Raw genomic sequence first — 70,875 nt, forward strand, 5'->3', positions numbered from 1 at the left:
TGTTCACTGTGAGGGTGCTGAGACCCTGGCACAGGTTGCCCAGAGAAGCTGTGATTGCTTCTGGATCCCTGTAAGTGTCCAAGGCCAGGCTGGATGGGGCTGGGAGCAGCATGGTATAGTGGAAGTTGTCCCTGCTCATGGTAGGGGGTTATATAGAGATAATGTTTACTTTCCCTTCCAACCCAAAATATTCCATATTTCCAGGATCTAACACATGCTGGACATTGATTACATCCACACCAGTGAGATGACCAGTGCCTAGCCCTGTCCCCTGGCCCAGGACAGGGGACCTGGGTATAACAACTACAAACCCATCTTCCCCCAAATCCTTCAGAACAAGGGATGAAACCCTCAGGGAATCAGCTTAAAACCATGAATTTGCTGTTAATAAGTAACATGAAATAGCTCTTGGCACAGTGGGCATCGGAAAATATCAGGATGTTGGAGAATATTGTAGCAGTGGGCCCTGAGTGGGGAATAATGATCATTGACTCTATGATTGCAGAAGGCTGATTGATTGCTTTATTTTACTATACTATCCTATTAAGGAAAAAGCATTGACCTTGTAGACAGTCTGATACAGACAGACAGATCCAATTGGTCAATTGAAATCTAAACACCACCACCGGTGTCTAGTTAAGAAATCACTCTTTGGTAAACAAATCTCCATAACACATTCTACATGTGCACAACAGCAGGTGCAGCAAGTGGAGGTAAGAATTGTTTCTCATTCTTTTCTCTGAGCTTTCTCACAGCTTCCCAGGAAAATCCTGGGAGAGAACTATGTCTCTCTCTGTTCAGAGGATTTGTGATTACCACAGGGGAAAGGGTGAGAAATACAGCAAAGCCATAAATGTTTGTTAAAGACCAGGCTGGGGTGTCTTCTTTAGCATCCCTAACTCCAGGAGTTATCTTCTCCAGGGATGAGGATGCTAAGGAAGCACTCAAAGATGATCCCATGGAAAGCTCCTGCCCATGGATTAACCACCTCTCCCTAAAAAGCATCTCTTTGGCCAGTGTGGGTTCAAGGGACTGTGTTGTGATCCTGGAGAGATTTCCTACATCCACTCCTGCCTGCACCACTCTGATCCTCCCAGTCCCTCTTGGGGCTGATGCTGCTCCTCCTAAATTGTGTGGAATCACATCCTGAGGGACCTTGATGCCTTGAGAAGGCTGAGCTAGAACCAAGACTAGATGGAGTTAAAGTAGGTGTGGTGGTTTGACCAGGAAGAAGTGGGAATTCTGGGATGTTGTGGTCAAACCACTGGGTGCTCGGATTTTGATATTGGCACCTGGTGTGGCCAGTGGGGTTTGGACACAGCATCCCAGGGATTTATGAAAAGGCCTCAATGGATCCACCTTGGGCAGCGCAAGAGCCCAGCCAGGCCTGCACCCAAGATGAACACAAAATAGTCACAAAATGGATGACCAGTCATAGGATGTCTCATTTTTATAATTTCTGGTCCATTTGCATATTGGAGTTAATTGTCCAATTACAGCTTTAAGTTATTCAGTCCCATCCTTCTTGTTTTTCTCTCTTCAGCCCACGTTGTTTGTGCTCTTGGGCCTGAAATTTGGATCATTTCTCCTTGGTCCCCAGCTAGAGAAGGAATTGTTTTGTCTCCCTACTCAGTGCAGAGAGCTCACCATCCCTGATATGAAGCTCAGAACTACACACTGAAGCAGCACAGAATCTGAAAAACACAAAAGCTCAAACCTGAGGGATCAACCCCACAGCCCATCTGGGGATCAGGGAGGCAGATGGGGGAAGGCAAAGACACCTCACAGTGCCCAGAAATCCTGCAGGGAGGGAGACCTTGGAAAACTGAGGAGGCTGAGAGCTCATGGGATCAGAATTTCCCCTGGGAGCAGCATTCCAGCTCCATGTGCATTATGAGCAGAGCATCAGTGTTTGCTGAGCCATGAACAAGCAGAGCCCGGTGTCGTTTGTCTACACGAGCTGGTTTTTAATCCTTGCTGCCAGGAAGGGATGATTTTGCATTTCCTTGGCAGTATGGTGTCCTGGCAGGAGAGGAAAAAGCAGGAATGTGGGCTCTCCCTTCATTTAGAGAGGATCTGGACACGCAGCCATAGCCAGAGGCTGCTCAACCATTCTCAGGGATGCTGAGGAAGCAGCTGGGGGGGTCTGGTCACTGCCAGCACTCAGATCTTCCTAAATTGGAAGAATGAAGTCTGATCTTTTCAAGAAAAAAAAATAAAAACAATTAAAAAACCCAGCCAGCAAGGAAATCCAAGGCTATGTTCCCTCAGAAATCCCTACACACACAAACAAACCTGCCCACGCACACGGCGCCAGATAAATAAATAAATACAGAGAGGTTTCTTTAGTTCTCTAAGGGTTTTGCCCTCAGCTCACTGACAGAGATCAGAGCATCCCCTGGATAATGTCAGCGCTTGGATCACACTCCCAGCTGCTCCTGCTTGGGAGCTGCTCCTTTCCTCAGATGAAATATCAGCTTTGGAGGGCTTTGGGTTTGATTATTTCAGTTTCTGTTAAATCCTTGTTTTCCAGGTTGCTTGGAGCCTACAGGAGAGGGACGGTGGTGGGAAATGCTCTCATCAGGTGAATGTCAGTGGTTGCAGGGTGGATTTGGAGGAGAGGGAAATATACAAGAGGAATCAAAGCACAAAAGGATCCCCAAATATTTGTGTTCACCCCATCCCTGGGGTGGGGAATCCTGTGCAGGGAATCTCATGAGTGCTGCTGCACCCAGAGCTCAAACTGAGTGAACTGGTGGAGCTCCAAAGCTCCATTGAGGTTATTGAGATTCTCCTCCTGCATTGAAATATCCTCCCTGCAAGTGTTCCTTGAGGGAGTTTCACAGACCCATGGAAAGGTTTGGGTTGGAAATGACCTTAAATCTCCTCCAGTGCCACCCCTGCCATGGGCAGGGACACCTTCCGCTATCCCAGGCTGCACCAAGCCCTGTCCAGCCTGGCCTTGGACACTTCCAGGGATCCAGGGGCAGCCACAGCTTCTCTGGGAAACCTCTGCCAGGACCTCACTACTCACAACCAAGGATTCCTTCCCAATATCCCATCTATCCCTGCCCTCTGGCAGTGGGAAGCCATTCCCTGTGTCCTGTCCCTCCATGCCTTGTCCCCAGTCCCTCTCTAGCTCTCCTGGAGCCCCTTTAGGACCTGGAAGGGGCTCTGAGCTCTCTCTGGAGCCTTCTCCAAGTGGCCACCCCCAATTTGGATCTACAAGGTCATTTCTGTGATCACCTGAGTCAGCTCAAAGTGCTGAGCCCCACAAATACCAGGAAAAAGCAGAAGTGGTCAATGCCCAAAGCAGAGCGAGGAGGAGGAGGAACCTTCCTGGCTTTGCACACAACATTTTCAAGGATCACAGTTTCCATCAGCACCTTTGGAGGTGGAAGCAGGACGTCCACTTCCAAAGAAAGGTCTGATAAGGCCTCTCAGCCTTCAGAGATGAAGGAAGGCAGAGGGTTCTCTGAAAGGGTTTCTGCATCCCCACCAACCTTTGAAACATCACCTCTGATCAGGAAAAAAGGCAAAGAGGCTCCATGAAATGGGTGAATCTTTTCAGAGCTCACGTTTGTTTCCCACAGCTCCAAGGCTGCTTTTAAGCATCTACACAAGACTCCAAGATATTCCCATAACCCTTATCTTTCCTGCTTCAGTCCCTTTTATCTCCCAGGTGCAATTTTTCACTGCTTTGTCTCCTCTGTCCCTGTCTGCTCCCATGGCTGTGAATATCCCCCATCCTGGCCTGGTTTGGAATGTTCCAGGTGCTGAGCAAGAGGGCAGAGGCACATCCTGGTTGCTGGATCTGTGCTTTAAGGAACACAAACAATCTCAGGCACTGCCAACCCTGTCCTTCCTTCAGTGCCAACACTGAAACATCTCCTGCCCTTCAGCCAGCAACCAGTTCTACTTAAAACCTTCAAAAACCCCTTCTCTTTGAGAGCTGCATCCCCAAATCAGCCAAGGCTGTGATTTGTCACATATTTCAGGTGACCAAACCTGCAGGCAAGCAAGTGACAAAGATCTGCAGGTCATGCAGGCTGTTTTCTTTATAAATCCCCCCAAAAATGGTGTCTCAGAGCCTGGAGCTGGCTGCTGGCTCTGGTGTGGTTTCATTTTCCTCCCAGTGTTGCTGTGTAAACAGTGATCAGTCCAAATTATTCAAATCACAAATGTGGAGCGTGGAAGGAGCGTTAATGAGGAAAAAGAGGGAACAGATTGGTGGAGCAGAACGTGTCCCTTGGCTGGAGGTTGGTGGCTCCCATCCAGCACATGCCACTCAGATCCCTTGTTCTGCCACAGCCCTTGGAAACCAATCCTGCAGGGAGAGAGCTCTGGAACAGCTTGTCCAGCCCCAGGGACCTGGATGGACAAATATCAGGGGATATTTCCTGTCAGGAATATGAGTCCCTTGCAGTCTGACTCCAACATGTTTTGGGTTGGAAAGGACCTTAAAGCTCATCCCATTCCACCCCCTGCCATGGGCAGGAACACTTTCCACTATCCCAACCTGGCCTTGGACACTTCCAGGGATCCAGGGGCAGCCACAGCTTCTCTGGGCACCCTGTGTCAGGGCCTCACCACCCTCACAGCCAGGAATTCCTTCCCAATATCCCATCTATCCCTGCCCTCTGGCAGTGGGAAGCCATTCCTGTGTCCTGTCCCTCCATGCCTTGTCCCCAGCCCCTCTCCAGTTCTTCTGGAGCCCCTTTAGGCTTTGGAAGGAGCTCTGAGGTCTCTCTGGAGCCTTCTCCTTTCCTGGTGAACACCCCCAGCTCTCTGAAGACAAATCTCCAAAGCCCAGGACTGTGAAGAGAATTTAAATTACCATTTCCCCACCCAATACTGGAGTACCAGAGCTGCATTTATTCATCACTGCCCCTGCCTGGCTTCATGATAGACCAGAGAAACTATGCCAGACATGGGGAACAGGCATCCATTCTTCCCCAAAATTTCACACAACATGGCCAGGCCCTTCTTCATCCTCCTTCATGGCCTTGCAGGTGTTTAAAACCCACCTAGACATGGCCCTCAGTGACCTTCTGTCTCAGTTTGGAAAACCAAGTGTCTGCTAAGGAAGGCAGGAGCCTTCCCTGAAATGAAGAATTTAAACCCTCCCCACCCCTCTGAATTGCTATAAATTTGAAATAAAGGAGGTCTCAGGCAAAAATATGGGAGCAGGAAATAACAGTTCTTCAATAGGGGAGAGAAAAAAAAAAGGATAAAATAAACAATGCAGTACACTAGAACAACACTGACAGCGTCAGAACACAACCTGACACTCTTGGTCAGGGTGTTGGCAGCAGTCCAATTGGAAATGTGGCTGCAGTCCTCCTCGGGTGTCAGGTGGGGTTCTGCTGGAGCAGGCATCCTGTAGAAAAGGTTGTAGTCTTCCTCTGACAACCCAGTGGAAGAAGAGGCAGCTGCTGTTCCACTGGGAAATCCAGTGGAGAAGCCATGCAGTTATTCCAGAATCTCCAGATTATATCCAGGGTGGAATGCTTGGCTCCTCCCTCTGGGTCAAGCATCTCCCAATGGGATGCTGTAGTTCCTATCAGCCATGCAGTGACATTCAATAGCTGTTATCAGCAGATGTCCCCTTCTGAGGGAGGAGTGATTGTGGTCACTCAAAGAGATAAGGCAAACTGCCCACTTGACAAAAGATAATCTGCCATACAGATAGGAATAGAAAACATCTTGCCTTGCAATCTGGAACACCTGATTTTAATTAGACCTGCACTGATCAAGGCATGGCATGAGATGAGCTCCATGAATTCCTTCCAACCTGAATTATTCCATGATTTTAAATTGCTGCTGTGGTTTGTATTAATAAAATAAGTACTACCAGCCACCAGGCCAGGAACAAACTCTCACCCTGGGGGCTGCATCTGGTGGTTGGTTTCTTTTTTAAGATAAACTTTTCCAGATCATTTTTGAATGTCAGTGGCACCAATACCTGGAATTAATTGGAACCACTCATGCAGAAAGGTCCTGGCAAAGCCTTGCAGGAGGCTCTTCAAAGGTGGGAATGGGATCTCTTGGGAGCTGCTCAGATTCAGCAATTTTCATACTGCAGCAATTTTCCAAGAGCAAAGCAGGTGTTACAAGTGGAAAGGGTAAAGTGAATTCTGAGGAGGGGCAAATTCACATCTTTCCATGGAAACCTCTTGGTCTGTGGAGAAAGCCAGACAGAAATCACCTGCAACCATTCCTGCATCCCACTGCAGCATGAACTAAAGCTTTAAGTCAGCCCCTGAATCTGATGTTTAAAATATCCCAGACATTAAACACTTAGAGCTGCTACAATAGGGTCAGAATAAGAGAAATTACACTTGGGAAGGGAAGGAATGAACCCATCGATCTCCAGCCTTAGGAAGAGCAATTTTAAAACCTTCAGGGGCAAGAATTTCAAATTTGGCTGGAGCACCATGAAATGCTGCACCCAAGGTGTTTGGGTTTCCCTCCCTACTTTGCTGGCAGTCCTGTTTTCCACCTGTCTGGCCCAGAAATGTGGAAAATCTGGTTGTTCTGCATTTTGGCCCTGCTTCCTTCTCCTGAGAAATATGAAAGGACCCCTTGTCCCCATCCTTGCTTCAGAGGCAGCAGCATTTTGGAGGGACAGGAGCCAAGGCTGTGTCCAGGAGCTGGAGGAGGTGTTGGCATTTCCCAGAGACTGACTGGAACCCTGTTTTCCACCCAGGGTCAACTCAGCTGGGAAAGTGCTTAAAAATGGACTTACTTCCCAAAAATGGGGCAACTTCCTTGCTGCAAGGTGCTGTACCTGCTAAAAGCTGATATGAAATTGTTGGGATGCTGGATTATTCTGTGGCAGTGAAATTCAGTGCTGGTGAATGAGCAGAAGGAAACAGCAGATAAGTTCAAGAATATTTTGAGGCACAGCCAAATCCTTCTTGGTGAAGGATATTTTAGCTTTGCCTCCTCCTGTTGTGACAGAACAAGGGGTGATGGGTTTAAGATGAAGAAGGGTTGATTTAGATTAGATTAGATTAGATTAGATTAGATTAGATTAGATTAGATTAGGAGCGTGTTTTTTTACAATGAGCATTGTAAAACACTGGCAAAGGTGAGAAACTGTGGCTGCCCCATCCCTGGAAGTGCCCAAGGCCAGGTTGGACAGGGCTCAGAACAACCTGGAAGGGTTTTTGGGCTGGATCACCTTTAAAAGGGTCATCTCTTCAAATCTGAACTATTCCATGATTCCATAAATCTCTGCAATCCATTCTCCAGGTCCTTAAACCTTGCCTGGTGTGTTCCTATTAACAAGGCTTTGTGGTTTGCCTTTATAGGGATAATTTTTCCCAAATGAGACGTCTGAATGCTCTCAGCTGTGCTTGGCTCCAGCTTTGAGAGTGGTGAGATCAGTTCATGCAATTCCAGGGATTCCTGTGCCTCCTCCTGGTTTCCCACCAAAGGAAACCAGTCCCATCCCTGTCCCCATGCACGTGATTTCCATCTGCCCATGTTCTGCTCTAAGTAGCTCTTTGCCCTGGAGCTAAACCAAGGTTGGGATTATATTTACAACCCCCAAATGTCCTCTACTGATGGCTAAATAAATCCCTGGGGTTAGCAAGCATTTTCTCCAGGTTGGTGCAGGCTCCTCTCCTCCAGTCAGACCCTGCACCCACATCAGTGAGGTGGATCAGGGCTGCCCCTCAGCCTCTAAAACCCCAAATCAACCCCTTCCAGATGCAGACATGCAAAAAATCCTTGTATTTTGTGTTTCCTGCAAACTTTCAGGAGTCATTTTTCCTGGGTGCACAGTGGGTTGGTGGAAATTAAGATTTCAGGAGCCATGGGGTGTTGTTGAGGTCAGAAAAGGGGACCTTTTCCAATGGAATGGATTTGGGGAGGGAATTTGGCCCACTGCTCCCATTTGATGTAAGTCTGGCATGAAGCAAACCCTTCCCTGCTCAGGGACCCAGCTTCCCCACTGAGACACCACACAGCAAAGGTGGCCCAAGGAGCCTTGGGCTTCCACCAATTAAAGGGCAAAGAGAGGAGGGACTGCTGCTCTCCACCATGAAAAGTGTCCTCAGGCAGGTCCTGATGTCGTTGAAGGTGTCCCTGCTCATGGCAGGGGGTTGAAATAAATAACCTTTAAAGGTCCTTTCCAACCCAAGCCATGCTGTGACTCTGTGAGACCCTGGCTTGGTCAAGGGAGCTCCACATCTGAGAGCCCATACAGACCAGCCATGGGGAAGCAGTCCTGGTTCCAGACTCCCCACCATCCTTCCCTGTGACGGTGTTCACTGGGGTTCGAGGATGAGGGAAAAATCGAGGATCTGACTCCATGTTTCAGAAGGCTTGATTTATTATTTGATGATATACATTATATTAGAACTATACTAAAATAATAGAAGGAAGGATTTCATCAGAAGGCTGGCTAAGAATAGAAAAAGAAGGAATGATAACAAAGGCTTGTAGCTCTGACAGAGAGTCCAAGCCAGCTGACTGTGATTGGCCATTAGTTAGAAACAACCACACAAGATCAATCACAGATGCACCTGTTGCATTCCACAGCAGCAGATAACCATTGTTTACATTTTGTTCTTGAGGCCTTTCAGCTTCTCAGGAGGAAAAATTCTAAGGAAAGGATTTTTCATAAAAGATGTCTGTGACACTTCCCTTCAAGATTTGAGGCAAAACCCCTTTATTTTGCCTGCAGTGGGACCAAAACCATGAGAGGAAGTGTCACAACCTGTTGTATTTTTGATGTTTCCAGACAAAGGAAGGAAATGATGAATCTGACTCCATGTTCTTAGAAGGCTAATTTATTATTTTAAAATACTATATTATATAAAAGAATACTGTATTAAATTTTACTAAAGAATACAGAAAGGATACAGACAGAGCACTAGAAAGATATTAATGAAAAACTCGTGACTCTCCCCAGAGTCCTGACACAGCTTGGCCATGATTGAGTCAAAATAATTCAGCAGAAACCAATCAAACAATCACCTGTTGGTAAACAATGTCCAAACACATTCCAAAGCAGCAAAACACAGGAGAAGCAAATCAGATAATTATTGTTTTCCTTTTTCTCTGAGGCTTCCTAGCTTCCCAGGAGAAGAAATCCTGGGCAAAGAGATTTTTCATAAAAAATGATGGTGAAAACAACTCAGCTGGAGATGTCCATGATCTGCCACATCCATCTCCCAGCCTTCAGGAGCCCTCTCTGCTGATGCAAACACAATAATGACCCCCACTCCATTTTCACAGTGCTTTATATGAGATTTATATGGGACTTCACCTCCTATCAACCCCACATTCCCTGAAGGAAGCGTGGCAGGGACCCAGAGCTCCTCAGAGGGCAGGACACAGTTCATTAGCGTGGAATTGCAGGAGCAATTACAGCAGGAAAGCTGAAAGGAACCGAAACAGAAAGGTCAGCCCCAGCCCCCAGCTGCCAGGTCATGTCCAGTGTATGGAAATGCAAAGGGAAGTCTGATGGCTCCAGGAAGGGTAATTAGCTCTCAGTGATGAGTGGGAGACTGGGGACAATGTTAGTGCAGCATAAATCATCTCCTAAACAAGCCTTGTTTATTTATTATGGGCTCCCATGACCTGTGCCCTGAACTTCTCCCCCTCTGCTCCCTTATCCACTCATCTCTGGGTTTTTTCCCAGCTGGGTGGAAGGCTGTGGGTTGGCAGGCCCTTCAGAAATGCAGATAAGGAGATCTGCAAAGTGCCTTGAGAGGTTTTTCCAATTATTTCCCTGCCCTGAGGGAGCAGAAATTACACATAAATCCAAGCTGGCAGCATCATGTGAGGGTCTCAAGTCCCACACCCACATCGTGTCCATCACCTTCTGCCCCAGCTGTCCTGGGGTTCCTGCGCCACAGGATGAGGAATCCTCTTTATCCCTGCTTGGTTCCATGGCTTCGCATCCTTATCTCTGTCTTTTCACCCCACTATGACGCTCATGACATGGAGAGAGGATCACAGAAGGGTTTGGGTTGGAAGGGACCTTAAAGATCATCCAGTTCCACCCTCTGCCATGGGCAGGGACACCTTCCTCTATCCCAGGTTGCTCCAAGCTCCATCCAGCCTGGCCTTGGACACTTCCAAGGATGGGGTAGCCACAGGTTTTATCAGAATTCTCCATCCAAACCCTGCAGGTGACATCAGGAAAATCCTCCTTTTCCGCAAAAAAGCCCATTATTTTCAGTCCATCACCGCCTTGTGCACAGGTACAGTGAGTATTTGGGTAAGTGGGATTCATCCTGGCCAAAGCTCTGCCCAAAGCTCAGGGTGAGCAGGTGCAGAGCGGGAGCACAGCCCTCAGCCTGAAATTAAATCAACTCTTTAATTATGCCAGGTTTCTCAAAAAAGGGGACAATTTCTAGGGAATGTGCTTAAATATATATATTTAATGAATATCTTGAAGCAAGCAGGGGATAGTGAGATCTCTGAGGGCAGAGTGAGAGGTGTCCAAGGGGTTGGGATTGGGGCAGGATGTGCTCTTGGTGGTGCTGGGGGAAAGTGACTTGTCCCCTGCTCAGCCTGTGCTGTGAATGGGATACAAGGGTCCAAACCCTGCAGGTGACATCAGGAAAATCTTCCTTTTCCCAAAAAAAAGCCCATTATTTTCAGTCCACCACCCCCTTGTGCACAGGTACAGTGGGTTTTTGGGTCAGTGGGATTCAGCCTGGCCAAAGCTCTGCCCAAAGTTTGGGGTGAGCAGGTGCAGAGCAGGAGCACAGCCCTGAGACTGCCTGCAGCCTTTCCTGTGCCACTGAAATTAAATCAACTCTTTAATTATGGCAGGTTTCTCAAAAAAGGGACAATTTCTAGGGAATGTGGTTAAATATATATATTTAATGTACATCTTGAAGCAAGCGGGGGATAGTGAGACCTCTGAGGGCAGAGTGAGGGTGTCCAAGGGGTTGGGATTGGGGCAGGATGGGCTCTTGGTGGTGCTGGGGGAAAGTGGCTTGTTCCCTGTTCAGCCTGTGCTGTGAATGGGAGACAAGGGTCAGCCACGGGTCAGCTCTGCCCTAAACTGTGCAGATACCCTATAAATAGATGCAGTTTCCTGCTAGAGCCTGGTTGCTGCTGTTTCAAGCCAGATCTTGATGTTGGAGTCCCCAAGGAAAGTGGAGGGCGACCTGGAACAGGCAAGAGTGGCCTCAGTACTGCCCAGGCTGAGCCCAGCACCAGCTTTTCCCCAAGGCAGAGCCCTGTCACCGTGCTGGGGAAGACAAGATTTTCTGGGACTGAAGACAACTCATTTCCTTCTTGTTAAGATGTGATACTTCCCTGTCTTTATTCCCTTTGACTTGCTGCATCTCCCTGGAAGGAGTCCTGATCAAAAGTCAAGCACTTGTCTCATCCAAGAAAGGGAATTCCTTAATCTCCATCCATTTTTGAAGTAGCCCAGAGAATTACTTGCCAGATTCCGCTGGCTTTGACCAGCCCGGGGTAGTGGAAGGTGCCTCTACCCATGGCACATGGTTGGAATGAGTTTTTAACATCTCTTCCAACCCAAACTGTTCTGTGATTCTGTGATTCCACCTTGGAGCAAGGATGTCGCCACTACATTTTCTGAAAAATCCCCTTGCCCAGGACTCTTCTCCTGGGAAGCTGAGAAGCCTCAGAGAAAAAGGAAAATAATAATTATCTCATTTGCTTCTCCTGTTTTGCTGCTTTGGAATGTGGTTTGGACATTGTTTATCCAACAGGTGGTCATTTGATTGGTTTCATGTGAATTGTTTTGACTTAATGACCAATCACAGTCCAGCTGTGTCAGGGCTCTGGCGAGAGTCACAGGTTTTTCATTAGTATCTTGTTAAGACTTCTGTAAGTATTCTTCCTCTATTCTTTAGTATAGGTTTGGTATAGCATAATAGAATAGAATAGAATAGAATAGAATAGAATAGAGAATAGAATAGAATAGAATATATATTATATATAATAATATATAAGTAATTATATTATATTATATTATATTATATTATATTATATTATATTATATTATATTATATTATATTATATTATATTATATTATATTATATTATATTATATTAATATTGAGGGACACCTTCCATCGTTCTAGGTTGCTCCAACCTGGCCTTGGACACTTCCAGGGAAGTGTTATAAATGTATAAACAGAATATTCCCAGCATAACTAATTCAGAATTAGAGTTCTGGGAGCCAAGGCACTCTGCAGGTGCCACTCTCTGCTGCAGCTCAGACTGGGTTAAACTCAGCTCACACTGCCTGGTTTTCACAAAGCCATTCATAGACTAAAATTTGAGGGCTGGTGCCTCTGACCTCAGAACCCCAGGGAATTTGTGCTCCTGTTTTTATTGGGATTGGGGTTTCAGGGAATGAGTGCTGCTGCACCCAGACCTCATAGAAATCACTGGAGCCATTTTTAGGCTATGAATGGCTCTTAAAGAAGAGTTTTGAGATACTGACCTGCCCCTTTGCAGCCCAGCTGTGGCTCTAACCCATCATTTTCTATATCCAGACACACACAAACACAGCTCTTTGTCCCCTGCAGATGAAGCCTGGCTTTCCCTGAGCAGCTGGGGCTCAGTGTTTTTCTCCCTCTGACCTGTAAATCCATGAACACTGTGGCTGAGGAGGTCCCTAAAGGTGACACAAGGACCCTTTGCCTTCTCCCAGCTCCTGGCACAGCTTCCACACTGTTCAGGTTGGGTTCAGCACCCCTCAGACAGCCCGTGCTCTCCCTAGAGCCCTTTCCCTGAAGGTGGCCACTCTCAAACCACCCCATGCACTCAAATTCACCCTCAATGTCCCCCAAAATCTCCATCCATCCCTTACTCCCCTCCTCCCTCCTCAATCTGCTCAACTCTGAGCAAAACCACTGAAAAGGAAAGTGTGTTCCCTGCTCCAGCCCACAGGGAGAAGGTCTGGGGAGCTAATTATAAACTCCTGCACCAGAGCCATCAATAATTCAGGGAGCTGAAGTGGAGCTGGAGAGGAGTGGCAGGACAGGGCCCATTCAGTGCCTGAAGCACCCAGGGTCAGGGTGGCCAAATCATTGGGAATTACTGGGATGCAGCTCTGCCACCTCTGCATTTCCAGGGCCAGACACCAAATTCAGGCTCCCCATCCTTCCTCCTGAAGGTGAAGGTGTCAGGATCCTGTCTCTTTCTGTGTTTCAAGCCACCAAACTCCAGATTTCCTCCCAAAAAAAACCCAAGTCCCATTCACCACCTCTTCCCACACTCAGCCCTGCACTTTTCTCTGCCCTGGGTGAGATTTTGAATTTGTTAGAATGGGGCTTTATTCATGAGGTCGGAGTTGGAGTATCCATATGGCCAGAAATGCTTCTCTTCTCCCATCCTTGAGACATTGGGTTGGGGTTGCCACATCTTCCTGAGCCTCCCTTAAATTCAGGGGGAAGGAAAACTGGAAGGAAGAAGCCTGAAGCTGAAGTTAAAACAGCACATGGGGTGTATTTTGCTAAATTGTGAGTTCAACCCATCCTTGGATGCATTTCCCATCAGCTGAGCTTCTGGGTGGATGCAGCAAAACAGAGGGATTTCATTTGTTGAGAAAGGTAACAATGGGATGTAGGTTCCTCATGCCACAGAGGAAGGGACAAGGGGACACCCCAGCCACAGCACAGAGCTCTCTGTGCAGTTAAAATTCCAGTCAAAACTCACACAGGGCTCAAAATTATTGTCCTGACTACACTGAGATATGTCTCCATCCTGATTTAGCCACTCTGGCAGCTGCTAGGAAGAAAATTAACTCTAGCCCAGCCAAAACAGCTGAAATCAAGGATCTTAGAGCTTTTCCAAGCTGTGATTCTATGAAACAAGGACAGTCTCCAAAAATTAGGGCCCTGACACGCTCTGAACATCCTCAAATGTGTCTGGGACCAGCTCCAAAGGGGTGGTTGTGTAATTTGGGGTGTCCCTGCAGCAGTGAGAGCCGTTCCCTGCAGCTCTCCCAGCTCTCAGCTGAGGCTCTGGCTCCCTCTCCTGACTCCTTTTACTGGTCCAGCCATCCTCTAAAAGCTGGTGGGGAAGGCACTGGGATTGCTTTTCACCCATCAGGTCCAGGCCAGGGTCATGAACAAAACCTCTGAGTGTCTCAGGTGTCCCCAAAATCCAATTGTGGACGTGGTTCACCCACTGAAGCTTCTGAAGGAATAACGGGGTGCAATGTGCTTCCAAAGCTCCTCAGAAATACCCTGTTAAACCTGTTGGACCACATCAAAACACCACCAACACCTTGGCAATCATGGCCTTGCATTTTTGGGACACATCCCCCACACCTACAGTGAGAGCCTCCCATGTCCATCTCCTCCCAGTGCATCTGTGCTTTCACATGGGGACAGATCCTTTTTGCTTCTCCAAGCCCTGGTGTCCACCCCATATTATCCTGGGATGGGTTCCATGGCTTCCTAATTCCACCAAAATCCATGCCAGGCCACCTGCAGCTCATCCTTGGGAAGGTGGAACCAGGAGAGCAGCAGCAGCGATGAGGCAGAGGAGGGAACACTCCTGAGCCAAGCCTGGGGTGCAGAGAAGGGACCCTGAAGGATATTTAGGAGGGGGAACATGCATCATGGGGATAAACACACATTTAAAGAGGAATTAGTAGCTCCAGAAGCAAGGAAATCCTTCTGGAAAATAAAAAATAACCTTGCAAGGCAGTGCTTGGTCTCTTCGTGACCAGGTATGTCCCCTCCGTGACAACAACAATCCAGGGCTCAGTGCTCCCCTTGTCCTTGTCCTGGATGTCCTCTGTGCCCCAGTCCTGCTCCTCTGACAGGCTCAGGATTGCACCAGCAGATGGCAAAACAAGCCCACATTTTGGGATGAGAGTAACTACAAGTGGGAGAGAGACCTGGGAGCCACCTGTGCCAGGCTGGGACTTCTCTTGTGTCTGATGTGGGGTTCAGCTCACCCCAGGGCATCTCTCTCCTTCCTTCCAGCTGCTCCTGCCTCAAGTTTTCCATATATTTGGCATTTCTTTGTTTCTCTGCCTCTCAGTGAAGTAAGTCCTGGGGTGCCAATATTGCTGGGAAAGGCTGATGGGCAAATGGAATAGCACTTATTCATTTCCTTGGGAAGAAGGCTGTAAAATACCTGTAGCATGGGAGGCTGGGGGAGAAAAAAGAGAAATGGCCAGGTTTCAAGACCTTTAGGAAAAAAAGATAAGAAGCAATGCTGGTCCCATGAATCCTGTCCCAGCAGAACACCTGGCTGTGCTCCCTGCCTGAATTTGACCTTCTTGGCAGAGATTTGGTTTCCATCCCACTACTTCCCATTCCCATTATTGGGAATTAATTGAGATTTATTTCCAGAAACTCTTTCCTCTCTCTCTCTCTTTTCCTGTCTACCATTCCTCATGCTTATTCTATGATTCCATGATTCTGTGATTTCATTAAAATAATAACATATTTGGGGAGAGAGAGTTGCTTTCACATAAATGAGTGTATCCCAATTGTGCATAACTATCATTTTCCTTTGAAAATACAAAATAATCAAATATCCAAACAAAATCCTGTATTGGGAGAGTTTTGAATCTTCAACCCCTGTTGATATCATAATGCATAAGGTCCTCAAAATCCAGGAAGCAGGGGAGAGAGGATATGATAAAGCAAAGCAGCTTTTTGGCCTGGGCTCAATGAGTGAGGTTAGAGAATCTTCCACCTTCCTCCTTCTTCAAAATCATTCTTTGAGCAGCTTCTTTGAATTGAAGAGGAATCCTGGGTCAGATGTTTTGCTGACACCAAGCTTGGACATGGATAAAACTTTTCATAGAATCCCATAACAGGCTGGGTTGGAAGAGAACTTAAAAATGACACAGTTCCACCCCCTGCCATGGGCAGGGACACCTTCCACTATCCCAGGCTGCTCCAAGCCCTGTCCAGCCTGGCCTTGGACACATCTTCCAGGAATGCAGGGGCAGCCACAGCTTCTGTGGGCACCCTCTCTCTGTCAGGGCCTCTCCACCCTCACAGCCAAGAATTCCTTCCCTATATCCCATCTATGCATTTAAAGTCCCTGGGGAGGCCCAGATGTGGGAGCGTCAGCAGAATTGAGCCATCTGCTACAGACTGGGCAGGAACTTCCAAAAAAGGGTCAAATTAAAGAGTCATAGAATCCTGTGGGATATCTCAAAGCTACCAGCAGCCAGGTTGGACTACATGGAATCATGGAAGGGTTTAGGTTGGGAGCTTGAAGACCCTCTCATTCCACCTCCTGCTATGGACAGGGACAACTTCCACTATCCCAGACTGCTCCAAGCCCTGTCCAGCCTGGCCTTGGACACTGCCAGGGATCCAGGAGCAGCCACAGCTTCTCTGGGCATCCTGTGCCAGCCCCTCACCACCCTCACAGGGAACAATTCCTTCCCAATATTCCATCCATGCCTGCCCTCTGGCAGTGGGAAGTCATTCCCTGTGTCCTGTCCCTCCGTCCCTTATCCCAAGTCCCTCTCCAGCTCTCCTGGAGCCCCTTTAGGCCCTGGAAGGGGCTCTGAGCTCTCCCGGGATCCTTCTCTTCTCCAGGTGAGCACTCCCAGCTCTCCCAGCCTGGCTCCAGAACAGAGGGGCTCCAGCCCTTGAAGTGTCCTCTTTCCAAAGACTTCTCCTGCCCCAATTATAACCCAAATTTCTGCAGCTGCTGCATCTTCAATGCCCAGAGCACAGCAAGTTACACCACCTCCCCTCCAGCCTCCTGGCCAAACCAGCACCAGTTATTCAATGGCTTCTGGGGAGAGTACAAGTTAAGCCTCAAATTAAACTTTCTGCTTCAACAGGCACCTCAGCAGGATGGAGACCCCTGCCCTGGCCAGACAAGTAAAGCTGTGTCTGGCTCCAAGTGTCTTGGAAGAGGTGGAGAGGAAACTCCTGGTGGAGTGGCAGGTGGCTGCCATTGGGAGGGATTTGGGAACTGGCAGGAGAGAGGCACAAGCTCCAAGCCCAGGAAATATCTGATCCCCAGGCATGGAAAAAAAGCCATCACTAAAAAGCATCAGCCAGAGCCATGAGTGGAATCTTCCTGGCAGTAATGGAACAGTGTTGGAAGAGCATGCAGGCTTTGAGCTCAGTGTGAGGGGCTCTGTTGTCATTGCATCATCATCATCATCATCACTGCATTCAGCGTCTGAATCAGGGCTAAAATCTGAAATGAGGCCTTTCAAACTGACAGAGGGCAGGGATAGATGGGTATTGGGAAGGAATTCTTGGCTGTGAGGGTGGGGAGGCCCTGGCACAGGGTGCCCAGAGAAACTGTGGCTGCACCTGGATCCCTGGAATTGTCCAAGGCCAGGTTGGACTTTGGAGCTTGGAGTGACCTAGAATAGTGGAAAGTGTCCCTGCCAATGGCAGGGGGTGGAACAAGATGGTTTTTAAGATCTCTTCCAACACAAACCTTTCTATGGTTCTACTATTTTAACATGGGGTTTTTTATCATTAAATTACAATTTATTTTATTTGCCTCCAGCCAACAGCTTGGGGCTGTGCACTGCAGTCCCTCCATGGATCCCAGCCCAGCAATGCCTTTTCCTCCTCTTCAAAGCCCTCCTCCATCACAACCATTACACCATGGCTGTCACTTCTGGAAAACCAAAACCTCCCCAAAGCTCCCCAGGCCCTTGCACAGAGACATTGTCTGGAGAGGGCTCTGGTGTATCCCCAGGGACTGAGGTGCCACCATTCCCATGGAATGCTGACCCTGATAGCCTCAGTCTCCTGCCAGCTGAGGGCCTGGGGTCACTGCCAGGCCTACGTGCTCAGGGATGGGTGGGAAATGTCCCCCAGAGGCTCAGGATGATCTCAGGTCATTGGGCCCAGCTGCTGTTGCCAGGCAGGAAGGCTGGAGGTGGGAAATCTGCTCCTGGCACTGATCCCGGGACACGCTGCCAACAGAGCAAACACCCCCGGGGTCATCGGCACCCAAACATCTGCTCTGTCACCCATGGGTGCCCAGAGGGACCCTGCTGCTCCTGGTCAAGGGACAGGGCAATGGATGGATGATGGATGGATGGATGGATGGATGGATGGATGGATGGATGGATGGATGGATGGATGGAAGTGTTGCTGTTTTCTTGACAGCTCCTCAGCCAGACAGCATATTAAAAACAGCTCAACAAACTTCCAGGTGGGCCCTGTGCCAGTTAGAGTTTTGCAAGTCCTCTGCTTTCCATGGAGGTGGTAAAATTCATGGAGAAGTGAGAGGAGAGGTGGTGAGGGGAACCAGAAGATTCTTCCCAATGTGGTTCAGTGGGAATTATGGAATCCAGTCAAAGGCTGGACTTGATGATTGAGAGGTTTGTTCCCACCTTAATGCTGATATTCCATTCTCTCTTTCTGTGATCAGACCTGGGCTTGGATGAGCAGGATCTGCACCTCACTGACCCCTTCTCCTCCTCCTCCTGCCACTTTCTGTTCTGGCAAATTCTGCTCTGACTCAACTTGGAATTACTTTTATTTGTTTTTTGTGTCAGCTTCCCCACTACCTTGGGGTGGGGGAAAGATTGCAGGAGGAATTGGAGTTATCCCTGGTTTCCAAAGTATATTTTCTTCCATCAAGGCCAAGTGTGACATCTCTTCATCCCTGCCTCAACTTCAGACCTGCTTAAACCACACCTAACCATGGAAAAAACACACGAAAAAATAAATGAGCAATTTATTGACCTTTCCTCCTTTTTCCTTCCCCAAAGGCAAGCGCAGCTGGGTAAAGTGTGGAAGTCCATGTGTGCCCTCCAGGAGAGGGCTGGACTCAGGTCAAAGGAACATACTTTATTTCAATATTAGACAGCCACACCAATCATAAATCCACACCAAACCAAGTTGCCCTAGAGCTGGAGCTCAATAAACCACTTATCCCATTAAACAACATCCTTAGGGTGGTGTTTGTATACAGCCAAACACACTCAGACACTCTGTGATAGGTTCCCTATAAAAAATGTCATTTTAGCAGTTTATCATAAATTAGGACATGTTGGCAAGCTGTATCTGAGCAATTATGGTGTAATTCCTGTATTTACCAAAGGAATATTGCTGTGGATATAGTGAAAAACTGATCCCATTAACTAAGCACGATAATAAGATAAATAATTATTATAAATAAAATAGTGATAAAATATTAAAACTCAACTGTCTGAAAAATTAATTACAGATTTTGGAGCTCATATGGTTCATATTAATTTCTAGAAGATAACTTTTCCCTTAAAATTACAAGGACTAGAAAGGTAAGGATTTTTCCTAAACCTCCTATGAGTCTCTCAGTATCACAAGGGTCCAGGAAGAAGAGCTTTAAAAATGCACCAAATCTGGGAACTTTTGGGCCTAGTTGGGTCAAAGGGGATGAACTCTGGACTTTACTTTCTGTCCTCTGACTCATCCTTTTTGCAACAGCTCTGCTGGTGACAGATCTTTAACCTGGAATAGTGGAAAGGCTGGAGAGGTGTGTGACCTGTTGCATCACGCAGGTGAGGTGACATCACCCTGGCAGCAACACCCCCGCCATGCCCAAAAACCATTGGTGTCCTTGGAGCCCTGCCAAGAGCCTCCTCTATTTTAGGACTGGTCCAAAGCTCATCAGAGAAGTTCCTGAGGATGCATTCCTAGCCCAGTTTTCCATTCAGCTTCACATTCACCTGTGGAAGGGTTCACAGAATTGTGGAGTCATGGAATGGTTTGTGCTGAAAGGGAAATTTGAAAGCATTCAGTTCCACCCACTGCCATAGGCAGGGACACCTTCCACTATCCCAAGTTGCCCCAAGTCCCATCCAATCTGGTCTTGGAAGCAGCCACAGCTCCTCTGGGCACCTGTGCCAGGGCCTCCCCACCCTCGCAGACAACAATTCCTTCCCAATATCCCATCTATCCCTGCCCTCTGGCAGTGGGAAGCCATTCCCTGTGTCCTGTCCCTCCATCCCTTGTCCCAAGTCCCTCTCCAGCTCTCTTGGAGTCCCTTTAGCTACAGGAAGATGCTCTCAGGTCTCTCTGGAGCCTTCTCTTTTCCAAACTGGGATATCAAAGCTCTGCTTGAGGTCAGAAGTATTATCCTGTACCCTAGGTCTTTTTTGCTCTGGGAGTCCTTATGAAATGGGGGGAGAGGGCAAAAGACTGTTTATATTTTTGGTTAAAAAGTTTAAATCCTCTCAAAAGTGAACATTAACCTGTATGCTGCATGTTCTCAGGAGCTCCAGGAGGCTGCACAAGGACTTTAGGGGCAGGAAAACTTCCTGAACTGCTCACAGTTGCAGAAACAAGGGCAGGAAACAACTTTCTCTCCTGGCTGAGAGGAGAGTGCCCAGTCCAGATTTATCTTCCATAATGGTGCTGCTGAGGCATAAATGCCTTTTGAATTGGATCTCCACAGCTGTGTGTGCCAGCTCTGAGCTGCTCTGTGTCATCCCAGCCATTCTGAAATCCCTGGGTTTGTTCCAGGAGCTGCCCCCTCCCTGCCCCTCAGCCCCAGCATGCCACAGGCACTCAGTCCCACGGGGAATTTAGGATCACATACAGTTATGGTATGAAGCCAGAAATAGCCTGGAGAGCATTTGTCTTGCCTGAGGCTCCAGGAGAAGGGCAAATGTCAGCTGATGTTCCCTAAAATAGACACAACCTGCCTGCAGCAGGGCAGGAAAGCCACCAGGCCTGGCTGAAACACTGAGTGTGGGGAGGGGGCTGCAAGGTGGGGATCCCAGCCCCTGGATTTCCCTCTGGATAACCCAGATGCTCTCCTCTCTTCACTTCTCTGGGCTCAACTTCTTTTCCCTGCAGGAATGCAGAGCTCCTGACAAAGAGATGGGAGCTTGATTCCAATCTGAGGAGCAGCAGGAGGGGTTTTCCAAAAGCACAGGGGTTAATCCCCCACATCCCTCACACCTTTCCACTGAGGGAAGGAGCTTCCTCCTCTTCCTGCACCTGTCTGATATCTTAAACAAACAAGAGAAGAAAGCAGCTCCAAGTTTCATCCAACCTGGCCTTGGACATGTCCAGGTATGAGGCAGCCACAGCTTCTCTGGGAAACCTGCGCCCAGACTGCACTATCCTCACAGCCAAGAATTTCCTCCTAATATCCCATCTAAACCCACCATCCTTCAGTTTAAGGCCATTCCCTGTGTCCTGTCCCCCTTGTCCCCAGTCCCTCTCCAGCTCTCCTGGAGCCCCTTTAGGCCCTGGAAGGGGCTCTGAGCTCTCCCTGGATCCTTCCCTTCTCCAGGTGAGCACCCCCAGCTCTCCCAGCCTGGCTCCAGCTGCAGCAGCTCTGGAGGCAGCACCATCACCTCTGGCACCTCTAAAAGCCAGACTGGGCTTGTCTCAAACAGGACTCAACAAGATCCAGACCAAGGATCAAAGACGAGCAGCTGGGAAGAGCAACATCCTCAGAAGCACCGTGGCCACGTTAGTCATCGAACTGCGGTCAGGAGGAATGTTCTCTCCACCAGAGATTCCCATTAAAGCATGGTCAGGAGGAATGTTCTCTGCACCAGATGTTCCCATTGTCAGGAGGATGTTCTCTCTACTAGAGGTTCCCATTGTCAGGAGGAATGTTCTGTCCACCACAGATACCCATCTTTAGGAGAAATTTTCCCTTCACCAGAGGTTCCCACTGTCAGGAGGAATGTTCTCTCCATCAGATGTTCCCATCATTGGAAAGCCAAGGTGTGGGAGGAGGGCAAGGCCTCCTTTCACCTGCAGGGAGGGTTTATCCATGGATTAGGGAGGCAGGGTGGGGCTGTGGGAAGTTATGGGTGTCATCTCCTCAGCCAAGCTTCTCTTGCTGACCCATCACAGGTTGTGCAACACCTGGAGGCAGGACCTGCTCAGACACAGAAATGGGGGCCCAGCAGGGCCTCAACACCCTCACAGCCAGGAATCCCTTCCCAATTTCCCATCCATCCCTGCCCTCTGGCAGTGGGAAGCCATTCCCTGTGTCCTGTCCCTCCATCCCTTCTCCCCAGTCCCTCTCCAGCTCTCCTGGAGCCCCTTTAGGCCCTGGAAGGGGCTCTGAGCTCTCCCTGGATCCTTCTCCTCTCCAGGTGAGCACCCCCAGCTCTCCCAGCCTGGCTCCAGCCCTTGGAGCATCTCCATGGCCTCCTCTGGACTCTCCCCAGGCTGCTCCATGTGGATTTTCACTTCACAAACCCTCCCTGTGACTTCATTTACTCCAAGCATTGATGCCACGTTTAACACCCCAGCTACTGACTGAGCCTGCAGGGCTCTTCCCTCCTGGCCATGTCACTTTTCCCACCTTCTCCAACCAATGACAAACCCAGGATCCATTTGCAAAGGATTTTATTAAAGTAGGCATCATCCACAACTAACAATAGTTGAAAAAATATTCTTAACAACCTTTTTTTTTAAATTTTTTTTTGTCCTGAATAAGTAACTTAACAGACACAGTGCTCAAGTGTCATGAGGAAAGTCTCTGCCCAGAAGTCAAACTTCCAACTGGTAGAAAAAGGTAGATATTTTGCACCACATCAAGTTGGTTTAATACAGAAAAAAAAAGTGACATCATAACAAGTTAATGTGGAAAACATGGGAGGGAAAAAATACAGATCATTGGTGAGATTGAAAATGAGACTTTCAAACAGGATGCAGACCTTGCAGACACATTTAATAATATTCCCTGATTGTCACAACAGTTTACTCCAGACCACTCTCTATAGGAACATGGTTTATTTCAAATTTGAAAAAAATTAAGTTGCTTAAATGGCTGCTCCTAAATGAGGCCGGTAACAGCTTGGCAGGAAAAACAAAACTGTGTCCAAAATGCCATAGGTTTGAATTCCACCTTTGCCATGACACCTGTTCCAAGGCTTTTGTGTAATTCCACCACCAAGGACAGTGTTTCAGAAGAAAGAACATTCCTGCTCCTCACTCTTGCTGACTCCAATGAAACTGGAGCTGAGAATGAGGGTGAGGGGATCAGACCCCAGGACTCTGACTGATGTAAGGACATGGAGTGAGACCCATTATCAAAAACTCTTTAATTTACACTTCCCAAAAGTGGAACAGAGGCACTGAGGAGTGGACAAGACACTTCAGCTCCTTTCCAGCCCTTCATCTGCTGGCTCCAGGTCCCTGGGAGACAATCCAGTCTGGATCCCATCCTTTTGGGCAGAGGACAAAGCCCAGCCAGTCTCTCCTTAGAGGGTGGGAAGGGGCAGCTCACTTCACCTCCCATTGAGCCAAAAATTACACTTGAGCTACGTGAGAGTTACAAAGTGGCCAAAGTTTAAAAAATTTGTCCTTTCAGCAATGTAAACAATATAAAAATGTTTCAGTAACAGCCACGACCCTTGAGCTTAAATACCTGGGAAATTCCTACTTTGCCCGCAGATGAAAGGGTAAAATACATACAAAACTAAGAGATACAAGTGTAACAAATGTTTCAAATAATTGGGTTTCACCAAAGAATCTTCATTGGAAGGTTACTTTTGTGAGGAAACATATTCCCTGCAGGAGAACTCCTGCACAAAGAGACAGAAGTCTGATCAGGGCAGGGTTACAGAGAACACAACGGACACAACCACCAAAGCACCGTCACAGAAAACAGAGCAATCAAGTTGTAGGCAAAAAACAAACAAACAAAAAAATACTTGAATATTTTTACCTACACACACTACTGGAGTATACAACACCAAAAAAAAAAAAAAACCCAAAAAAAAAAAAGAAAGGAGAGCTTCCTGTAGGGAATTTCCAGTCATTTTGAAAATGAAAGGTATTTTTTCTTTGAAAAAAATAAAAGTCCAAAGCTCCCAGAGGCTGTTTCTCAGCTGGAGTAGCTAACAGCTCAGACTCACATCCATGGAAACTGGTACTTTACCTACAATGCCTTTCCTGTCTCTCCAGTCTGTCATTTCCTGAAGTCTCCTAAGTAGCTTTTGAACTGACACCTCTTCCTCTCACACATCTACTAAAACTCCCTTGTTCATCCCAGAATCTCCTGTGCATGAAACTCAACGAGCAGAACAGCCCTTAGCTGTAGCTAGAAGATGGTTTCAGCTTCTGGATCCCTCTCTGAAGAATAAAAGGGTATGAGTTACATATAAACAGCATCTACAAACACAGTGCACGTGGAAAATGGGGTGAATGGGAAAGATTTCCAAGGCTGACCTGACTCTACCGTAAGGCTCCATCCTCAGCCCACCTTTAAAACTTGTTTCAGGCAATGTGACACTGTGAAGAGACTCCAAACAACTGGGAGAACCAAAAGTACTGCTAAAAACCCAGCCTCCCTAAAATCCCACCCAGACTCACATCCATGGAACAGCTCTTCAGATTTCAGCTCTCCCTCCGAGGCTGCACTGAAGGCAGCGGCACTTGCAGAGAACAGGACAAAGCTCCGCTTGTAAACCCTGTTTTTTTTTTTTAAAGCATGATGAGAATTCAAGTCCTATTCCACTTCACATTTATAAGCAGCATCATCATAAGAATGCTACGCTGTATGCCCTAAGTATAGAAAAGTGTATGCTTAGACAGCACTAAAGAGAGATATAAATAGGAGCTATCGAGCAAAGTTTGATTTCAAACTAGAATTGCAACATCCCCTGCAATTTGGAAACACGAAACAGCTCTTCTGATGTCTCTCTTGTAAGCAAAGAGTAAAAAGGTTCTTGCTGCAACCTAACATCCTCCACCAGGAAAAAGCAAAACCTATTGTTAGCTTTTTGGGATATGCCTGAAAGTTGGACAATGCTATCCCACTTGTTTGCCAAGGAAGAGGCAGGAATGATTGGAGAGCCATCAGCCAGGAGTAAGTGCTATTTTGGTGTTTTTCCCTAAGTGTGAAAGTTCAAGAACTCTGTGTTTGTCAGCAGTGCTGTGTTTGGGGACAGCACCCAGTGCTGCTGTTTATCTAAAGGACATTGCAGCTACAGGACATTTCTGCCCAATTCTGCCACTACTTACGAAAATTAGCAACTGACATGCTCTAAGACTCAGAAAATTAGAAACTAAAATGCAGCCATTTCTTCCTGGTCCTCTGTGGAAATCTGGAAACATCTGAAAGCATTTCAGTTAGCTTGGGCAACCCTAGAGTCAGACCCAAGGTAGCTAAACATGGTGGTCACCAGCTCAGGGAGGTCATAGTCATGTTTCCAACCCCAGTCCCTGCGGGCGTTGCTGTCGTCGAAGTTCATGGGCCAGCTGTCAGCTGCAGGGAGAAAAAAGAAAAAGAACCAAGAAAGGTGAGGTTTAGGAAAAATCTCTCTGAACTTTGAGATGTTTCATCATTACTAAGCTGAATTTTGAACCATAAGGCTTGAACTGCACAGGAGCAATTTGTCAGTTCCTAAAAAGAAAAGAGACTTTATTTCAGCCCTGATGATGTTTTTTCTTACCTGCTGCCAGGGAGGATACTAACCTATGGCCTGCCTGACTTGATCCACATTGTAGGTCATCTGGAGCTCAGGGACATACTTCTGCACCTCCTGGGCCAGCTCCTCAGGAGTGAAGCTCATGGCACTGATGTTGTAGGTCCTCATGGTCAGGGCTTCTGCAGGGGCCTCCATGATCTCCAGCGTGGCCTTCAGGCAGTCGTCGATGTACATCATGGGCAGCCGGGTGTCTGGCCTCAGGTAACACTTGAACTTGCCAGTCTTTATGGCATCATGGAAAATCTTGACAGCATAATCTGGGGAAGAGGATAATGGATGTGTATGATATGTTTTGTGCACTTCATGAGAGTCAACAAGCCTCAGACCAACCCTGAAGTCTCCTGTCTGAAATCTGGCAGCAGGACTGTGAGATATTCATCATGAAATCACAGAGTGGTTTGGGTTGGATAGGAGCTTAAAGATCATTGAGTTCTAATCCCCTGCCATGGGAAGGGATGCCACTTGCTATCCCAGGTTGTTCCAAGCCCCATTGATCCTGACTTTGAATATTTCCAGGGATGGGGCAGCCACAGCTTCCCTGGGCAACCTCACAGGGAACAATTCCTTCCCAATATCCCATCCATCCCTGCCCTCTGGCAGTGGGAAGCCATTCCCCCTTATCCTGTTATTCCATGTCCCTGTGAAAAGTCCTCCCCAGCCCTCTTGTCATGCCCCAGTCACTCACCAGTTGTTCCCCCCCCAGGCTGGGAATCAGCAGAGATGATCCCTGGATACCGGAGGCAGCGGAAGTCCAGGCCGTAGCGGTAGTGGTAGTACTGGGGAGGGAGCAGAAACACAGAGTTACACACCAAGGGTTGGTCACACACCCTCTGGTTTCACAGGAAAAATCTGACCCAGGATGAACCTTCAGCTGTCCCAGGACAGGGATGAAAGGAATAGAATTATTGAACAATGCCCATTCCCTGCCTGGCAGCTGATCTCCCTGCTTGTCCTTTTCCAGCTCACATCCACATTGGTAGATCTTTGATCTTTGACATGGATTGTCATGCTACTCATGTAGGGTGTACAATGTTCACAAAATAAACATTCTCAAGTTTGTGAGACTTTCCAGGATAATACAGACCTCAGACCTGGAAACTGATATAAAAATATCAGCTTTAAAAATGTTGTTTATAAATAACTACAAAGCCAGAAGAGAAGTTGTGCATGTACAGACTCACAAGACTTGGACTTTAAGGTTTTTTTTTTGTAGAGGAGGAGCAAAAAGTCATCACTGTGTACCTGCTGTCACAAGGCTTTGTGCACTGTCCTTTCTGCAGTGCCATTCACACTGGCACAGAGGCCAAAGCCATAAAAAACAGGGAAAGAAATGACACTGAAACTCAGCTGTTTGCCAGCTCCCCATGCTTTGTGCTTTTCCCAAAAAAAACACAAAAGATGTTTGACCTTCAGAGCTGCCTCAGACTATTGCTGAGTAGTAAAGCCTGAATTAAGGAAAAATGGGGGAAAGAATGAGTGGGGAATCTGACAAAAGCAATGAATTCTGATCATAGAATCATGGAATGGCTTGGGTTGGAAGAGAACTTAAAGAACATTCCAACCCCTAGCAAGGACAGGGACAACTCCACCATCCCAGGTTGCTCTGAGCTCTGTCCAACCTGGCATTACCATGGATGGGGCAGCCACAGCTTCTTTGAGAAACATGTTTCAGTGAAGTTCTACCAGACCTTTTAGGAAATGAATAAAGTAAAAAATTCTCACTTCTCCCATGAGCTCAGCATGGACCTTGGAGACTCCATAGATTGTCCTTGGCCTCTGAATGCAGAGATCAGGAGTTGGATCTCGAGGAGAGGTGGGTCCAAAGGCTCCAATGGTGCTTGGAACAAAGAGCCTCAAATTATGCTCAGCTGCAATATCCAGAACATTGTGTAAACCTAGGAAAAAAACCACAAAACAGGATTTATCAGAATATTTCTGCTTTCTCAAGCCATTGTGAGAATTATAGAATATTCTCAGCTGGAAGGCACCTATCAAGATTATCCATGGCCCTGCACAGGCACCCCAATAATCCCACCCTTTGAGCATTGTCCAAACACTCCTGGAGCTCTGGCAGCCTTGGGAATGTCACCATTCACTGGGGAGTGTTAGAGGAGCCTCCTTGATCTAGGTCTCATAAGCTCTTGGAGGTCTATAACACACCTAAGGTAGCTCAGCTACCCTTAGAGGCAGAAAAATCAGCAGGATGGCTTCTGTTGCAGTGTTGGAAACAAAAAGGTTTAATAAAAAGCAAAATAACAAACAGAGAAAAACCAAGCCAAGGGCAAGAGGTTCTTGTTTTTAGTAAAACACCTTACAAAAGTGATTAGTTTCTTTGTTCTCTTCTTTTTCTAGTAAATTGCCCAAGAGGGATTTTTTGGCTTCTGTCCAATTAGCTCTCCTTAAGTTTGAGGTGAAGCCCCTAAGGTCCTATGAAGTTTTTTTTTCACCTAATTGAAGAGAGAAACTGTGGTGGTGTTCACAGGAGTCCCAGGATAAGAGAAGAGAATGCTGACTTCATGTTTCAGAAGGCTGATTTATTATTTTATGCTATATATATATTATATTAAAAGTAAATGATATATTAAAACTAAACTAAAAGAATAGAAGAAAGGATTTCATCAGAAGGGAAGAGAGAAAGGAAAAGGGAGAAAGGAAAAGGGAGAAAGGAAAAGGGAGAAAGGAAAATCTTGTGACTGACCAGACAGTCCGAGACAGCCAGACTGTGATTGGCCATTAATTAGAAACAACCACATGAGACCAATCACAGACCATCTGCTGCATTCCACAGCAGCAGATAATCATTGTTTACATTTTGCTCCTGAGGCCTCTCAGCTTCTCAGGAGAAAAAATCCTGGCAGAGGGATTTTTCAGAAAATATCATGGCTACAAGAAATTACTGGCCTTCTTTCCTTTTTGAGGGGACAAAAGACACTTTTGTCCCTCCGCCAACAGGGAGCACATTCCTATAGGGGAGCTGTTCCAACGCCAGACACCCTCTGGGGAAGAACCTTTCCAAACCTGCCCTGACACAGCTTTAAGCCCTCAAACCCAGCACACACCAGTGATGTTGACAGCCCTGGCCAAGGGCACGTTGGCCTCTCCCACGGCGCTGAGCAGGGCGCTGTAGTGGAACAGCCACGTGATGCGGTTGTTCACCACGATCTCCCGCAGGTTCTTGTAGTCCAAGATATCCGCGAAGATGAAAGGACCTGCAGGAGGTGGAAGCAGTGGGAAATTGGATGTCAGAAATGGATGGAAGGAAGGTTCTGCATGAAGCTCAGGCAGCTGTTTCTACCACTTAAAATACATCACTAAACAGCAAGTTTGAGGAAAAGTTTTCATAAGTTCCCAGTGAAAATCAAAGAGTCTTAAATCTGACTCTATATCTGCCTCATTATAAAAATTCCTTGAGCATGTAAAAACAAAGCACAAGTTTCCTTTCCAACCTCCTCCCTCCAAAAGAATAAAAGCACCTCTTTTTCAGCAGGAGCACAAGGTGTCTTAAATCCTGCTCCATATCCACCTCATAGTAAAAATTCGTTGAGCAAGAAAAAACACAGCACAAGTTTCATTTCCACTTCCTTCCTCCAAAAGAATAAAAGCAATTCTTTTTCAGCAGAAGCACAAAGAGTCTTAAATCCTACTCTATATCCACCTCATTATAAAAATTCCTTGAGCATGTAAAAACACAGCACAAGTTTCATTTCCAACCTCCTCCCTCCAAAAGAATAAAAGCACCTCTTTTTACAGCAGGAGTACAAGGTGCCTCAAATAGTTATTTGAGTTGGAAAAGTGGCACATTTTTTCACTGCAAAGAGAAATATTTTCCTAAATATTTCTCTTTGCAGTGAAAAAATGCAAAAAGAAATATTTAGGAAAAGGGAATAAGAGAAGAAACCAACATCTTGGCAAGATTTGAAAGCAGAGAGGCATTATGCAAAAGGTTTGAAAAGCTGCTTGTCAGTGTAATCCACTTATCACTTTGATAATTAGTTTATGAATATCAGAGGTAAAGTCAAGGATTTTTTTTTTCCATGTGCTTCCCCAGTCACTTACCACTATAAAAAACATTATCTGCAGGCTTTCTAATGTCAGACAAGATCACATTGTTCTTTCCAAAGCGTTTCCTGTGTAAAAATACCCACAGGGAACAGTGAGTCCACAGCTTTTCGAGATAATCCATCAGTTGCTATTTTGTTTTGCAGGAGCAATAGCAGAGGAACAACATTTTCCACAATAAAATCAGCTACTGCACTAAACAAAAAAACACCCCAACAATCCTTTAAATATCAACCCAGCATCTTAAAAAATGATCAAATACTTCTAGCAGAAGTCAAGCTCTGCATGAGGATAGAGAAATTTTTTAGAAAGTGAAAATATGTTGGGAAAAGAGACTTTCCTACACTTTTCTTACTGAAAATTTTACCCAGGGATAATTTACTCCCCTGCAGACAACAAAAAGCCACTGGGATTGTTGTAACTGCAGTTACTTTTATATCAACTAAGCAAATAGAAGAGAGAAATTGTGACCTTGTGCTAATCAACACAAGGCTGTTGGAGAGAGCAGATCTGGGGGCATTGGAGCACATTCTGGCCTCCCATTATTTGCATAATTTAAAAATATATCATAGAAATGGTAGAAAATGTTCAAACTGCTACAGTGTTGAGTGCAGTGAGTCTGCTCACTTTTAATCTTGGTCTAAACTCCCTCCAGCAAAGACTGTGAGCAAATGATAAACTGGAGCTGAGCTGGATATGGACAAGGACATGGATCAGGGAGAGCTCTTGGAGCATTTCACACTTCTTGAAAAGATGTCATAAAAAAAAGGAGGTAACTGTGCTTGAGGTGGGGAAAAGGAGAAGGAAAAAGAAGGAAAACTCTGAGGGTTCAGACTCTGAATACTCCCATTTAGGAAGCAAACAACTCAGCAGACAGTCCCTCAGACCAAATCCTGCTATTTTGGGAATTATGACCAATGGACACGCAGAAAATACGTCAGGAACCCACAGCAAGCACAGGAGGGACAAATAAAATGATGGTGAAAATTTAATTATAGAATCATTAAGAATCATTAAGGAAAAGACCTTTAAGATCATCAAGTCCAGCTATTAATGTTATTTACAAAGCCAAGGAGACAAAAACAGCATTTGAAAAATAGGATTTCTTTTATAAACAACTTTCCAGACTACTATTGCTGGAATTCCTCACTGACAGCAAGCCAGGGAATGGTGACCCACCTCAGCAGCTTTGCAAGTCCCACCCCGAGCTGGCCAAGACCACCTAAGAGACAAAAATCAGAGGAAAAGGGGGGGTCACAATGCAGAATTCCATTATTATCTGTATCACATCAAGAATTAGTATGATGTTCTGAGAAGAGTCAGGAAGCTTTTACATTTTTTTCTCAAGGAACTGGTTTTAGAAGAGTTCTGGAATTAAAACAGGAAAGTTCACACAGGACTCTGATGGCAAAGATCATCCCAATTCCAGGATATTTGGGGTATTTTTGCTTCCAGAACTGTGCCCTTTGGGGAGGGAGGAGAGCAGTGGGAAAGCTCAGCAGAGAAGCAGGAACCCAGCTGTGCCAGGAGTGCTGACCTGTGATCAGCACCCGGGGATGGTCCGACTCGGAGAACGTCACCGAGTGGAAGCTGGCGTCGGAGGCCACCTGGCGTGGGGACACCCCAATGGCCCTGACGGGCACCAGGGACACCCCACAGCCACAGCCAGAGCTCTGCAGCAGCTGGCTGGCAGCTCTGCCCAGGTTCCTGATGACTGGCATCTTCCCCTTTCAGGTGTGCTGTGAGGAGAGAGACAAAAGATGAGTCACGAGTGATTCAACCCCATTAAACAGCTTTGAAAACTCTGCTAAAAGGGAAAACTCTGCTAAAAGGGAAAACTCACTCTGCTAAAAGGGAAAACTCTGCAGGGATCCAGAGGAATTTGATGCCATCCCAGAGCTGAGGGATTGTGCCAAGCAAGGGCTGAAAGCAGCCTGGGATGTAACATGAGCAGAGGTAATGTATTCCCTGGAGTGAGCTCAGGAAAATATCCACAGTCCAGAAAAATGGGCAGGGAGAATGCTGTAAAGCTCAAGTTTAAACTTTTTTTTTTTAAATTTCACTTGGAAGTGTGATTTGAAGGATAAATACAGAATAAAACAAAGCTGCTGTGATGCCACGTTTGGAGTGGAAGTTTTGCAGGCTGCTGTGAATAAGCAAAACTCCTCAGGATTGCATCAGCAAGAGCAGCTGAGCCAAGGAGGCAACAGGAAATATCTTGAAAAAAAAGGGAGATTTACTCTGATTTAACACTCAGGATGGACAATACCCAGAAAGCAAACAGAGGAGTGGCAAGGCTTAGCCAGGCCTCAGGAAAATGTCCTAATTATTTCACATAATTATAATTTACCCTGTGCTGCATTCAAGTTTCGGTTCTTGCTCTCCAAATCTTTCATATTGCAGAAGGAAATGCAAAGTACCCCAAATAAATAACACCTGCAGCCACAGCTGGTCATTTCTGTGGTGCAAATTTAATTCTCTCAAATAAAATCCTCAAGGCACAGCCAGTAATTTTTTCCTTATCCCCTCTGAACATTTTTTAACTGTTTCACAAGGGTCTAGAATATGTAAATTCCCAGATGAAAGCATATTTCAAACTTGCCTGATGGGGTTACCCTGTCAAATCCTTTCTTGGGGCATATATTCTTAAAAGGAGAGTCAGGTAGATGGAAGCTCTCCACAAGAAATTGCAGCAGTTCATTGCTGCAGATGAATTCCAGTTGCAGAGAAAACCAAACAAGTGATTCATGTGGGTGTTCCTTTCACTTCTCAGTCACCTGGCAGAGAATGTTCTGGTACTTGAGGGAGTTCTGCTATTTAAATACAGATTTGCTAAATATTGTCTAGTAAGACAGCCTCATTAAATGGCATTATTAAAAAAATACATTTAAACTGATCAAAAAGACTCAGTCTGAGATGCCCAGAGAGGTGATGGGAGTGTCCATCCTTGGAAATACCCAAATTCCATCTGGACACAGACCCAGGCATCAGCTCTCATGATTATCCCTTCCTATTTCAGCATTGAAGAATAAAATCTTCCAGCACTGAGAGAGACTCACTGGTCTGTGTGACAAAAAATTTCCACTCCAAGTACCTGAAAAAGCATTTTGAGCTTTGAAAAGTACAAACAAAAGTTGGCTGTGACTAAAATTGGTTTCCCAGTGACTGGACTGGTTTTTGCAAACATACTTAGAGTGAAACCACAAAGGCTTAAGCTGAAAATTTACTCCCAGGTCTGACTCAGAACAGTAAATGCATTTTATGCCAGGAACTGAAACAGCCAGGCAGCAGAGCTGCTGCAAAAACCCCCACTGATGGCATTTATTTTTATTTCAAATACAAAGAGGGGGAAAAACCAGGTGTGACTGGCTACTAAAGTTGCCATTAATGCACAGATATATAAAGAAATCAATATTATGCCTTAAAAACACTTCCCCAAATAGCTGAAGTCAGCCCCACACAGTGATTAACTTGCAAAAGCAACTCATACAGGAAAGCCCATTCTCCCAGATCCAAATTTTTCACCTTAATTAACTTCCAGAAGTTATTAACAGCCCTGAACATGTACAAAAAATTAATTTAACAGATGTAAAGTAACTTATATTTTATACAGGCTTCCCTTTTTACTATCCCAGAGAGGAATACTTCTGTTCTGTTGGGAACTGAAGAGGAAAATATCATCTATATAATATATAGATAAAATCTATAATGGAAGGTGTCCTTGCTCATGAAACAGGAAGAGCTTTAAGATCCCTTCCAACCCAAACCATTCCATAATTCCACAATATATTTTCAAACCCCCTCCCACATCCCCTTCTGAATAGTTTCTCAGCCCCTGATCTCATTTATCAACTCAAACTGATATTACAAAGTGCTAGCAAAATGAGGAAGTTTTATCTTGAAACATCAAAGTTATTTCTCCCACCCCAGTGATTTAAACCAATAACCAAAGGTAATTTCAAGGATTAGGCAATGGGATTGCAGCTGGAATTTTCCCTGTCCTGTACTCACCTGGGCCTCAGCTGGTGATAAGGCAGAAGCAGAGCAGAGAAGGCAATTTATAGGACACTGCCTCTTTGGAAAGCCAATCAAAACCTGGCAGAGAGTAGGAGTTGTCCCACACCTTAAGGAAAAAAAAACCAAAAAAAAAAGTGCGTGTGAGAGCAGCAGCAGCAGCCAGGGATTTCACTGTTCTCTCCTGCTTGATTTTGAAATGCCTGGAAGTTTGGGATAGGCAGGGAAAGGGCTCCGAAGGTGCACAAGCTGCTCCTCCAAGTCCCAGAAGCAGCCAGCCTCAGGTCATGGCTGAAGGACAGAGTTTAAATTAATTAGTGGCAGTGCAAAAAGATTAGCAGAGAGCAAACACGTGTTCCAATGAACAATAATCTGCCTGGGATAGCAGGAAATTTCTGGGGTTTGTAAGAAGATTAAAGCACTGGGAGAGGGAAAAGAGGGAATAAAGAAAAAAAAAAGAGACATTCATAAAATGACATTTAGTGAGTGAACTGCCAGCTGCTGATCCTCTGCGAGGTTTCCAAGGTGTTACATAACCAGCAACACCTGTTGCTCACATAAAAGTCAGAAATGTTTATGGAAACCAGCAGCTCTTGTAAATTAGTTATTAATAGAATGTCACGGTGACAAGAAAGATAAGAGTGTCATGGGCTTTGTCTGGAAAGTCCCACTGCAAGCTTCAAAGAAAATGGGAGAGAGGGAGGAAAAAGAGGCCAAACCAAACCCCAGAGCTCCCACAGGATCTCTGGGGCTGCACAGCTGCTGGGATGCCACAGGGTGCCCCTCCAGGGAGCTAAACCAAAGAATCCAGAACTTGCTTCTTTCAAAGAAAATTAAGGGACTGTGCAGGGCACAGGATCTTGCAGATTCCCAGCCACATCCTCGGGAACATGGTCCACACCAACTCACTGAGCTCCAAGTTCTCAACTCCCAGTTGGCTCCAAACCACAAAGCTTCTGCTCCAGACCTGCAGATTTGCTTCTGCTTGGGAGGCTCCTCTAATTTTCCCAACTGTATCAAGAGCTTGAGGAGTGAGACAGCACCTTCCTTGGGCATCCAGAAGATGAAGCACAAGCCACAGGAAAGCCTCTGCTGTGCCCAAGTGGAAACTCCATCAGATCCCTGCATTTGGGAGCACTCAAGCTGCAACAACTTAGGGATAATCTCAGTTCAACCCCAGGGACTGCTGCCTGGATAGCTGGACCCAAATGCATCTCACATTCCCTGCTGGCAATTCCTCTGGTTCTGAAACCCCTCAGGCTGGGACTCTGCGTCCCTGCCGGTGTCCCCTGGCAGGAGGGATGTGCCAGGGTGTCCAGGCTGGAGCTGTTCCCCCTGGCAGGGAGCTGCTGGCCAAGCTCAGCTGGAATAACCTTGACACACGCAGGGCTCCTGTCCCAGGGGTGACGCACGGCCCGGCGTGAGGCCGAGCCCCTCTGCAAGAGGAGACGTCAGCCCGAGCCGTGAGGGACCTGCTGGGAACCTGACCTCAGCCGCCAAAAATAAACAAAAAAAAAAAAAAAAAAAAAAAAAAGGAGATTACGCAGCCGCTGAACAGCGTGAAACTCCTGGAAGAGGTAAGGAAGGTCCAGAATGTCCAGTGTGTCCTGGGCACAGTGGGCAGTAGGGGAGGGGGGATTCTGCCCCTCTCAGGTGAGACCCCACCTGCAGAGATGCCTCCAGATCTGGCCAACAGCAGGAGGACCTGGAGCTGCTAGAGAGAGTCCAGAGGAGGCCACAGAGATGCTCCAAGGGCTGGAGCCCCTCTGCTCTGGAGCCAGGCTGGGAGAGCTGGGAGGGCTCACCTGCAGAGGAGAAGACTCCAAAGGGACCTCAGAGCCCCTTCCAGCACCTAAAGGGGCTCCAGGAGAACTGGAGAGGGACTTGGCACAAGCCATGGAGGGACAGGACAAGGGGTAGCAGCTTTAAACCTAAAAAAGTAGGTTTAGCTGGGCTGCTGGGAAGGAATTCTTGGCTATGAGCATGGAGAGGAGCTGGCACAACTTGCAGAGAAGCCGTGGCTGTCCCTGAACCCCTGGAAGTGTCCAAGGCCAGTTTGGACGGGACTTGTAGCACCCTGGGACAGTGGAAGGTGTCTCTGCTCACGGCACGGATTGGAACGGGAGGATCTTTGAAGTCCCTTCCACCCCAACCATTCCCCGATTCCCTGGCGCTTCACCCGGCACAGCCCCCGCTGATGAAACCACGGAGCCGGGGCGGCTGACGGGCACGAACAAAACCCGCCCGTCCGCAGCGAGTGTGCGGTGAGGCGCCAAAGCGCCACGAGCACCGAACCGCCGGTCCCGAATTGTCCCCAGAGTGTCCCCAGAGGAGGGGACCGCGCGGTGCCGGGACAGCCGCCCCTCCCCCATCCCATTCATTCGGTGGCGCCGGGAGCGGGGCGGTCCCGCCATCCCAAATTCCCCAAAGCCCAGCAGCCCCCGGTCCGGTCCGGTCCATGCCCGCGCTCACCCCGCTCCTGCCGCGCTCGCGCTCCCGCCGCCGCCCCGTTCGCTCAGCCCGGTCCGCTCGCGCCGGGGCCGGGGCCTGACGTCAGCGGCGGCCGCCCAGGGGATTGGGCGGTGACGTCACACGGGCGTGATGTCACGCGCCGTGAGGGGCGGCGGTGGCGGGCGGGGCGCGGCGGCCCCTCAGGAGCTGAGGGCGGGCGGTGCCCGGCCACGGGGACAAGGGACATTACAGCTCATCCCGTCCCCTGCCGTGGGCAGGGACACCTTCCACTATCCCTGATTGCTCCGAGCCCTGTCCAACCTGGCCTGGAACACTGCAAGGGATGGGGCAGTGACAGCTTCTCTGGGAGCCCTGTGCCAGGGCCTCCCCACCCTCACAGGGAACAATTTCTTCCCAATATCCCATTTAACCCTGCCCTCTGGCTGTGGGAAGCCGTTCTCCCTCTTCTGCCACTCCATGCTCTTGTCCAAAGTCCCTCTCCATCTGTCACCAACACTCACCAGCCAAGCCACTGTACAACACAGCACTGCTCACAGATTCCCAAATCCCAGAATCGCTAATTCCCAGAGCCCCAGGATGGGTCAGGTTAAAACGGACCACTGGAGGCCATCTGGTACAACCTTCCTGCTCTAGAAGGGTCATGCCATAGCACAGGGTTATGTCTGTGAAAAACACCAATCTCTTGTTTTTAAAATTTTAAAAGTTTAATAGTAATAAAATGGTTATAAAATAGTAATACAATTAGAGTAATAATAATTTGGACAGTTTGGATTAGGACAATATGAGACAATAGAGACAAAGAGTTACGGATGTCTGGGTACCTTTTCTGGGCAGCACAAGCCTGAACAAAGACACCCATTAACAAAGGATTAACCCTTAAAAACAACAGCCTGTTGCATATTCATACACTTCATACACGATGCATAAATTCCATTCAAATACAGGATTCTGTCTGGTCATCCTAAATTTCTTCCTCTGAATCCTAATCGTGCCTTCGAGGTGGGAAGAAGTTAGTTTCTTCTGATAAGAGAGCAATAAATTCTTTTTCTCTGAAAGATTTAGGTGACCTGTGGCTGCTATCTCACTGCGAGTCCTTTCTTTAAAAATAGTATTTTACATAGTATAGTTTCTATTTTAACATATTTATAACCGAAAACTATACTTAACACACGACTTAGGAGAATTAATCCAGCATTACTTTCTAACACAACACATACAATATTCATTTTAATATTTGCAAAAAGCCAATCATAAAATACACGCATTTTTCACAATGTCCAGGCAGTTCTGGAATATTCCCAGTGAGGAGACTCCACAGCCTCTCTGGTCCCTGTTCAGTGCTCGGTCACTGCACAGGAAAGAAGTTCTGCCTCCTGTCCAGGTGGAACTTGCTGGGCTCAGTCCCTGCCCATGGCTCTGGTGCCATTGCTGGGCCCTGGAGCAGAGCCTGGGCCCTGCTCTGCCCCTCCCTGCACACAGGGACACCCAGGGCTGAGGGCCCCTCTCAGCTGTGCCTCCTCTCCAGGCTGAACAGCCCCAGCTCCCTCAGCCTTTCCCTGTCAGGGAGATGCTCCTGTCATCATCTTTCCATCACACCAGTGTCACTGTCATATTTTCTGAAAAATCCCTTCACCAGGATTTCTTCTTCTGGGAAGCTGAGAAGCTTCAGAGAAAAAGGAAAAAAAACAATATTATCTCATTTTTCTCCCCTGCATTTTGCTGTTTTGGAATGTGGTCTGGAGATTGTTTATCCAACAGGTTTGATTTGTTTCATGTGAATTGCTTTTATTTAATGACCAATCACCATCCAGCTGTGTCAGGACTCTGAGGAGTCAGTCATGAGTTTTTAGTATCTTGTTAAGCCTTTGGTAAGTATTCTTTCTCTATACTTCAGTATAGTTTTAGTATAGCATTTCATTAATATAATATCATAAAATAATAAATTAGCCTTCTAAGAACATGGAGTCAGATTCTCAATTCCTCCTTTGTCCTAGGGCCCCAGCAAATACCACACACCAGTGCAATTGTCTCTCCTAGGTTGTACCACGAGCTCCTTGACTGCCCAGACATCAGAGAGGGATGTAGTACCCAAATGATCTTTTTGTTGCTAAAAATCACCTCTGCATTTCAAATTTCCATCCAAAGATGCTGCCTTTGCATCCTTCTGCTGGCTGTTCTACATGAACAGCTGCTAAAACTCACTCTCCCTTGCTTAGACTCTGCTTTTTAGCGTTCCTGCTCTTACTGAGGTCACAGTGGCTGGGCAGGACCTGTTAGGTTTTACATTGTTTCCTAAAAGTTCAATAAAAGAAGGTATTTCCCCTTTTCCCATCAAGGTCAGTGCCTCGTGTATGGCCAAGTCCCAAATGCCTTCAGCCCAGCAGAATGAGCCACCTGGTTGATCTTAGGGCTGAAACCACCATTTGCTCAGCCAAGAGGTTTTTTCTTGGGACAGGGACAGTGAGAATCATCGTGTTTGTGCTCTCTGCACAGCTGAGTTGTGGCACCGTGCCCCAAAACTGGAGATCCACCCTCCTATCAGCACCCACACTCACAGCTGCTCATCGAACCCCTGGGCAGCATTTATCGTATCACAGGACAGAGCCTGCTGGATGACTGTGTGCAGGAGATGGGTGTAGCTGTTCTCAGAAGAAAACTCATCCTATCAATAATTTTTTTAAAGCAGGAGGCCATGAAGAGAATAAAGTTGGTGGAGCTGCATGTTCACAGCAAGGAGCCCACTGGGGTGAGGCTGACACCCACGTTCTGCTGGACTCCACAAGGGAAAGCTGAAATAGTCTTAGAAGGGGAACATTATCTTGATATCAGGTATATTGAACTGGAATAGGATGGCACTCTCCATTGGACACATTTCTTTTTATATTGTTTGACAATTCTCTGGAGGACAAGAGTGCTGGAATGAGCATGTTCTCCTTGAATGAAGAGAAGCTGAATGTCTTGTGGGTTATGAACGCAAATTCAGCATTTTTGGATCTCAAGCACAGGAATGTGCCCTGTGAGGTGACAAATTCAGTCCTACATTTTACCATGTCCTTCAGAGCTATTTCTGCTCGGGTTTTGGAGCTGTGCTTCTTGCTTGCAAATTCTATCTTTTCATTTTTCCTTTCTGGGGAATTATTCTTCATTTGAAGTCCCTGCAGCTCCAACTGGCAGCCTGACAGGAAAGCTGTGGCTGTCCTTGGATCCCTGGAAGTGTTCAAGGCTGGGCTGGATGGGGCTTGGAGCAACCTGGGGTGGGTGAAGGGGTTTGGAACAGTATGGGCTTTAATGTCCCTTCCATCCCAAGACTGTATGGAGGCAGGAAGGACAAAATTGCGAAATTCCCACCCAAGAATCCTTCTAAAGAGGGGCCTTACTTGGTCCAAACTGCAGAAATCCAGAAACATGTCATGGTTTGGTGCAGTCCAGGCACTGTCTGATTTCTCAAAGATCCAGTAAAGCTGCATGGAGCAGGAAGTTCTTAAGGGAGCTCTTAATGAGCAGCCAGGAGGGATTAGAGGGCCTGGAGCAGTTTGTGCAAAGTATTTAGAGTCAAATCTGATCCCACGTCACACTTTCTAAATCTCCAAGCAGAGTCCTGGTCTGATGGGGTTTTGCAGCCTCAGAAGTAGGGCTGGATATGGGAATCCCACTCCTAAATCAAGGATAGGACCATAGAATTTTGGGATTATTAGAGTTGGAAGGGACCTTGAGGGCCATCCAGGTTCTCCTGCTGTTTCTGGCTGAGGGAGGGGATGATTTCTGACAGCACAGGGCAGGCTTGTGCATTGCTGCCCTTCTCAGGAGGCTGTGGGGCAGTGGGATGTCCTCTGAAGGACAAAGTGACAAACTGCTGGCAAGCAGAGTTCCATGTTTGATGGATCAGTGATTTGATCTCTCAATTTGATCCAGCAACTCTTCAGACAGAAGCTGATCAAATCCTCCTTTCCCTGAGCTGATCCTCACAAGTCTTCTCATTCCCAGCAGCACTTCTACAAAGAGCTTCCAGATCCTTCTCCTCTGGATTCCTTCTGCTGAGCTGTACCTCCAGCAAACAACATTATTACTTTTTACCCCCCCCTTATTCCAAACACATCTATATTTCATAACCACAAACATTAACTCCCTGAGCAATCTTGAAGAACAAAGGCTTTGAGATAAGATTATCTTGCCACAGAGGTGTTTATAAGCCTTTTTTTCCCCCCCTCATTCCCTCCTGCTTACGAATTCCACCCCTTGGCAGGCAGGTTGGGATTGTTATGTAACAGCTTAGCTACATGTAATTAGAGGGCACAAAATTATAGATGGAGCAGGGATATTATTGGATGGCACAAGCTTCCCTGAGTTTCTAAAGAACATGGGTGAGTTTGTGGAGGAGAAAAACATTAATGGTGAGTGACTGTAAATCCCCTGGATGTACAGTGAGAGTGTCTGGTTCAGAAAGTCCTTCAGCTGTAGATCCCAGAGCCTGTGAGAGCACTGTGGGGACAAAGCTGCTGCTGGAAACAAAGGAGCAGGATTAGGAGGATCTTGCCTTGATTTGCTAGGCTTGCTTTTATGTTCTGAGTTGGGTTCCCTGAGTGATGAGCAATTCCTGCCTCAGCACAGCAAGGAGCAGAGAGCTCAGCAAACCAACCACTCAATAAAAATGCTGCTTTTCAAGGCCATTTATTATAAGCAGGGCATTGAGCCATGAGGGAGCCAAGTGCAGTAATTATATTTGTGAAGCACTGGTCATTTCTGTTTGCTGGACCCACTTGATATTCACACAATGGAGTCATTTTTCTGTGGTGTTCAGCTTATCAGCTTCTATTTTAAAGACTACTTGTGCTAGAATCATGTTTACCCTCCCTCTGAGCAGTACTTTGTATTTGAAGGTGCTGCTGAAGGTAAACCAATCTCCTCCTCCTTTGATGTGGAACTCACATTTAAACATTTTTTTTTTAAACACTGCCTATCTTTTCTGAAGTCTGTTGAATTTCACAGTGTTCTGCAGATAATGGTATTTCCATCTTGCCTAATTTCTGCCCATAAACAGGTCTTAAACTGTTCACAGTGGGGAAGACAGGAGCTAAAACACCTTCCAGCTTTTGCTTTTTCCTCTGTGTAAAAAGGCAAATATCCAATACTTTATTTATTCCTGAAGGAATATCTTCCCTGGGAAGATATTCAGAGCACGGACCATGCTCTGCTCTGGGGGGGCCCAGCAACAGGAGAAAAGGAATGGGCAGGAACTGATTCCCAGGAAATTCCACCTGGACATGAGGAAGAATTTTTTCCCTGTGCAGTGACCAAGCTCTGAATAGATTGTCCAGAGAGGGGATGCAATCTCCTCACTGGGGATATTCCAGAATGATCTGGACACAACCCTGTGCTCTGTGCTCTGGGATGGCCCTGCTGGAGCAGGGAGGTGGCACCAGATGACCTCCAGTGATCCTTTCCAACCTGACCCAATTTGGGATTCTGGGATAAGCTGCAGTCCTGACCAGGAATGCGGATGCTGCACAACAGCCTCAAACACATGGACTGAGCAAGACATGGCAAGCAGAGAGAACAGCTGGAGGTTTCCTGCAGGAACTTCTTCCAGGACACACTGGAAAGGTGGCAGCAGATCATTCCTGGAGCAGCTCCCCCACTTGGGTGAACCTAGAGAGCCTCACTGAGCTGTGGCCACTTGAGAAGGGCAGGGATCCACCACAGTTCTTAGAATCACGGAGTGGTTTGGGTGGGAAGGGACATTAAAGCTCATCTTGTTCCACCCTTTCCACAGGCTGGGACACTTTCCACTATCCCTGATTGCTCCAAGTCCTGCCAGCCTGGCCTTGGACACTTCCAGGGATCCAGGAGCAGCCACAGCGTCTCTGGGCACCCTGTGCCAGGGCCTGCCCACCCTCACAGGGAACAATTCTGTTCATACATCTCACCTAAATTTCTCCTCCATTACTCCTTGTCTTATCACTACAGCTTCTGAAGGAGAACCCTCCTCTTCAGCTTTCCCATTACAAGGGGGGCCTATAAATCTATAGCAGCTCCTTTTCCTATGGTTTTTCCACAAGCCTTTGCTGCTGTCCAGAGATAGATTAGTAAGGAAATGGAATTTTGGCTGAATTTTGTTGTTCTCATCCCTCAGACCCAAGCAAAGTTTCAGTTCCTGAAAGGATCTCCTGCTATGTCCCACATGTGCCACAGCAGCCCCAAAGAGACACCAAGGAGGGACAGACACTGAGCTGGGCCTTGGTGACAGCTCAGCCACACAGGATGTGAAAAGAAGAAACATCTTCTCCCTGTAGTGCTGAACTGCTTTGACCCTGACACTTGTCATGCCCAGCAGATGTGACACAGGCTGTGTCCAGGCACAGGGACGTGTCACATCATGTTGGCAACCCAGGACAGCCTCACACTGATCACAGTCAGGGCTCATCTTCCCTCTGTGAGTGAAAGTGTCACTTTTGCACCCAAACGTGTCACACTGCATTGCTGCCTGCTTGGAGAAGGAAAAAAGGGAAGATATTATTTATAACTCATTCTTTTTAATTAAAAGAACACACTTGATGATCTTTGTTTCAATTAGATTTACCTTGTGTTTTTTTATTTTTTTTTTAATGAGGGATGAAAGCACTGTGTGATCCACAGATGCCTTGTTTTCAACACATTCTCCTGGCCTCATTCCCCTCCCTGTGAGCTTCTGCAAAGGGAAAACACAGGTGTTCCCCCTCCAGGTAGGCTGGGAAGGAGGGAAATCTTTGCTTGTGGCATCTTCCACCTGGTTGTTCCACGTTTGAGATCCCTGCCTGAAAGGAGCCTCTCAGCAGGGTTAACTCCTACTGGGTGCTCACAGCTTGGGGACAGCAGGGGCTGCAGCCACATTTCCCTGTGCAAAGGGACCTCATGGCATCTTGCACCATAATGGACCAGGATCAAACCCTCAGTGCCCCACAGATACTCCTGTGCTGCTGCTTTCTTTAAATTAACATTTTTCTCTGTGACCACAGGGCAGCAATCCTGCAAGGTTCTTCCCTCAGAGACCCCAATACTGCTCATGCACTGATGGCAGATAAAGGATCTGATTTCTTTTATGTCCACGATTTTAATTTCCACCCTCATGGTGATTGGTTTTACACTCACAGAATGATTAAGGTTGGAAAAGACCTTCAAGATCACTGAGTCCAATCTGTGACCAATCCCCACCTTGTCAATGAGACCAGGGCACATCCAGGTGTTAAAGACAGATGAAGCACAATTAAGGACAGCCCATAGCAACAAGAGTTATCAAAAAAAAAAAAAAAAAAAAAAAAAAAAAAAGAAACAAGGGAAAAGGGGAAGAAAACAGACCTGTGAAGAGCAGAAGCAGCTGACAGGGACAAGGGGCCAATCTTACAGCATGAAGCACCATCATCACAACAAGAAAAACCTCCAAATAAATCAGTCTTGAAGGCAGGTGCTCCAATAGTAGCCAGATTACCTTAGGAAAACCTTTAGCTGTAGGAAGTCCTGGAAAAGATCCCTTGGGGAGGGAGAAGTCTGTGTTGCTGAGAGATTTAAGAGCAGGTTAGGTAAGAACCATCAGCAGAGATGTGTGTTCAGTGGATCCTGTCTGAAGGGAGAGAGAGAGGCTCACAAACCTCCCCTCTTCAGATTCAGCACCTGAATCTCTCCCCTTTGCCTCCTGCCTCTCCAGTAAAGACATAAAACAATGAGTGGCTTACCCTGGGAATTTACAAAAAGGTCAGGGATAAAAGTTCTGAGGTTACACAATCCTCAAGAAGCCCCAGCCTGCAGTGCCACCAGCCAGGAGGAATTCCTAGAGCCCACACAGACATTGTTATTCTGGGGAAGGAAACACTCCTTTGTTCCCTGAAGGCTTTCCTGTATTACTTGTTCATCCACTGCCTTGCAGCCTCCCATGTCAGCAAACAGAAAGGATGAAAGGTGCATCACAAATATAACAGTGATTCGAGCTCAGTGACAGAAAGGAGGGATTTTTGAGGAATAAAATCAGGCCATGGGTCTTACCCCTCATGAACACCAGCCTGCAGAGAGGCCCTGATGCTGCTAAAGAAAACACAGCAGTTGTCACTTGCCCTTAAGCAGGAATTTCATAGCTCAGAGTGGATACAGGGAGCTCACAAGGGGCAGTTCTGTCATTTAAAATGATTTTCAATTCTCTTTTGCTGGCAAGGCCAGCTTGGATGGGGCTCTGAGGAACCTGGAAGGTGTTCCTGCCCATGGCAGGGGCTGGAACTGGATGAGCTTTAAGGTCTTTCCAACCCAAACCAGGCTGTGATGATTTCCCAGTTTTCCAGCATTGCTCCTATAGAACATTGGCAAAACCACATGGAAGTCTCTGAGCAGAAACAACCCAAGGAATATTTCTACCCTTCAGAGCTTGGCCATAAAAAGCCGAAACCTTTCACCCTGAAACAAACATGAGTAACCACAGGCAGAAACAAAGCAGAAGGAAATGTTATAAACCCTCAGCAGCTGCTATTGCAGAGCTGGATTCACTAATGGAGTATGGACTGTAAACAGAATCCATTTTGCCTCCTTTACTGGCCCCAACAGCGCAAGTTTCCACACAGGGATTCATTTCAAGCAGGCTGTGGAAAGAAGATGCATAATTAGTGCAGCTAATGACGAGGATGAATTACCAGAATAAGGAGGAGCAGCACATCAAACACTCTCAGTCCAGGAGGAAAGAGTTTGCTCACAGTAAGCCTTCCCTGCCCTGTAAATCCTTTGCTTTCCCAAAGCTCTGTGTGCTTCTGAACAACACAAACCCGTGTGGAAACAAGCTCATTCAGGGCTCTGAGGTGAGCAGATGTTGCAAAATAAGGGTTAAGGAATGTACTCTGTGAAAACCAAAAATCCAGACAAAGCCTCACACCAAATTTATCTCACACCACAAAGAACAGCGCAAGAGCACCGCCCTCCTTTGGAATTGGGCTTCAGGGATCCTTGTGGGATATTCTGTGATTCACCGCCAACTGCCCAAGAGATGGAAACCCATAGAACACCAACAATCAGCCTTGAAACGCTGAATACTCATAAAAGAGTTCACTGGGAAATGGAGGTGATGATCATCAGGGTAATTTTCTGCCCAGAGCAAGGTGGAGAAGAAAAACCCTGTGACCAGTGAAAAACCCCTTTCCCAGTTCTCTTTACTGAGCACATTTGTTAATGAGACTTTGGAGAATAAATAGTTTATGAAGAGGACTCAGGTTTCATCTGATAATGTTACATAACACTTCCCTGTCAGGGGCTCAGTCTCTGTGAAATGTGGGAATAGAGACACAACTGCTCAGTGGGAAATCACAGAATTTTTGGGATTTGGAGAGACCTTAAAACTCATCCAGTTTCACTCCCTGCCATGAGCAGGGACACCTTCCACTATCCCAGGTTGCTCCAAGCCTCACTGAACCTGGCCTTGAATATTTCCAGGGATCCAGGGGCAGCCACAGCTACTCTGAGAAACCCATGCCAGGGCCTCACAGCCAAGATATTTTCTCTCAATATCTCATCTAAGTCTCCCTTCTTTCATTTTAAGGCCATTTCCCCTTGCCCTATCACTCCACATCCTTGTGAAAATCCCTTTCCATCCTCTTGGAACCCCGTTCAGGTACTGGAAGTCTGTAATTCCTAATGATCCAGAAAACATTGTATTTCATTGGGCTTGAAGAATGTAATGACTCAACCTGAGAAAAGCTTGCTAAAAACATATCCATTAAATCTGCAAGGTTTCACAGACCTAAAATTCTCATCCCTGAAGTACTTTTTTCAATTAACCTCAAAAAAATACTCTAAAATTAAGCAGAAGACCTCGTGGGGGAGACTTTGGGGCAGAGAAGTTAAGATGCATTTAAAATTAAATCTAAACTGGCCACCTCTGCAAAACAGAGCCACTAGCACAGCTGTGAAGTAATTTTTCAAGTGCTGGGAGCATTCTGGATGCCTCCAGGAGCAGCAGCACCTTTCCCACAGCCTCCCCAGTCTCTCACAGCTGTGCAGGAGCAAAGTAGCCACAGCAGGGCTGAAAAATCAGCTTAAAAATTCCTTGCCTTTGCTGGAGGGAATAAGGCATCATGTTACGAGCCAGGGAGAGGCAAAGGCTTTGGAGAATTCCATTTTCCACCTGGTGTTATTGGATAATCACTGTAATTTAGTGTGGTGAGGCTACAGACTTTGAAGTTTAAGAGTTGTCTGGTTGAAATAAAGGCAGGTTGTTTCTCCTTCTCACACGACTTCTCAGGCAGTGGGTGCTGCAGGTCAGCTTTTCTGGATCTTTCTTCATTTCATGGAATTATTTAGGTTTAGGAAAAGGCCTCTGAGACCACTGAGTCCAACCTGTGACACATCCCCACCTTGTCACCAGCCCAGGGCACTGAGGGCCACCTCCAGTCATTCCTTGGGCACCTCCATAGATGGAGATTCCAAACCTCCCATGGCAGCTCCTTCCAATGCCTGACCACCCTTTCCATGAAAAAATTCTTCCTGAATTTACAGGGGAATGCCCTGTAGGACAGGTGGGAGAGCTGGAATTCTATTTTATTAATTTTTTCTGTCATATTCCTGCAGACTGAACTGTAATTGACATTTTTTCACCCACCAAAACCCCCCATTGGCAACATGAGCACTGTTGGAATGGGAAAGGGAAATGCCTCCTGCCTTCAGCTCCCAGTTTATTCACAGTTTTGGTTGGAGCAGGATATAAACATACATCAGCATCTGCTTGAGCTGAAAACCAGAGCTTGCCAACTCACACACAGGCTGGGAATTTTCCATCTGCAAAAACAGCAAGCTCAGCAAAGAAAAAAATTGTCCTTGGGGACAAAAAGGGTTTTTTTCTTAAATAATTCTGTCTTACATCAAAATCAGAAATTGCTGGAGTCTGGGAAATCCCTGGAATGGTTTGGCTTGGGAAGGACCTTAAAGCTCACCTCGTTCCACCCCTTGCCATGGGCAGGGACACCTCCCAGCAGACCAGGCTGCTCTGGTCCCATTCCAGCCATTTTCTGCTTTAACATCCATGGATTGTGGATGCTGGAGACCAAGAATGGAGGTGTTGGTGCCTTTGCTCTGGTTCTCCTTATACCCCTGCATGGAGCCAGCTCAGCTCAGTGTCCCCTGGAAGCTCTTGAGAACGAGCCCAGAGCATGAAATTGTGACATGTAAAATATCCCAGGCCCCTGTGAGCACACAGCTCAGTGAGCTGGAACCTTTAGCTCAGCAGCCCAAAAAGGAATCCTGAAATTTTAAAATGCTTTTGTTAAAGACACAGGAAACACTCAGAGGAGCTTAAATAAATCAAGGGGAAAAAAAAAAAAAGTAATATTAAAAAAAATAGATGTATTTAGGTCATCATTTTCATTCAGGACAAAGATGAACATTAAAGCAATTTCCTGAGAGGGGAAAACCTTTCCCAGAGCTCTGCTAAGCAAAATCCAACTCTGCTGTGCACACACAGAGACATCCCCAGCCCTGAGATCAGAGGCAGAGCCAACCACATCTGACAGGGATTAATCCCATCCCTCCTGCCTGGCTGGGCATGAGGAGACCCTACAAAAACCCCTGTGCCCCGACATGCACCTCCACAAAGGGGAAACACATTCAGGTTTCACCATTTCAAATGCAGAAATGGTTTCATTGTCAAGCCTAAAAAAACCCACCAAAAAACCCCCAAACGGAGAAAACCCAAAACTAAAAACCACCAAAACAAAACCCCCCAAAAAACAACAGAAAAAAAACCCTACCAAAAAACCCCTAAAAACAAAAACACGAAAAAAGCCCCCAAAAAAGAGAAATCCCTGGTATTTGTTATGGATCTAAGATTCCAGTCAGTTCAGGGTTGGGGCAGACAGAGACTGATTATTTCATTTATTTTAGTTTTATTTTTCTCCCTCTTAAAAGCTGCTGAGTGAAATTGTTCAGAGAGCAAACAGAGCAGGAATGGCTGTTATTTCCAAACATTCCAGACACTAACAAATGGTCAGTTATTAAAAAAATCTTGGAAAACTTGTTCTTACAGGAGCTGCAGAGGGGAAAATCCTTTGCTGGCTGGGGAAGCTGAGCACTCCCAGCTCTTGAGTGCCTAATTGAGTTTGAAAGGCCTGTAAGTACCATTGACCAGAGCAGATGTCTCTCTTGAAAAGAGGGAAAGCTTCAGGAGGAAAAGAAACACAAAGAACCCTCTTGTTCCACTGCAGAGCCTGGAAAAAAATACATTTAAAGTCCCTGGGGAGGCCAAGACGTGGGAGCTTCAGCAGAATTGAGCCACCTGCTACAGACTGGGAAGAAGCTTCCAAATTAAAGGGTCAAATTAAAGGGTCATTGAATCCTGTGGGGTCTCTCAAAGCCACCAGCAGCCAAGTTGGACTACATGGAATCATGGAAGGGTTTGGGTTGGAAGGGAAAATGAAGATCCTATTCCACCTCCTGCCATGGGCAGGGACACCTTCCACTATCCCAGGCTGCTCCAAGCCCCATCCAACCTGGCCTTGGAAACTTCCAGGGATCCAGCAGCAGCCACAGCTTCTCTGGGCACCCTGTGGCAGGCCCTCACCACCCTCAGAGGGAAGAATTTCTCACAGTGAAATGATTTCTGTGGTCCTTTCCAGCCTTACCCATCCTGTGATTCCAGGCCAGGGTACCTTAGACCTGAATGATAGCATGACCTCAGCAATCCCTGCTCCAGTCTGAGGATTCTGCACCAAATGGAAGGAAATTCAGAGCCTCCAGCAGGGCTCAATGCCTGCTCTCACAGGGGCATTGTGGATCCAGTCTTGCAGGGAGGGCAAACAGAGCTCAGCTGGAATTCTGCAAAGGGAATGAGAGAGCTCTGTTGTTCCCAGAGCCCTGACATAGATGAGCAGTTGAGAAAAAGGGATTGTTCTGCTCAGGAAGGAGAGTCCATGGAGCACTAGTGGTTTCACTGTATCTGATCACTTGGCTAAATGTAAATCACAGATTTATTTAGGCTGGAAAAGACATCCAGGATCATCAAGTCCAACCTGTGGCCCATCCCCACCTTTCACCAGCCCAGAGCACTGAGTGCCACATCCAGTCATTCCTTGGACATCTCCAGGGATGGGGACTCCAAATCTCCCTGAGCAGCCCCTTCCAATGCCTGTCCACCCTTTCCATGCAGAAATTCCTCCTGCTGTCCAACCTGAACCTCCCCTGGCACAATTTGGGGCCATTTCCTCTCATCCTGTCCCTGTTCCCTGGGAGAAGAACCTGACCCCCCCTGGCTGTCCCCTCCTGTCAAGAGTTGTGCAGAGCCAGAAGGTCCCCCCTGAGCCTCCTTTTCTCCAGGCTGAGCCCCTTTCCCAGCTCCCTCAGCCCCTCCTGGTGCTCCAGCCCCTTCCCCAGCTCTGTTCCCATCCCTGGACACAAAGTAAATCTTCTCTCAGACAACTCCAGGATGGCAGAGCCCCCAGACTGACAGGGAAGCAGGAGTGATTCCATAAACCAGTTCCCTCCTCCAGCACTGAGCCAAGCACCTGCAGCACTAAACTGGCACAAAATCAGCAAAATTATGGATTATTATTAAAAATCAGCAAAAAAATGGAGCGCTCCAGCAAAGCTGGCCCTGAACTGCCTGATCCTCCAGGTTCAGCTGCAGCCCAAGGCCTCCCAGATAGAGCCCAGCTGGAGAACCCTCCTCCCTGAGCCCAGGAGGCTGCCAGCTTGTGAGAAAGAGCACAGAGCCCTTGAGATAAGGAAGGTAAAACCGAGGTCAGAGGCTGGATTGCCAAGATCAGGCGGCAGCTCAAGGGGACAAGAGGAAAAACATCAATGTGGGAAGGCAGAAAATCCGAAAGGGGAAAAAACTCCACCCGGGTGGGATGACGGCATCTGAGCAGTGTGGAGGGTCCATTCCAGCAACAGCTGAGGCCAACACTCCCACCTGATGAACTCCTCTGTGGGCAGCAAAGACACCTTGGGTGTCCTTCTCTATGGGCAGCACGGACTTGTAGCTCACTAGGCCAGGCTGGACAGGGCTTGGAGCAACCTGGGACAGTGGGAGGTGTTCCTGTCCATGGCAAGGGGTGGAATCAGATGAGCTTTATTGTTCCTTCCTGCCCAAGCCATTCTGTGATTCTGTGTGTCCTCACCTGTGTGTCCTCAGATTATTTAAATTGGAAAAGCCCTTTAAGATCATCAAGTCCAACCATTCCCTGCACGGCCAAATCCACCACTAAACCACATCCCCAAATGTCACATCCACACACCTGTGAGATACTTCCAAGGGGAATAAATCCACTGCTTCCTTGGGCAGCCTGTTCCAATCCTGCTGACAGAATCTGCATGCATGTCAACTAAAAGTGCCCCCAAAATTGCTCCAGGGAGAGAGGGAGGGTCATAGGTTACTGAGGAGTTTCTATGCTCTATATTTTTCATGTTATCTGGATTTTAAGGTTTTGTGGGATGGTTTGTTGCCTGATTTTGAGTATTTTGCCTGATTTTGGGTATTTTTAAAATATAAATCCATGTCCAAAGGACTGCAAACATGAAAAGCCAGCCTGAGGTTCAGGAACAGGCTGATGGGGGAATATTAGAAATACAAATCAAGGGGAAGAAGGCAGGAGATATTCCAACATCCTTTCTCTCAGAGGCAGCATGGTGCCATCACTCCAGGGGCTCCAGGAGTATTCTTGTCACTCCCCACTCTCCACCATTGCCTTCTTTCTCTCCCTGGCCATGGATCCACATCCAGAAGTGCTGCTTCTCCCAAGCTTTCTGCAGCAGCCTCTCCCAGAGCCTGGGGCTTGATCTCCTTGCCACCCCCTCCCACACATAGGGGTTTTGTGGTCTCTGCTCTGCCCTCTGCCCTGCTGAACCTGCAAACCCTCCCCACCCACGGTGCGTGGAGAGCTCAGGGCGAGGAGCTGAGGACACGTGGAGACACATCAGGACACGTGAGGACACATCAGGGATGTGCTGTCCTGTCAGGATCTCTAGCTGATCAGAGTGACCCCGACAAAAGTTGGAAAGTCTCTTTTCCCAGCCTGGCACTTGAAGAAGGAGTCAGGGATCTTCATTTCTCTGTCTCAAGGTTATTTATTGTATCTTATCTATAAAAAATTTTCTCCTGTCCTGCCAAGGTCTGCTCAGCAAGACAGTCCAAGGCATTCTGCCTGCCCTCTGGGTGGTGTTATGTCTTTATACTAAAAATTACATGTACAATGTTTACAATTACTTCCCAATACCTATCACCTATGTTAGACAGGGAGCTTCTACTCTAAAAGAATCTAAAAGTGCCAACATCGCAGCAGAAGATGGAGGCCAAGAAGAAGAAGGAGAAAGGCTGGACATGCCCAGATCCCTCCATCTTGCCTCCTGAACCCTCATACCAAAAACCCTAAAATCTACTTTTCCACCCTGATAACTTGACGAATATTCAGCCTAAACTGTTGTGGCCTGCTGATCTTCATTTAAGGTTGGTCACTTGCCCCATGTGTCATAATCAAAACCACAGGGGCATTTTGGGCTCTGTGCCAGGGTCTCTGAGACCCCTGGCAGGGGTCTGGGCTGCTCAGGACAGCCAGAGGGATGTCCTGGGTCCTGACACTATCCCTTTGGTTCCCTGCTCTGCAGGGGACAAGGCTCTGCCCACAGCTGCCTTTAGTCCTTCTGACAATCCCAGAGGTGCTCAGTGCAGGGTTCCTGGAATGTGGCACTGGGGAAAGGATCAAGGTGTGTCTGCTCTCCTTTTTTTCTTCTAGCTCACAGCTTCTTCTGGCACCCTGTGCCAGGGCATCCCCACCCTCACAGCCAACAATTCCTTCCCAAATTCCCAAAAGGATCCCCAAATCTTTGTGTTCACCCCATCCTTATCCCTCTGGAGTGGGAATCTCACCAGTGCTGCTGCACCCAGAGCTCAAGCTGAGTGAACTGGTGGAGCTCCAAAGCTCCATTGAGGTTACTCAGATTCTCACCCTGAATTGAAATATCCTCCCTGCAAGTGTTCCTTGAGGGAGTTTCACAGACCCATGGAAAGGTTTGGGTTGGAAATGACCTTAAATCTCCTCCAGTGCCACCCCTGCCATGGGCAGGGACACCTTCCACTACCCCAGGGTGCTCCAAGCCCTGTCCAGCCTGGCCTTGGACACTTCCAGGGATCCAGGGGCAGCCACAGCTTCTCTGGGCACCCTGTGCCAGGGAAGAATTCCTTCCCAATATGCCATCCATCCCTGCCCTCTGGCAGTGGGAAGCCATTCCGTGTGTCCTGTCCCTCCATCCCTTCTCCCCAGTCCCTCTCCAGCTCTCCTGGATCCCTTTAGGTTCTGAGCTCTCCCTGGACCCTTCTCTTCTCCAGGTGAGCAGCCCCAGATCTCCCAGCCTGGCTCCAGCCCTTGGAGCATCTCCATGGCCTCCTCTGGACTCTCCCCAGCTGCTCCATGTGGATTTTCACTTTACAAACACTCCCTGTGACTTCATTTACTCCAAGCATCGGTGCCATGTTTAACACCCCAGCTGCTGACTCAGCCTGCAGGGCTCTTCCCTCCTGGCTGTGTCACTTTTCCATGCATTTCTCCAATCCCATTTGCCACGTGGAATCCCAAACAGCTGGACCAGCACAAGTGAGGTGGATAAAGAGGCGGGGGAGGGCAGAACAGAATTTAAATTCAGGATTGCCACAGCCTTCCCCATTGTGAAACGGCAGCATTGCCAACTGCTGGCAACACAGCCAGGACACTCCATGTTGCACAAGTGTCCTGTAGGGATCTCTGGAAGGAAATCTTTTTCTCAGAAAGGCACAGGTTTGTGGGTTTTTTGCTTTTTATTCCCTGAGGGAAGTGTAGAATCCAGAGCCCTACATTTACCTCACTGTAGTAAAAATTCCTGCTTTGTCCCCAAAACAACTGATGCATGTCTGCCCCATCCCTGGAAGTGCTCAAGGTGGACCCCAAAAAATGGAGCGTAGTACAAAGAAACTAAGTAGTTCTCTGTTAAAAAAACCCAACAAAACAAAAAATAAACCAACTCGAACTCTGGAACAACTTTTATTCCTGCCATAAAAGTTTTATTCTGTACCACCAAGTACCTACAAGCCAAACCCAGAAAATTCCTTGTAGAAATGCTGCACTTACCTTGCTGGGACATCCCAACAAATGTTTTCCATGTCAGGAAAGAAGAGCAGGGAGCAGATTTTCTTCGATTTTTTTTTTTTTTAATTTCCTTTATCTCTTGTACCTTTGAATGAGCCCCTTGCCAACAGAGCCTTTTTCCTTCACAGTGACCTCAGGCTCCACCTTTCAAACATGAAACCATCCCCCAGACAGAACCAGCACCAACTGGGATGTGCAAACTGGTCATGTAAATGGCTACAACCACTGCCCAAGCTATAAAAACATTATTTTAGTGATTACACTGTGGTTTTTAGTGGTGTAACTACATCTGTGCAGTGCCCAGGTTGTCTGCCATTATTTTAAGATCCTGAGGGAGCAGATTTGGAGGTTTAAGAGGAAATCCTGCAGGAGCTGACCTGCAGCATCAGAAAAAGCATCCAAACCCATGAGCAACACCTTCCCAAGAGAACATCAGAGGATCAGCTCTGACAGACAGATGCCAGGGGCTTGTGGTGACATTTCCAGGGCAGGGGGAGCTGTGAGCAGCCCAGCCCAGCATCCCAAGCTCCATCCAGTGCAATGGGAATTCCTCTTCATTGTTTCCCCTCTCACTGCTTGGGGGAAAATGGGCAGCAGGGAAGAGACTCCTACAATGGCACTGGGCAAAAGCACTTGGGATTTCCAAGAGAAAAATCCAACAGACTCAAGAAAAGGTTAAAGAAAAATTTCAACACTTGTTCAGATGGATTCCCTATCCCTAGAAGTGTCCAAGGTCAGGCTGGATAGGATTGGAGCAGCCTGGGATATTGGAAGGTGTCCCTGCCCATGGCAGGGGGTGGAACTGGATGAGCTTTAAGGTCCCTTCCAACCCAAACCATTCTGGGATTCCTTATTTATTTTCTTTCCCCACCCACCAAAAATCAAATTTAACCCAAGTCAGACTGCCTGATCACTGCTGAAAATATTTTAAAACAGACCTACTCTGTTCCAGCTGGGATTTTTGGCATAAATAGTGGCTGAATGTCAATCTTTTCACATCAATACCTTCAGCAGCCATTCCTGTGTTATCTCATGGGCTGCAGAGCAGCACAAAGACCCCCCAGCCTCCATCTGCTCCAACCCCCAAACCCGCAGAAACTCATCAAGGGAAACAGCCCAGCAGTTCCCAGCCTCCTGACTCAGCAGCCAGGAGAGATCCAGGAGTTCATACAGCTCCCAGCCTCCACTTCCCAGGAGCTGTTTGTCCTTTTTGTGCTCCCCTGCCTTCAAACCAGGAAACAGTGACCCCAGTCCCTGATGGACTCCAGAGTCACAGGATGGGCTGGAAGGGACCTTGAAGATCATCCCATTCCACCTTCCTGCCATGGGCAGGGACACCTTCCACTATCCCAGGTTGCTCCAAGCCCTGTCCAGCCTGGCCTTGGACACTTCCAGGGATCCAGGGGCAGCCACAGCTTCTCTGGGCAACCTGTGCCAGGGCCTCCCACCCTCACAGGAAAGAATTTATTCTTAATATCTCATCTACATCTCTCCTGGTTTTAAATGGTTTAAAACCACTGCCCCTTGTCCATCCACCTTCTTGCAAGGCTTTGCTTTGCTCCAAACCCCTCTCCCTGTGAAACCCCTGCCCTTCTTCCCTTGGAGAGATCAATACCAGGATAAAAGGATCAATATCAGTATAAAGCCTTGGCTAATCAAACTGTTTATCCATCACAAGCAGAGCTGCTGTCCAAGGCCCAAACCCATTGGAGCAGAGCTCTGCAAGCCCCTCACAGCCCCAGGGTCTCACCCTTCTCCTTCCATCCCTCTTCTACCACCACAGGGCCTGTTCAGCTGTAAAATAAAACATAATCTAGCTGAAAAGAGCTAAAATTTCAAGCAAAAGCTTAATCCAAGTCACACCCACCCACATCCCTCCTGTGGGAAGCAAAGGACACAGTAATAAAGAAGATTAAGAAGTGTAATTAAAGAACTTTTTTAGTCTTCAGGGTTTTAATTTAAACAGACACATCTACTATGCTCTCAACATATCTACAGCAAAGTTTACAGCCACTTTGTATCTGTTTTGTTCTCCCCAAATGGCTGAACCTCGAGCCATCATCTTCTTTTTTCCTCAGATTTATTACTTTGTCGTTGTTGCAGTAAATTCCACGCTGCAGCAGCTGGGATTCTGTACACAGACAGCAAATACCTAACACCAGCACACGACTCCCAGCCCTGGCATTTCAAATTGTACAGGAAAAATAAAATAAAGTAAAAAAAAAAACCAAGACTGATGCAGCAGCCAAGTCCAAATAGCAGTTCCAGATGCTGGGCCAGCAGTGCACTCATCACTTGAACAGGCAGTAGTGAACAGACACAGCTCACACAGTGCAGCTGTGACAAAACACAGGCAGTGCTGGCACAAACCTCACCCCTCACACAAGCACAGCACTGCCCAAGGCTTTAGCAAAGCACAATGAGACACCAAAAATGCTGTACAGTGCAATTTTAAATGAGATCCTATGCAACAGGGACAATAGTGCACGTCAAAACCAGCGCCACATTCAAGACTTAATCGATACAATCAAAATATTGAAGGTACACATTTCCCTTATGAAAACTGTGCAAGTTAGTTCCTTTTCCCTTCTTTTTTTTTGGTGAATGGCAGAGTGTCCTCCCCAAATTTTGTGGATTGAACCCTAAAATTTGGAGATGGGGCTTTCTCTCCGTGTCCAGCTTGTTACACAAAGGGTGTGTGCAAAAGAGCAGGAGCGCGGTGGCAGCGAGGGCGTAAGGCAGTGGCACAGGGAGGAGCCAGAGCTGGGCACTGCCCCAGCTCAGGAATTCACAGGGAATCTGCAAACTGGGGCAGGAATCCCCTTCTGAGGGAGCAAACCCATCCCTGGCATTAAATATGTGATTTAACAGGGGAGGCAAGCAGCAAAGCAGAGAACGGGAGAGAGCTGCTGTGAATCTGGAGCCTGGCAGGCACTGGAATGGAAAAGCTCCAAGGGAATGTGGCAGCAGCGTGGCAGGACAGCTCTGGGAGTGTCCTGTCCCTGGAGAACCTGCACCACCTCACATTCTGGCCCCACTGCATCTCCTGCCAGCCCTCCCAGGCCTGTGGCACAGATTTGTGCAGGGACAAGGTGCTGCAGGGCCCAGGAAATGTGGAATAACCTGCAGGGCCCAGGAAATGTGGAATAACCTGCAGGGGCTGCTCAGAAGGACACCAGCACTGCCCCAAGGATTCATTCCCAGGATCCACGTTCCCAAGGCACACACACAGAATGCTTGGGTGTGCATTCAACACAAGTGGAGGCTGAAATTGATGCCAGCTCAGAGGGAATGTGCTGCCTTTTGTTGGCTGTCACAGCTGGTTTCCCAATTTCCTCAGAAGCCTGCAGTTTGCAGGAGAGGCTGGAGCAGCCAGGCAATTAGATCTAAAAAAAAAAAAAAACCCTCTCTGCTTCTCTATTATTTAGCTCAATCTATAATTACTGTGTTAGGGAATTGCATAACCTTTAGGAGTGTTTTATGTATAGTCTATTACAGGGAAAATAGTGCCTTCTGAATCCTTCCCATCTGGCTGGGGATAATGGATTTCAGATGGAGAAATTCTGAATGGGGTCGGGAAACACCACTCAGGCAGGTGCAGATCCCACAGACATCATTTCAGGGGGTGTACAATCATTTTAAGGGATTATCTGAGCAACATACCCAGAGGAATCACCAGGTTTGGAGGAGAGAACAGCCCAATTCTGCCTCCCCTGTGCTGCAGAACAGATCCCCAGCCACCCTGAGCAGCATTCCCTGTGTCAGACTGGAACCAGGGAACAAAGCTCCAAACCTAAAAAGAAATTGGCATTGCAAGCAGGGGGAATCACTCTTCTGCCTTAAGTGAGGAGTGTTTTAAAAGGGATCTTATTTTTTAAGCCAGAGGACTTCAGGGCTAAGTTGAGCTTAGGCAAGAAGGAAATCATTAAGGAAATAAGGACTGAACAAAAGGCATTAAGGTAGCACTTGACCATTATCACATAATTTTATATAATTTCCTTGGTTATAGAATTTTCTTAGACTGTATTTAGTGGCTACATGATTTTTGCAGGTTCCTGCCCAGCTACTTCTACAACTACAGATGCTGCATTTTCACACCTCTCTATGTGAAGTGGCTTTTAAATAAAGGCAGCTTCATTCCATAAACTTGGAAGCTCAGCAGTTTCCAGAGGCATCCCACCACTGACCTACTGCAGCTCTGTTCATTCCAGCAGAACCAGGCTGACAGGAAGCTCTTTTCTGGATAATCCCAGCCACATGTGCTGCTGTTAATTCAACTTTTCCCAGTCCTGTGGAGCTACCCAGGGAATCAAGCTGAAAAAATGCCTCAAGGAGTATTTCAGACCTACTCCTACCTGTCTTTTTAAAGGAGGGAAAAAAAAATCACAAAAGAGAACTCTGATTTTATAAAAAGCAAATTGAAGCCACAGAAATGGAAAGAGCAGCTACAAATTACAAAGTTAAATGAGAAGGAGCTTATCCCTAAAGTCTTTAAGCAGTTTTAGCAGCTACAAATCATCTAAACTCTTAGTATTTTTTTGTTGTAGTGTGATGGCCCCTTCACCTGCAGCAGATCTGTGAGGTCACCTGAACTTCCAGCTTCTGCTTTTGAGGTTTCACAAGATGGGCATAAGAGCACAAGAAGGAAAAGCACATCAGGTGCAACAGAAGTGTTTTGTTGAGTTGTAAATAAAGTGTTGCTCTTGCACCCTGGCAATGCTGTGAACCTGGCCAGGTGTCCAAACCCAGCCAGGGGGGTTGGAATTTCCAAGAAGGCAGCTTGGCTCTGGTTTAAAGGACAGCTCTGAGCCCTGTTCTGCAAGTGGACACCCCCACCAACTACTAAACCTTTTTGTTCTCCAGGTAGAATAAAAAAAAAGTTTGTTCCTCCTTAGGAGATCATTGTCCACGAGGGACAATCCCACCTGAAGTTCATGGCTTAAACATTAGCAGCAGAATCCCTCCATCAATTCTGTATTGCACTGAAATATTTTGCTCTGGTTTGGTATTCAACTTCCTGCTCCCGAGCCAATGCTGAACACAAAAACCCAAGTGTGAGATGTGAAGGCTACTGAGAGTATTGTGTAGACTGGCAGAACCTGTAATTTGATTTTAACCATTTCTAGATTTTCCAGGAAATTAAAAGAACTAAGCTGCCTTACTTACTCTTTGAGAGAAAAGGTGCTTCCAGACAAAATGCCTTTACCTATCTATATAGAACTCTGTATTTCAATCCTGTGAGTGTTCAACAAAACCAGAAAAAGTCTAAAATAAAGTGGAGACATCCTGTCTCTTGGCCCATCCTGGTCATCCACACAGTTGGAGGTAAAGAGTTCCAGCTTCTGCTGACACTGTACCCAATTCTGAGACAGAACAGCTGCCAAGAGGGGACACTGTGCCCAGCTGTGTCTTCTGTAAACAAAACAAAAACCCCTCCCCAAAAAGCAGGGAGGTTCATGGAGTGAGGGGTTCAGCAGTGGGAGGGTCAGCTGTACCCAAGGGCTCAGCAGAACATGCACTTTCCATGGTTCCTGAAAGAAAAGGTCTGAGAGGCAAAGCCCAGCTCAGGGCTCCTCCCCCTCCTGCACCTCCCCATCCGCCTCCATCTCCGCCAGCTGCCGCCTCAGCACGTTCACCTTGGCCTGCAGCTCCTTGTTGTACTTGATGATGTTGATCCTTTCTTCCTCAGCCTCCTCCAGGAATCTGGAAGGTCTGTTCCAGCGTAGGAAGATACCTGGAAGCCCAGAGAAACCCAGGTCACAAGGGGTTCTTGAAACAAGGGGGAGTTCAGGAAGGTTGTTCACATTCCAGCAGCTCCCAAGTCACATTTTCTTCCCTTTCTCTCCCCCTCTAAAGGGCTTCCCTCCTCCTCTCCAAGCTCACCATCCTGTTACACAAGGTTAATAAAAGAAAAATGAAAAATGAGGAGGGTTCATTCCTTTTTTTTCCTCAGACCACTCCATTTTCAGTCTCCACCCTGCCATGACAGCCTGCTTGTATCATGAACTCTTCTGCACCCATGGCATCGGGGAAGTTTCTGCAGCAGAGAACCCACTGCACATGGATTCTCCAGAATGGTCAGCAATGAAGTCTGACAAAAAAATTCACAAAAGAGACATTGTATGTAACAGGGAAAGAAAATGTGGCTCACCTTCCCAGAGCTGCAGGCTCTGTGGGGCCACAGAGGGCCAGATGACAAGGCTGTTGGCCTCATAAATAGGGTTCTGGAACCTGCTCAGCTCTTCAGGCCTGTTCACCCAGGACCAGAGGGACATGGTCTTCTGAGGCAGCTTCAGTTTAGCCCTAAGAAACCCACAGGAACAAATCAGTTTTATACACTTGGATCTGTAAGGTTCTTGTTAGAACCACACAGACAAGGCCACAAGTTTTTCCATGTGCTACTCCCCCAGATAATTCAAGTTAATCCCTTCATCATCATGGCACAGGGTGTACACATAAAGCAATTTACTCAGCATGGCTGATTACAAATAGTTCTGAATAAAAGATGGGGAAATAACCCTTGTAAGATGGCTGCCCGCTGCCCAGGTGAAGAATCAGTCACCTCCCACTGTGGTTTGAGTGCCAGGTTTGGAAAGGGATCAGGCTCTTGTGTTAAGGTGGAGCTGGAAGGTGGGGCAGAGCTGCATCAGGGAAGGATTCACTGCTGGAATGGGCACGTCTGACAGGTCCCTCTGGTGGCAGGAAGGAACTGAGCACACAGAGCAAGCAGTGCTGTTTTCCTGGGCCCAGCAGTTCCAGGGATCCCTATGCCTCAGATTCCAGCAAATCTCATTCTGCCTGCACTGGCAAATTGCACTGCCAGCCAGGCAGGAGATTCAGCACTCCTGTGAATGCTTCAGACAGCACAAGCTTAACATCAGCCTTAACCTCTGTCTGTGCTCCCAGGCTGACGTGCTCAGATGTGACAGGCAGGTTATTACACATAACATCCAATACTCCACCAAATTTCAGCTCATTGCCTTCAAGTCTAACTTGGTTTTGCAGATGACTGGTTCACCAGCCCTGCAGAAGGCAGCAGAGTCTCTTCTACTTTAGCCCAGATTACTTTAAGGACAGAGAGGTTTACAGGAAGCTTTAAATTGCCTTCCTTCTCTGGAAGATCATTTCTGTTTTTCCCTTCCTGTCCAGTCCAGCAGGAGCCCCTCAGCCATGGCCTTACTGGAGCCAGGAGTCCTGAGGGCAGAATTGCCAAGCTCCAAACAGGAATCCAAACCTCCCTGGCAGCTGTGGCAGCTCCAGTCCTTCACCCTGTTTCTACTCCCAGGGGGGGTCTCAGGACCACCAGGCTACAGAGTGACATTCCTCCCTCACAGTTCACATTTTCTTCCTGGTGAGGGACAGAACTGTCAGCTGTGGCCTTTGCCTGCCTCAGCCTCCTCCTCCTCCAGGCCTGCAGGGACAAGTCTGCTTCCCACAGCTGTGACTCACACCAAACTCCAGTTGGTTATGCCTTCATGGAAGAGTTTCTGGGTGAGAAATTAAATAAACTGATGGGTGGAGATTTTTGGCCAGGATAGACGAGGTTTGGAGCAGCCTGGGATAGTGGAAGTTATGGCAAGTGTAAGCCCATGGCAAGGGGTTGGAACAAAACGATCTTTAAAGTTTCTTCCAACCCAAACCATTCCATGATTCTGGGACCTTCTTTTAGTGAAATTCAGCCTGATATTTAAAGGATTCAAGTCAAGCATCCTTACCAACCTTTCACTTTCATTGTTCCCCAGGAAGGTCCCAAACTGGGAGGCGTAGGCGTGCTCAAAGAGCAGGATGAGGAAATGCTCGTTGAACTCGAAGGAGCAGGGGAACTGCCGGTGGATCTGCCACACACATTCCAGAAAGAGCAGGAACACAGGGGCCTCCCACTTCTGTTTGCTGTTGGAATAGGCTGACTGGGCACAGCGCTGCTGGAAAGGGTGGCCAGCCTGCAGGGAATCAGGGAATCATCACACACAAGGAATGGGATGTGAGGACATGTGGAAAAAACACTTCAGAGTGAGTTCTGTCCATGCAACTGCTCAGGACCAAGCTGTTAGAAAGCATTATCCCTCTGCTGCTGGGGCACCTCAAATCTGGGATTCAGTTTTGGGCTCCTCCTGACAAGAAAGACATTGAGGGGCTGGAGAGTGTCCAGAGAAGGGAATGGAGCTGGGGAAGGGGCTGGAGCACCAGGAGGGGCTGAGGGAGCTGGGGAAGGGGCTCAGCCTGGAGAAAAGGAAGCTCAGGGGGGACCTTGTGGCTCTGCACAACTCCTGACAGGAGGGGACAGCCAGGGGGGTTGGGATCTGCTCCCAGGGAACGGGGACAGGATGAGAGGGAATTACTTCAAATTGCATCAGGGGAGGTTTAGATTGGATATTAGGGAAAATTTCTTCATGGGAAGGGTTGTTCAGCCCAGGGCAACCATGGAGTCCCCATCCCAGGAGGGATTAAAAAGCCATGTGGATGTGGCACTTGGGGACATGGATGAGTGGTGGCCTTCGCAGTGCTGGGGGACAGCTGGACTTGACAATCCTGACCTAAACGGTTCTGTGATTCTATGACTGATTTCCCTGCCTTTCTCATGCTGTGTTTGATCAGAGAATGTGAGCAGGAACAAGCTGGGGTGGGTGCACTGGAGGACCAGAGTGCCAAGGTACAAAGAGCACAGCTCAGGTTCTGTGGTGTGGTCTGAACAGTTTTCTCTAATGAGATGGAAGAGGTGCAGCCTGCTCCAGTGGAAAGTGTCCCTGCCCATGGCAGGAGGTTGGAATGAGAGGAGCTTTGAGGTCCCATCCAACCCAAACCATTGTTGATAAGAGATGTTCACCCTGAGCACACAGAACAGGCAGTTCCCAAAATCAAAAACCTGCCATGAGAGGCAGAGGCCCAGCAGTGCCAGAGGACAAATGACTCAGGTAATGATGCTGCTCTTTAGGACAAAGGACACTCACACTCAGCAGGGCTGTAACAAGGCCCAGCCTGCTGGCTGCCTCTCAGGCTATTTCCCAACCCCAGTGTCTCTGGAACTGGCTGTTGCTCTGTCCAGGGAACTGTTGTTCTGTTGTTCCTTACCTGCAGCCACTCCCTCACTACGAGAGCCTCGAAGCCACGGATGGTCCTGCACCTTGGGTCCAGGATGATCTGTGCCAGGGAAGTGACCTGGAGTGTGGAATCAGTTCCTTCACTGCCATGCACTAACACTGAAGCACCTTCCCTGGGAAAGGAAAAGGTGGGAAGGGATAAGAGTATGAATGAACAGAATCCATCCCAGTGGGTGCCGATACATCCCACAGACACCAGGGTTGAGTTTTTTCTGGCTCGCTATCACCACTGCAGCCCCATCCCACATGGATCCCACCTGGATCCTCATCCACAGTGACCTGAGCTCTGCATCACTAAAAGCTCCATGTCTTGCTCAGCAGTCTGGAACTCCAGATCCTTTCCCATACTGACAGAAGGTGCACAGTGAGATCTCCCTTGTGGTTCTCACTTTTTGGGATCAGCATCCCTTGGAGTTACAGCTTGGAAGTGCAACTCGTCCCATTCCACCTCTGCCATGGCAAGGACACCTTCCACTATCCCAGGTTGCTCCAAGCCCCACTCAGTCTGGCTTGGGACACTTCCAGGGATCCAGGGGCAGCCACAGCTTCTCTGGGCACCCTCTGCCAGAGCCTCACCACTGCTATAATACAGAGTTTCTCCCTAATATTTAATCTAAACCTTCCTTCCCTACATAATCTTCATCTTTCTCTACACTAATCTTCTAACACTATTTTCCCCTTTTATCTTTCAGGCCTTTAAGATGTTGGAAGATCTGTCCCAGCCATTCCCTCCCCATGGAAAATACAACAGAACTCTCCTTGTCAGCCCAGCTCTGACCTCCAGGCTCTGAGTGAGACAGGTCAGGCACCTGGAACTGACTTGCCATGGCTCCACATGGTAAACATAAAATGCAAAGCTGAGGTTAAAAATTATGAAATCAGCCACTGTCCCAACAAGCCAGGAGGGTTTCATCACTGATCTTTCCCATTACATGCTTGCAGGAAAGAATTTCAGATAAAACTATTGATCCAGAGCAATCCTTTCCTGGCACAGCCAGTAATGAAACCAGCACTGTCAGAGCTTTTAAAAAGCACAGAGCTCCCACTTTAATGCAGCACTGCTGTCTCACCACTGAGCCTGCATCTCAGCTGCTGGTGTGCCTGCAGAACACAATCCCCAGCTCCTATGAAAAGCCAGGTTCTCCCTAAATTTTGGGATGGGCTTTTCCCACCCAGAGTCACAGATAAAACCAATTTAGATTCCTGCATCTGGCCTTACAAACCTGGCAGCTGAGAGCAAGCATTGGCTCTGCAGCCAGAGGTGTGAGCATGAGTCAGCTGAGTCAGCAGCATTTGTGAAAGAAATGTCAGGTTAAAAGAGGTCACAAGCACTTAGAAGGGATGAGCAGGATTGCCTGGAGAGGGCTGTGGGGATAAAAATATAAGAGGGGAAAAGCACTGGACCAATTCCTGGGGAAAACAAGGAGATGACATTGTTTTAACCTCTGGAAATGAGGTGTGGTATTGGAAATCTGCAGCTGAAAAGAAACAAATATTTGCTAAAAAAAGAAAAAGACATCTCTGTGTCCCCTTTTCCTTAGACCCATTTTAACCCAAACCTTCAATAAAACTCTCTAAATTAGCTTGGCTGCAACAGACACAGAAATTTACCTTAAACACATGATCCAAAACCATTTGTTAGCCCAGATTTCCTCCCTCCTCCTGATTTATTGGAGGAACATTCCTCCGCCATGAGGAAACAGAATCCTCCATGGGTACAAGTGAGCCAGACCACGGTGGGCAGTTATTGACACTGCCAGAGGTATTTAGTGAGCAATCTGTAACCAGTGAATGAGCAACCTAAGGTCTTCTGCAGGAGATTTACCTGTCAATGCACTGAGCAGCCAGACAGGCTGCAGTCAGCAGCTCCTTGATGTGAGTGAGCCAGTTGGAAGCTTCCAGTTTACTGAGCCAGCGGTCCATGTTGTGTGACTGGTCATTGCAAGCCTCCACCAGCTTGATGAAGCTCTCCTGCAGGATATGAAACCTTTGGGAAAAGGAAAACATTGTTGAAAGCACAAGAAATAACATAGGAATGAGGACATGGATTATTTAGTGTTTGTATATTGTGTTTATTCATTACCCCCTCTCTCTGATACTGTAAATAATCAGCAATAAATGTAAGTTCACATAAAATCTTTTGAAACAAAACCAAAAACTTCAGGTATTTGCCAGGAAATTCCTTATTTAACTGCTACTGTAAATAATCAGCAACAAATGTAAGTTCACATAAAATCTTTTGAAACAAAACCAAAAACTTCAGGTATTTGCCAGGAAATTCCTTATTTAACTGCTCAAGAGCTGGCCTACAGGTCCAGTGACATTACTTCATGTCTGTGCAGAAGGATTCCCCAAAAGTAAGGCTTTAAGAGAAGTTGAACAAGGCCAGACTGAAAGTCTGTTTATTTAACAACTTTCTCCAAATGACTGAACAGTATCAGATGTCCAGAGAAAAGCACTGGATCCCAGAATCATGGAATGGTTTGGGTTGGAAGGAAACTTAAAGCTCATCTCATTCCAACCCCCCACCATGGGCAGGAACACCTTCCACTATTTCAGATTGCTCCAAACCCTGTCCAACTTGGTCTTGGACACTTCCAGGGATCCAGGGGCAGCCACAGCTTCTCTGGACAAATCCTCTGGATAAGAGGAGTGTGACAGACACAGAACAAACCCTCTCCTGCAGAAGTTTTCTGGCAAGGTACCTGCTCCTTCCTGTGCCAAGGGGAACACAGGAAGGCTGGAGTGTGGCTGAAGATCGCCAGGAAAAGAAACAGCACAGGGAGATGCCTGATGGCTGAAACCTGCAGCAGGTTGCTCACAACAAGGAACCAAACAAAAAATCTCCTTATCATGCACATATTCTGGATTTGCCACAGAATGAACATGATCCTGTTGCCAGGAGCCAGGGTACACAACTCTTCTAACAGGAGCAAATCCTTTGTGGAGGTATCACTGCTCTGATGACCTCATGCAGCCAACTCAGGGGAAAGCCTGATTTCACCCACTGTTATTGTGATATTTTTTGAAATATCCCTTCTCCAGGATTTCTTCTCCTGGCAAGATAAGAAGCCTCAGCTTCTCCATGTTTTGTTGCTTTGGAATGTGATTTAGAGAATTGTTTACCCAGAATGTAAATTGTTTTTGATTAATGGCCAATCACAGCCAGCTGTGTCAGACTCTCTGAGTCTGTCATGGGTTTTTACTATCATTCTTTTCTAGCCTCCTGATGTATCTTTTCTCTGTGCTTTTAAGTATAGTTTTAGTATAACATTTAAAATAAAATATCATATGAAATATAATATAAAATATCATATCGTCAAATATCATGTCATGTCAAATATCATGTCATGTTGTGTCAAATATCACGTCATGTCATATAATATCATGTCACATCATAAAATATGTCAAATATCATGCCATATCATGTCATGTCAAATATCATGCCATATTAAATATCATGTCATGCCATGTCATATCAAATATAATGTCATATAATATCATGTCATGTCATATATGTCATGTCATCATATAATATGTCATATATCAAATGTCACATATATCAAACATCAAGTATCATATAATACAATAATAAATCAGCCTTCTGAGAACTTGGAGTCAATTCTCACCTCTCACTTCGTCCTAAACCCCGCAGCACCACACCAACCCACCTCTCGATGTATTTGTGGATCCTCCTCCACTGGGGGTAGTGCACCTCCTGCTCAAAGCCGCCTCCCTTGGCCCGGGCCTGCTGGGCCACGTTCAGGGGCCGCGTGTCGATGACGAAGCCGCGGCGGCCGGAGCGCAGCGTGGCGTTGATCAGCTTCTCGTCCTCCTTGCAGCGCCGCCCGTTGGTGCCCGTCAGGGGCTGGCTGCTCCTCAGCATCGCCTGGGGAGACACAGAACCATGCCTGAGGCACTGTGGAGAGAGTTCTGACTGAAAGGCACCACTGAGCTCCAAGCCTTGCCCTGAATCCTTCAGTTGTCACAGACACATTTTATGAAAAATCCTTTCATTAGGACTTTTTCTCCTAACTATCCTGGCTGTCCTCTCAGCAGCCCTGGGAGGATGAACAGGACTCAACCAAACACAAATCCAAAAAATCCTAGCCTTTTCTTCCATCTCCCACCTAGGCTGAATAGCAATCATTATAATCTACAACCCTAAGCTCACCCTCCTCAACTTCTACCTATACGTTATAATAACAGCAACCGTTTTCCTCATCTCACCTGTTTCCTCCTGAGAAGCTGAGGCCTCAGGAACAAAAAATAATTATTTGCTGCTGTGGAATGCAACAGGTGCACCTTTGATTTGTCTCATGTGGTTGTTTCTAATTAATGGCCAATCACAGTCCGCCTGTTTAGGACTTGTTGGTCAGTCATGAGATTTTATTATCATTCCATTCCTTTTCTATTCCTTGCTAGCCTTCTGATGAAATCCTTTCTTCTAATCTTTTAGCATAGTTTTAATATATCATTCTCTTTTAATATAATATATATATCATAAAATAATAAATTAGCTTTCTGAAACATGGAGTCAACATTCTTGTCTCTTCCCTCATCCTGTGATCCCTGTGAATCCACCACAAAGTTCTATCACTCTCAAGGATTTAAAACTGAATTAGAAATTCTTGAATCCAGCACTCACTTGGCTGGGCAAGTTTTAAATGCCAGGCATCATCTTAGAGCCTGTATCCTTTCAGTTATGCCTCAAGTACCATCTTTGTGAACTACTGATCTGCCTTTCTGCTGATGGCTCCTTTACAAACCCTGGCAGTGCTATAAATCCCTGGAAGTGTCACAGCCAGGCAGGAGGGGGTCCTGAGCAGCCTGGCCTGGTGAGAGGAATCCCTGCCCATGGCAGGGGTTTGGAACTAGATGGTCCCCTAAGGATCCTTCTGACCAAAACCATCCTGTGATTCCATGAAAGCAACTTTTTCAGGATTTTAATTTTCAAGGTCTATTCCCAACTCTGTTCTTAAAACACTCAAATTGCTCATGTGTTAAAGGTGACATTTTTACCCCATGGATGGACTGATAAACGTCAAGTCCACAGACTGCTGAGCTGAGATTTCTCTTTAGCAAATGCCTTTCAATTCAGAAGCACCACAGCAGCTCAAATCACAATGAAAATGTGAGGGCAGCCTGTCAGCAACCCCAGCAACAGCTGAGAGCTCAGAGCCAGGAGGGCAAAGAGAGTGACAGCATTTACTGTCACAACTGCAACACTCCGAGCCAAATACTGCTGTACTCCTCACATGAAACATGCACAATGTTGAGAGATAACTGAGCAAAAATCTTCCTCCAATGGTTTTCAGCTGAGCTGAGAAAAAGCAAAAAGCACAACTCATGTGGAGTAGGTGGCTGGCTGCTTTTAAAGCAAAGAAAATCCCAAAGTATTCCTGAGTCAGACTAGACAGCTTCAAATTGAAGGCTTACAAATCTTGGCCACAGGAGGTGAGAAGGCATTGGAGCATTTGAGGAGACTGTATCAAGTTTAAAAGCTGCAGGTTGGACATCCCAGTACCCTCTGAACTGGTTACATCAGCAAGAGACACAATTACCCAACACTTTCATACAGTGCATTTCTTAATCACAATGTATCAGTCACTCCATTAGATTCTGGCTTGTTAAAGTCTGTGCAATACCAAGAATTTGCTGCTCCTGAGTTACCCTGCCAGGCTCAGAGAACAGATTGTTCTGATCCTCCTTGCACAGTCACACAGCAGAAGCAGCCTTGGCTCTGCTGTCACCACGGCTGTGACAAGGGCCCAGCACTCACAGACAGGACAATGTGGCTCCTGCCATCCTTTCCATGAAAACTCTTGGCAGACACAGCCAGCCAGGGTGCCAGCAGTGGCTTTACAAGGCTCATCTTGTTCTTACTGCTGTAAGCAAACTGCTGCCATGCACATTCCCAACCAAGCAGATTAATGGCTATTTCCAGGATGGAGATCACTCATTCCACCACCCAGAACCGGGATCCAGGGGCAGCCACAGCTGCTCTGGGAAACCTGTGCCAGGGCCTCACCACCCTCACAGGGAATGATTCCTTCCCAATATCCCTTCTCAATATCCCATCTATCCCTGCCCTCTGGCACTGGGAAGCCATTCCCTGTGTCCTGTCACTCCATGCCTTGTCCCAAGTCCCTCTCCAGCTCTCCTGGATCCCTTTAGGCACTGAAAGGGGCTCTGAGGTTTTCCTGGAGCCTTCTCCAGATGAACAACCCCAGCTCTCCCAGCCTGGCTCCAGAGCAGAGGGGCTCCAGCCCTTGGAGCATCTCCTTGGTCTCCTCTGGACTCTCTCCAGGAATTCCATGTCCTTATGTTGGGGACCTCACGTAGGACATCACAAGAGCAAACTGCCCTCCCTTGACCTGCTGGTCCCTCTTTAATTCTCATGGATTTGTCACATCTGTGTTCTGCTTGTCCCACAGAAAATATTTATGTTTGTATAACTAATTCCAGGGAAGCACCCACCTCCACACAGCCTTTCTGATTCCAGGTGGCCAAAGGAAACAACTTCCACAAAAATATTTTGGTGAAATATGTGCCCTCAGAAGATCTGGACTACAGAAACTGGGGCAGCACTGGTTTAACCTGAACCCTGAAGGCACCTGTGAGCCCAGATGTTGTGTTTTCATTGTCACACCAGCAAGAAACCAGGGGAAGAAACCCAACATTCCCTGAAGAAGCCAGAAAATAAACCAGCCGCTCTGTTACTTCCAGAGCATGAAACCAACAGATTCCCACACTTCCTTCAGGCACAAACACCCCTCAAACCCAGCTCACCATCCCATTTTTCTTGTGGTAGTAGCTCAGCACCGGGAAGCGGCCGCCATAGCGGAACAGGGCGACTTTGCGGAGCGCTTCGTCATCGATGGATTTGGGGACAATGACAACTGGAGGGTAGGAGGGACACACAGAGAAGTCCTTGTTCACGCAGCTCAGACGCCATTCATTGGTCTGAAAAACACCAGAACACAGCTTTGGGTCAGGAAAGGCATTATATGGGAGAGGTAAAGGGGAAGAATGACTTCCATGCACAGGATGAAGCACACAGACAGAGTCATATTAGTGATCTGTTCCATTTGCACCACAAATTGTCCTTTCAGTAACCATTTACAGGGCTGTGGACCCATTAATTTTTCCAGCACATCCCTTGGTGCTCCCTGCAATCATCTCCTTGCAGCAGCTCCCAGAAGCTCACTCCCCAGAGAGCAGATAAAGCTTGGAAACAATGGAAGAATGAACAAGTTCCTCTGGGTCCTGAGCAACAGCTCCCCCTTTGGTTAATCATATCCTCAAACAGCACAAAACAAGCCCATGTGGGCAGATAAGGGTGATTGTGGTTTTAAATTGTTTCACAGGCACAGCAGACAACAAGGGAAGACCCCACAGAGAAATGTATTCCTACAAGAGGGGAAAAAGGTTCATTTAGATACAGGCAATATGAGCCCAATCCTCCATCTGTGCTGAAAGAAGAGCTCACAAGACAAAGGTGGCCAAGAAAGGCAAAGAACCTCCACCCACTCCAGATGCTGAAGGTTAAAAATTCAATTTAAACATCTCCAGCTTTTCTGTGGTTTCAGCTACAGTTCTTCCTCCTAAAGCACCTTCTGGAAGGGGCCCAGCAGCCAAGCACTGAGGGCACATCAGGAGCTCTGTGATGTAACTGCTCCAGCTCCAGCCAAAGAAGTGCTGAGTGTGGCATCTCACAGGCACTTGGCATGAGAATTCCAGCTACCTGATACCCAGGGTCACCCACAGGCCTTGGCTCCAGCTCAGGGAAAAAGGTCAATGAGGAGCTTCTGCAGCAGGGAGAGACCTCAGAGATCCATCAAACCTTGGCTCATAGGAGTTCAAGGAAAGTTTGAGGCAGACAAAAATGCAGAGGGATAAGGCAGGCAGGACAGAGTGGGAGAAGAGCACAGCAGCTAAATTAGGCTGTGAGAAAACACACAAAATCCACATCAATTCATGTCTGCTGATTTAACATGAATTAACTGCACATCTCTGATCAGAACTCCTTTCTTCCAGATCCTTACTACCCCTTGCCACACAGCTCCTGATTGCTACCTGCTTATAAAAATGCACCTGACTGGCTCACTGGTCCAGTGGAAAATGGGGATCAATTCAGGAATGTCTTCTGGCAATGAAGCCTTTCCATCAGCTGAACAAACTGATCTGTCTCATTATTTCAGCAGAAGCAGCTCCAAAGCATGGATGTGTGGCTTAGGAGACAGGAAAATTGTCCTTTTTGGTGGCAGCCTAAAAAAGCTGCTGAGAAAAAATAAATATCAGCATCAAGAGCAGTAATTGCTGCCTGTTTGCAGCAGCCCAGCTGGACAGTTTTACATCATCCATGCTATAACCTTATTTCATTATTCATTAGCCTCAAAACAGCTCCTCTGAACAGCTCCATTTTATAAAAAGCAGAGCTTCTCCCAGATGCAAAGTCAAATTGCCTCTGGCCATCATGTTATGAGCAGAGATGAAAACTTCTGAGACACAAAAGGATGGGCTGGTCACAGCTCCAGCTTTCAATGCAGCAGCAATGGGATTTTTAACAGGGTTTTTGGGGTGTCTGTTGGGTGTGCAGTTTGATTACCATGAAACAAAACATGCATGGATCAGGAATATCAAATTGATAAAAACCTCACCACGACACAGGATGCTGAGAAGGCAAAACCAAAACTCTGGGGAACTTGTGGAAGACTGGCTGTCCCTGGCACCACCAGTATGGAAAGGAATGGAGGAGC

At 47.2% G+C, this 70,875-nt stretch overlaps 2 protein-coding genes across 2 annotated transcripts in view; both read right to left on the bottom strand.

Moving 5' to 3' along the window:
• Window positions 1–22,256: 22,256 nt before the first annotated feature.
• LOC135446244 (L-threonine 3-dehydrogenase, mitochondrial-like) lies at window positions 22,257–36,000 on the bottom strand. The gene is made up of 10 exons (XM_064709943.1): window positions 35,908–36,000; window positions 33,433–33,544; window positions 30,959–31,160; window positions 30,601–30,643; window positions 29,419–29,489; window positions 28,422–28,571; window positions 27,085–27,257; window positions 26,048–26,138; window positions 25,350–25,619; window positions 22,257–25,139 (listed from the first exon to the last, which is right to left on the bottom strand). The coding sequence occupies exons 3-10, from the start codon at window positions 31,140–31,142 to the stop codon at window positions 25,000–25,002; spliced, it is 1,122 nt and encodes a 373-aa protein (XP_064566013.1). The 5' UTR covers window positions 31,143–31,160; window positions 33,433–33,544; window positions 35,908–36,000; the 3' UTR covers window positions 22,257–24,999.
• An 18,935-nt stretch (window positions 36,001–54,935) lies between these two features.
• Window positions 54,936–70,875, bottom strand: part of MTMR9 (myotubularin related protein 9) — a 23,831-nt gene continuing 7,891 nt past the window's right edge. The window contains exons 4-10 of the mRNA XM_064709945.1: window positions 68,906–69,079; window positions 65,785–66,002; window positions 63,939–64,100; window positions 62,085–62,226; window positions 60,735–60,955; window positions 59,167–59,318; window positions 54,936–58,749 (exon numbers count right to left, since the gene is read on the bottom strand). Of these exons, the coding sequence (XP_064566015.1) occupies window positions 58,580–58,749; window positions 59,167–59,318; window positions 60,735–60,955; window positions 62,085–62,226; window positions 63,939–64,100; window positions 65,785–66,002; window positions 68,906–69,079 (1,239 nt within the window). The 3' untranslated portion in view covers window positions 54,936–58,579. The remainder of the gene's footprint in view (window positions 58,750–59,166; window positions 59,319–60,734; window positions 60,956–62,084; window positions 62,227–63,938; window positions 64,101–65,784; window positions 66,003–68,905; window positions 69,080–70,875) is intronic.

The sequence above is a fragment of the Zonotrichia leucophrys genome, chromosome 3, assembly GCF_028769735.1.
Source record: "Zonotrichia leucophrys gambelii isolate GWCS_2022_RI chromosome 3, RI_Zleu_2.0, whole genome shotgun sequence".
NCBI classification, from domain to species: Eukaryota; Metazoa; Chordata; class Aves; order Passeriformes; family Passerellidae; genus Zonotrichia; species Zonotrichia leucophrys.

Bases quoted from the DNA above. Each gene is read 5' to 3' on its own strand.
- LOC135446244 (XM_064709943.1), bottom strand. From the start codon at position 31,142: ATGCCAGTCATCAGGAACCTGGGCAGAGCTGCCAGCCAGCTGCTGCAG. The intron at 27,258-28,421 runs GTGTGTGCTGGG...TTTTTTTCCTAG, and splicing joins CAGGGCTGTCAACATCACTG to GTTTACACAATGTTCTGGAT. The intron at 26,139-27,084 runs GTGAGAATTTTT...CTCCCTCCCCAG, and splicing joins ATGCTGAGCTCATGGGAGAA to TACTACCACTACCGCTACGG.